The sequence below is a fragment of the Ailuropoda melanoleuca genome, chromosome 14 (assembly GCF_002007445.2).
Source record: "Ailuropoda melanoleuca isolate Jingjing chromosome 14, ASM200744v2, whole genome shotgun sequence".
In the NCBI taxonomy this organism is placed as follows: Eukaryota; Metazoa; Chordata; class Mammalia; order Carnivora; family Ursidae; genus Ailuropoda; species Ailuropoda melanoleuca.
Genome location: NC_048231.1, coordinates 68,640,749 through 68,712,837, shown reverse-complemented (window position 1 = coordinate 68,712,837; position 72,089 = coordinate 68,640,749).

The window sequence follows — 72,089 nt, the reverse complement described above, 5'->3', positions numbered from 1 at the left end:
CCTCAGTTTTGTTTTTTCCCAAAGATTAGCTTGGCCCAAGGGAAAATCCATGCTTCCTTGCCCCACATTTTGTTGAAACACAGTGCATTCCCAATACCACTTTTTTTGTTGTTGTTGTTCTCTCTCTTCCTGTTTCAGGTTAAAATTCCATGGGGTACTTACAAGACTCTGAAAGTGATCCCCTTGGAGCCTGTCTGGCAGCTAACCTCATACTCCCCTGCAGGGGATGGGTGGGGGTGGAAGATAGATGCAGCCCACCAAGAACAACTAGGGTCAAATTCACTTCCTCTTGACTTTAATTTGCAAATTCTTCTTCCTTTAGCTTCCCTGAGGGGGAAGCCTTTAACACTTTAAAGACTATCTCCAAAATTCTCTTTTCCCCTCTTATACAAGATTGGAAGGAGGATATCTCAAGTTGGTGCAGCCAGTTTCACCATGCAGAAGCATGTTTTGCATATAGTCTGTCATTTTAAGATCTGAAAAATATTTGGTGCCTATTGTGTTGTTCTCAGACTTTGAGGCTCAGCCTAAGGCAGAGTTAATTCCATGTCAGAATTTTGTTAGAAATATTGAATACTGCAACTCAAATTAAAATCCGTTGCTTCATGCCCAGACATGGCACCATTCTTTTTTTTTCTTCTTCTTTTTTTCTGCAGCAAGAACAATTAGATTAATTTTATTGAGAAAAAAAAAAGAATTAACAGTTTGGTTCCTAGTCAACTACTGTCCATTTTTTTTCCAGATTTACTGAGAAATAATTGACATACATCACTATATAAGTTTAAGGTGTATAATATAATGGTTTGATTTATATATACTGTGAAATGACTATATACTAGGTTTAGTTAACATCCATCATCTCATGTAGATACAATACAAAGAAAAAAAAATTCTAATGATGAGAACTCTTGGGATCTACTCTCTTAACAACTTCCCTGAGTACTGTGTACATCACACAGCAGTGTCAGCTATCGGCATCACATTGTACATCACATCCCTAGTCCTTGTTATAACTGGAAGCAAATTTGGACCCCTTGAACACTTACCTCCAATTCCTTCTCCCTCAGTATTCCACCCCCAATCTGATCTCATTTTCTGAGTTTGGTGTTTGAGGCTTTGGTTTTTATGTTGTTGTTGTTGTTGTTGTTGTTAAGATTCCACATATAAGTGAGATCATATGATTATTTGTCTTTCTCTGACTTATTTCATTTAGCATAATGTCTTCAAGGTCCATCCATGTTGTCTCAAATGGTAGGATTTCCTTTTCCTTTTTATTCCCCCAATGGCTGAATGAGATTCCATTGTGTGTGTGTGTGTGTGTGTGTGTGTGTGTGTATCACAACTTCTTTATCAATTCATCTGTGATGTACACTTAGATATTTCCATGTCTTGGCTATTGTGAATAATGCTGCTGTGAATATGGGGGTGCAGTTACCTTTTCACATTAGTATTTTTGGTTTCCTTTGGATATATTCCCAGAAGTGGAATTACTGGATCATATGGTAGCTCTATTTTTAATTTTTTGAGGAACCTCCCTGCTGTTTTCCACAGTGACTGCACCAGTTTGCATTCCCACCAACAGGGCACAAGGTTCCCTTTTCTCCACATCCACGTCAGTGTTTGTCATCTCTCTCTCTCTCTCTCTCTTTTTTTTTTTTTTTTTTTTTTTGGGGGAGGGGGGAAGGGGAAAAAGNTGGGAGGGGCAGAGGGAGAAGAATAGAAAATCTTATTTTTGTTGTTTAAAGATTTTATTTATTTATTTTAGAGTGTGTGTGTGTGTGAGCAGAGTGGGGAGCAGAGAGAGAGGGAGAAGGAATCTGAAGGAGACTGCCTGCCGAGTGAGGAGCCTGGAGCAGGGCTTGATCCCATGACTCTGAGATCATGACCTGAGCTGAAATCAAAAGTCTGGGGCTTAACTGACTGAGCCACCCAGGCGCCACTTGTCATCTCTTGTCTTTTTGGTGATGGCTATTATAACAGATATGAGGTGATATTTCATTGTGGTTTTAATTTGCATTTTCTGAATGACTAGTGATATTGAGCATCTTTTCATGTATCTGTTGGCCGTTTATATATCTTCTTTGAAAAATGTCTATTCAGGTCTTTTGCCCATTTTTAAATTGGATTATATGTTTTTTTGCTTTGAGTTGTATGAGTTCTTTACATATTTTGGATATTAATCTCTTCTCAGGTATATGGTTTGCAAATATTTTTTCTCATTCTGTAAGTTCTTTCACTTATTGATGGTTTCTTTTGCTGTGAGGAAGCTCCTTAAGTCAATGTAGTCCCACTTGTTTTTGACTTTTTTTTTTTGAGTATTAGATGTGAATTCCAAAATTCATTACCAAGACCCATAAGAAGGAGCTTTTTCCCTAAGTTTTGTTCAAGGACTTTCATGGTAACAGGTATTACGTGTTAAACTTTAATTTATTTCCAGTTAAATTTTATGAGTACCACTCTTTATTTAGAAGAAACACAATGCTAACACCTGGAAAAGAGAAAAAAGCATTAAACTCTAATTTAAAACTTTGAAGTTTTGGTCTCACTTAAAAATTCCAAACTTAGAATTACATTGCATTAATTGTACTCTCACATTATTACTAACTATGAGAGAGTATAATTAGTTGATCAGTGGATTTTTTTTAGCTTTTATGAGAGAATATTTGCATGGGAAATAGAATTGGATGAGATGAGTAAATGATTTTCTTAAATCAGTGCAGTTTCAATTTGTATGATCAGTTCATAGATTTTTTTTTTAACGGCACCAAGGGGTTTCTCTTTGATTTAATAAGATTATTTTAAAAACCAATTCCCTACAAAAACATTCAAAAGGCTTTTTTTGTTTACCATGATAGGCTATGCCATGAAGAGACATTGTGAACTTCTCCTTGATGTAGGCATGGCCATAGAGTCATTGTACTTGGTTGTAGAAAATTTGTTCCTCAGTGAATTAATTCCTTTGAAAAATCAAGCAATTGACCAACCAATACTTCGAGAACAAAAGGCATTGGTGTCTTTGCAAGTCTAATGGTTGAGCATATTTTACGTTCTAAGCACTACCGTGGTGAGTTTATAGCTTAGTCAAGGATGAAAAGAGCAAACCTGGCCAAATGTGTGCCAGGGGTGCTAGAGATACTGGCAAGGGTAAGAACAGGGGTTTCGGTATGACTAAGTATTAGAATTGGGGGTTGGGGAAAGAGTATCATCTTTGGGAAGGATTAAAGCTAAAGGGTGGAGGTGAAACTAGATCATGCAGTTTTGTCAATGAATTTAGATCTTCTCTGAGGAACAACAGACAATCAGTTAAGAAATCTAGGTTAGATAATAACATTATGTGTCTTGACTTCCTTTATAGATTGTAAATCCCACAATGGCAGGGTCCTTTTTTCCCATGCTTTCAAGGATATCAACATTTTTATCTAGAACTGTCCACAAAGTAGGTGTTAAAAAATATTCAAATTAATGATGAGGAGGAAGACTTGCTTCTAGAACATGTTTTATGAGAGCACATAATTAAAAGTAGTCCCCTTAAGTGACTGGATTTTAGGTTAGAAGGGAATGTAGTATACACTTTAAAAAAACATGTGTGTCATGTTCTCTTTGAGACCTTGGGAAAGAATAAGGGTGGCGTTAGTGGAAAAAAATTTAACACTAGCCAGACCGAAGTTTTTTATTTTCTACTTGCTATGTAACCTTGGGTCTCATCTGTCTTGGTCCATGAAACAAAGGTAATAATGCTTTATTCACAATACTTTATTCAATACTTAATTCATAAAGTGGTCAGGAATATCAGACAGGAAAATGCATGTAGTAAATACCTGATTCAATAAATGATAGTAAGATTCTATATATGCATAATATTTTAAATACTTTGGTTTCACAACCTTAATAAAATGTTTTATGTTCATGGTGACATTTGCTTAAATCAAGAAAAAATATTTTTTGATTGATTTCAAAGTAACACATACAACTCAAATTATAATTTTTTTTCAAAATTTAATTTTAGTTTATTTTACCCATGGTCTGTAAGTAATAAAATATTGAATAAATCTCATGTGCCAGTCATCTGTGGAAGAAAAGACAATGAAGTCACTAGTGAACTTGTGAGGAGGGAAGATTATAGGGACACGACTGTTTGTGTTTCAAAGAAGAGCTCTTAATCAGTGAGGGAACTCACTGATTTGAGATGACTAAACTAAGTTTTCTTTGGAAATGTTCACAGCAATATGTCTAAATTTTGTTCTGAGAACATTTAGTTGAGAAAATTTTAAAGCAATTTCTGCAATTAACAAAATTTATGTGCTAGTGATTTAACATGAGGAGTGAAAATTAATGGTAGAAAACAGATTACACACTTATTTCTTCCAGGATACAAACAACTATTAAATACAGTCTTATGTTCGAGGGGGAAAGGAAGATAGAGAAATTCCTAATTGCTCCACCACCTACTCTAAACAAAAAATATTTGTTTGGAAAAAATATTTTTCAAGGAATAAATGCACAAGCAGGATTCATGTATCATGTGGCTCAGTGACTGCCCTAGAGATTCTGTTAACAGCATTAGGAGTTGCCCTTCCACAATTAATCTCTCTTAAAACATCAGGATTGAGATGAGAGAGTGGCAGGGAATACAGATGCAATGATGGGTTGTAGCAGAAATAATGGAACAACACCAAATGCGGCCTATAGCAGAATACATATCCCTGTTGTTCATTTCTTTCTTTCTTTTTTTTTTTTTTTTTGAAGATTTATTTATTTATTTATTCAACAGAGATAGAGACAGCCAGCGAGAGAGGGAACACAAGCAGGAGGAGTGGGAGAGGAAGAAGCAGGCTCATAGCGGAGGAGCTGATGTAGGGCTCGATCCCATAATGCCAGGATCACGCCCTGAGCTGAAGGCAGACGCTTAACCGCTGTGCCACCCAGGCGCCCCACCTGTTGTTCATTTCTTATTCTTGGATGTCTGCTCGGGATGATCACCTCAGAGAAGGAAGTCTTACCTAACCCCCTGTGGTGGATAATTGTGTCTGCCAAAAAGATATGTTGTGAGTCCTGACTCCCCAAGGAGAGAAAGAACTGGGAACACAGAGACACAGGGAAGAAGCTCATCTGACACTGGAGGCAGAGATTGGAGTGACAGAGATGCCAGTCAAGGAACACCAGGGATTTCTGGCAGCCGCCAGTAGCTGGGAAGAGGCAGTGACTGAGTCCTCCGTAGAGTCTTCAAAGGTCCCCGCCAACAACTTGGTTTCAGACTTCTGGCCTCCAGAATGGTGCAAGAATAGATTTCTATTGTTTCAAGCCACCCAGCTTGTGGTTATCAGGACAGCTTTAGGGAACTAATATACCCCAGAGCAGGTCTATTCCCCTGTGAGTCTATTCCTCCTTGAGTTTCTATTCCTCTTCCTCAAAGCCCTTTCAAAATTAAAGGGAATGAATTTTTTTTTTTTTTTTAAGCAGGCCATTCTGAGGGAAGGGACCATGAATATTTTATTTACCCGTGTAACCTCAGTGCTACTATATTGCCTGGAATAAATATGTATTCAATAAATATTTTTTTAAAGATCTTATTTATTTGAGAGAGAGAGAGAGCACAAGGGGGCAGAGAGGCAGAGACAGAGGGAGAAGCAGGCTCCTTCCTGAGCAGAAGCCTGATGTGGGGCTCCATCCCAGGACCCTGAGATCATGACCTGAGCCGAACACAGCTACTTAACCGACTGAGCCGTCAATAAATATTTTTTAAATGTAGAAATAAATCGATCTGCTGTGCTATCTCTTAGATGCATACATGTCATAACTCCATATAATTCTGAAGTCAGGTCTGTTGGTTTCTATGTCAGTTAAAACTCTTTTAGTGACATGCAATGGAAAACAAAATTCAAACAGCTAAAACAAACAAATGAACAAAAGAGTCATACACTGGCTTTATCTTCAAAGGCCAGTGGTACAACTAGTTCTGGATGAGGACTGATCCAGCCACCTGTTTAAACAATATCACCAAGATCTGGCTTCTCTCTGTCTCTCTGCTCTGCTTCCACTTGGTTTAGGGTTATTCTCAGGCTTTATATGGTAAGCCCCCGTTCTGGTTACAAAGTGCCTAAGACAAGCCTCATACCATTAAGTCATACCATCTAAAAAGAGACCAATTATTGTAGCTTGGGTACATGTCAGGAGACTTGTTCTCTGTATTTCCATTCTTGAGCCAATTGCTGACAGAGCTTAATTCAAAGTCTGGACATAGGGGTCATTCCTGTCCCAGCCACATGGCTAAGGATTTGGGAGGAATAGACTTTCCAAGGAAAATCAGAGTATTGTTGATGGAGAATAGAAGGTATGGATGCCAGGTGGCAACCAATTTATTTCTAATGGTTTATTACGACATTGACCACAAAAAAATCTCCTAAGGTTGAACATATTTAGCTTTAATGATGAGAAATTTTGTATCACAGAATTAACTAGGCGATTATTAGAGTTGGCTTTAAAATGAATGGAAGTATTTCAACAAATGAATGTGGAGTCAGTGTCCTAGACTTGGTTTTAGAATATTGACTCAATTAACTGTCTTCTTGCTATTATATTTCTTATATGATATGAAGAGTACAATAACATGATTTTTTTTTAAAGATTTTATTTTATTTATTTGACAGAGATAGAGACAGCCAGCGAGAGAGGGAACACAAGCAGGGGGAGTGGGAGAGGAAGAAGCAGGCTCACAGCAGAGGAGCCTGATGTGGGGGCCCGATCCCATAACGCCGGGATCACGCCCTGAGCCGAAGGCAGACGCTTAACTGCTGTGCCACCCAGGCGCCCCGATTTTTATTCCTAATATTTATATGCTTCTCCTAACCTAGCATAAAATCATGAACCTAGCAAGAGATAAATTATTAATGATTATAGTCACTGTCATCATAGAATTCAGTCTCAAATTTTAATAGACATTCTTCAAATGATTCATAAACATAATTTTGTCACTAAAATTGAACTTGAAAAAATAACTGACATTAAGGTGATGTAAAAATATTGATAAAACTGAGAAGTAAAACATTGTTTACATTTTCTATATATACATGACTACACACTACATAATAATAATAATATTTTAGTAAGAAAGTTATTTGACCCAGATTTGAACCTTGGAAATTTTTGGTTTATATCAAGATTAAAGTAGACTGTTTTCTTGATCCATCACAGCCATCAATATTTGAAAAGTATAATGATAGCATCTTTCATTGACTACATACACATATATACAAAATACGGATACAAAAAAGCATAGCTTTAATATCAGTGATGCAGGATGTTGTAATATATAAGAATGTGCACTGATTTATGCTTTATTATAATAGTTGCTTTTTTCATGTCTGTTAAAAAGAAGTAAACAGGTTGGATATATATGTATATACAGCACCTTCTAGAAGGAGAAAGGGGTTTATGTGGCTGTCTTGAGCATTCGGTCTCTAGAGAGGGTTTCTCTATTGTGATGCATTGATAGACATCCCTTTAATTTGAGTGAAATATTTTTCAAGAACATCCAATGATCTACTATTTTATGTTCACTGGATAGATTTTTCTACTTAACTTCCTAAATGTCTGATTTATCAGAAAAGATTTGCCTTGGCTAGTGGGCAAAAGTATTGATGTGTGTTCTAATTTAAATTAATAAACTGGCATTCTGGTTTTCTAAACCGTGACCTGTGAGTTTGACAAATTTGAATCTTATCCGTTTGGGAAGACCTGATGAAACCGCATTCTTGGTGCCGTCCAAGTGGCGCCAGACATGGTACCATCGTGGCTGCTCCATGGTACAACCATCGAGAGGGGTTGCCTGAATATCTTGCTGTCTCCTTCTTCAGTTGCAGGTACTAGGATAATTAATGTAAGGAAGGGTAATGGTGGGGGAGGGAGGCAATTGTCACTTTATAAAGAAAACCAAAGAAGGAAATAACATGTTATAAACAATGTTAGACAGTGTTCAGGATCCCCGGTCAAGACATTTCATTGGAACTAGAAAAATAAAACAGTGTTAACTATCACACATCAACCAGGTTCTTTAGCTGCAACGGCTCTTTACCTGCAGGGTGTATATGTAATTAATTTTGAGTCTAAACTCAAGGTTTTGTGTGAATTTGACAGAAATAAAATTTATTTATGTGACAAGAGGAAAATAATTCACTGTGTGTAGCAAGGTGTTTCAGGAGATTTTCTTTTTTAAACTTTCTCATCCATATGTATTTCAAATTAGGTGGAAAGAAACAAATAGAATAAAAAAGGGTTTATTAAAAATTAATGAATGAATAAATTAATAATAGTATTTTTAAGAGTTTGGATTATTGTTTCTGAACATTTGATTCGTTTAATTATTCATGGTAAAGCTTCATGACCAAAGTCACTTACAGGCAAAAAGAAATGTGAATTTCTACTGCTCTTATGTTAACTGTTAAGGCAGCACATAGTGAATATACCATGTGATTGTTTTATTGATACTATTCATTCATCCATGCATTCAACAATTATGTACCAGATACAAGGATGAGGAAGACAGCCAAATCTGTTCTCATAGAGCTTACAATCTAGTAGAGAAGCCAGGCAATTATATAACGATTACCATAAAGTATGATGAGGGCTCACCATGTATCATGTGGGTTTTCTACTAGTCCTGTTAGTTAAGGCCGCAGTTCTCAACTGTTTCTCTGCCATAAGCCCCCGACAGATGATTTCTCCAGTGAGGCACCACTTATTTGGACAATAGTCAAGGTTGTGTTCAATTATCTAGGCTACTAGCTTCATTCTTTTTCTTCACATCAGAAAAGTGTGTTGGAATCTAAGTGAATGAGAAAAATATAGTATAGATAAAATTCAGTTAACTTGGATGTAAGTAAAAATAGCTTGAAAATATATCATTCTTAAATCAACCTTGCCCTGAACTTCAAAATGGATCGTGCACACTGTTATCTTAGAACCACTTAAATACTGAATATCCAACTACCTTACATGTTAGTTGCTTGAGACTTTAAAGAATAGCTTTTGAAATACACTGATTTGAGGGAAAATATTTATAAGGATGACAGAAAAGGGAATTAGATGTTATTTTATTTAGCTAACACACAATATTGCATTAGTTGCAGGTATATATTGTGACTTGGTAAGTTCATACATAGTGCTGTGCTCACCACAGTGTAGCTACCACCTGTCACCATATAATGCTGTTACAATACCATTGACTACATTCCCTATGCTGTACCTTTCATCCCGTGACATATTCATTCCATAACTGGAAACCTGTATTTCCCACTCCCCTTCACCCATTTTGTCCATCCTCCAACCCCCACCCCTCTGGCAACCATCAGTGTGTTCTTTGTATTTATGGGTCTGTTTCTGCTTTCTTTGTTCATTTGTTTCTTTTTTTAGATTCCACATGTAAGTGAAATCATATGGTTTTTGTCTTTCTCTGTCTGACTTATTTCACTTAGCATAATACCTTCTAGATCCATCTATGTTGTCCCAAATGTCAAGATCTCATTCTTTTTTTATGGCTGAGTCATATACCACATCTTCTTTAACCATTCATCTATCAATGGACACTACTTAGGGTGCTAATCATGAGTATTATAAATAATGTTGCAATAAACATAGTGGTTTTTGTTTTAGGGTTTTTTTTTATTTGTATTTTTCATTTAGTATTTTCATTTTCTTTGGGCAAATACCCAGTAGTGAATAATATCTTTTATATACAAATAATTCATACAAGTTGGCAAGAAACTTCTCAAAGAAAATGGACAAATGGCATAATTAGATTATGTATAGGTTAATAACTCCAATGACTAATAAATGCATAAATAAATATTAAGCCCCAATTCCAACTAAAATATGCAAATAAATACAACTGCATACCAGATACTATTTTTCACACATCAAATCAGGAAAGATAAAGAAAATTAATACCAGTCACTGGTGGTATTGGAGTTGAATAGGGACTCTAATAGACTTTTGGTGATCATATAAATTGGTACAACCTTTTTTGGTTCATTGCTTTTATGAATATTTAATTGTAAGAAAAATTATTAGGGAAATAACTTTATCTTCATGGACTAACTGAAAGGGCAAGTTTTTTTTTTTTTAAAGAATATTGCAGCTACATTTGAAAGTTTCTCTTCTGATCTAAAACTTGCCACCCTTCCATTTTAGAGATGACTGCCGTTCTCACATGAGCGTAACATTCTTACCATCGTGCTTATTTATTTTTACTATATATACACATATTGGTCTGCAAATATATACCATTTAAAGTGGTTTCAAACATTACCTAAATTGTATTTATGATATGATATATATTATTATGTAACCTACTTTTTTCTCTTCAATAATATGTCTTGAGGTTTAGCCATGTTGGTACATGTAGATATACTTCATTTATGTTAAAGTTTGTGCAACATTGCATTATATAAATATTCTAATTTATAACTGTGTATAAATAAATATGTATGTAATATTTATCTAGTTCCATTCACCTATCAGTAGACCCTTATGTGGTTTCCAAGTTTTTTGTATTACAAATAATGCTGGATTTAATAGTCCCATAAATATTTCCTCTTGTACAGATTTGCAAAAAGAAGTGTTGGGCTGTGCTGGCAGATTACGAAGAAAATATAATGTAAGATGGTGAACTTAACCTATAGTTTTGATATTATAAATTTATACTTTTACTGGTTGGCTACCTTATGGAGCAATCTGTTGTGGTTTTAGTCCTTTGCTTTTGAGAAAGAACATACTTTATTGGGAAGAGAGCATTGTACATGACTAACAGATGAAGGCAGCCCAGCGGGCATCCTACACTTCACGTGCAGAAAGATAGACAAGATGTTCTGCTAATAAAGATCAACTGAAACATGGATTCTTCTGGGCAACTTAATCCCAACCATTTCCTTGGAGGCAACTGTGGCTTGCAAGAGATAAGCCTCTTGGGGGTGACTTCTTGTTTTTTATAAAGAACATGTTCTTCAGAATTTTTGAAGTCTTCATTTGTTCCTCTCATTCTATGTTCTCCCAGGGCTATCACACCAGCTTCTGCACAGATTGCCTTGATATTGGCACCAGAGAGGTAGGTCATTTTTAGCCACGATCAAGTCGCCCCCTGTTACGTCATCGACCAGTGTCATCCTGTTTGTGTGAGTCCAACAGTGGGAACTTGATCTTCCCAGGAACCAGGTGGCTCTTTGTAACATTACTTCTATGGGAAAGAATATTTGAAATTTTAAACCAAACTAAATTAATGGACAAGGATAATGTGCTTTTAAGTTGAGAACTGCTTATCTTTTTAATTTCTTACTCTAGAACTTAGTAATAATATAATAACAGGAACTAACCTTTGGACAAAATGTTAACATGTGGTACATTCATCTCTAAAACCCTGAACTCAGCAAAGGTAAGTGCAAAGAGAATCCCATTTCCTAGTATGTAAGAGAATCAAAGGAAGAATATGGGAGCTATTTTTCACTGCAGCCTATAATCATTGTTCCAATTTCTGAGGACCAAGGATAAACTAAAAATGGGGATAATGGAGATTCATTATCATGACTTACAGGAAAGAAATTACTCTCCCATAAATTCTGGGTAATTTGTCTCTTTCAAGCTATCTAGTAATGAATTTCTATTTGTTTACGGATTGGGTAGGAACAGTTTTTTCACAAGTGACCAGGGCAACTTGGCATCTTTTATCTGACTTTATTTATTGGAAGCTTTTATGGATCTGGAATTTTTATTTCTGTTTAGCCCCCAGGCAGACAGGTAAATATTGTATTTTATATTTAGTGCCTGAGAAAGTATAACCATTTTCAATGGCTAATTTCATTTAGTCACAAATCTACTATTGCTGCCTATGTCAAGTAAGACCTAAGTGGAATTGTCAGTTAATGGTAAAAACCTGAACTATGGAATTTAATGTGATCTAATAATTTAAAAAAATTAACCATCCTATTAACAGAATATTCTTGTTAAAAATTCTCATACTCTAGAGGGAAAGACTTTTCATGTTCATATTTTCCTAAACAGAGAGATAGTAAATTATTAGTTCTCTGTGATTTATTGATTCTTCATAAAAGATATATACTGCCTGTGGGAGCTTTTAGGAGGCAATTAAGTTCATCAATTCTTGTAATATACAATTCAGAAACTCCTAAAACTCAAATTAGAGTTAGTAGCTATAGTAACTTAAAAAAAATCCAATAACTAGGTTTATTATTAGTTTCTAATGGTCTAAAACTAAACCAACTTCTCAGAGCTGTTTATTCTGCACGACTCATTTAAGAGGAATAGATAGAAGCCTGCCTAATTTCCTTAAAAATACGGAAGTTGGGCAAGTAAATATAACTTTTTGAAGATTACTGATGATTGGAATTAAAAAAAACTTACAAGATAAAGTTAAAGGATTTAAGTAAAACTGTGACTTTTTTTTGCATTTTTTTGCATTACTCTGAGTAATCAAGAAATTTATTCCTGACTGCACACATTTTTCTGCTGAATTGTATTATACTTTTAGATAGCAAAGAAGCAGTGAAATAAAGAGCAGTGTGTAAATAAGATTAAGCTGCTCTCTAACTATGCTATTAAAATTTATACAGAAGTACCAAGATATTATGGGTTCATGAGCAAAAGCATAGAATGGGAGGGCGTACATGAACAGAAGTGTTGCTTAGCACCACAAACTTCCTTGAGGCCCTTCAAAACTCTTCCTTCCCTTGGCTATAAATAAACAAAATTTTGAGAACTGTAAAAACTACATGAAAACAGCTATGTAAGTTATAAAATACAAATCATGGTTTTGTTCTATAGTACTGTAGAAGACCAGAAATATTCTATTAAGTCAGAAAATAAAATCATGGGAAAGATGAGTGCCTTTTTTCTGGAAAAATCCCTTTCTTTTACACAGTCAAGTAATAGTGCCCAATTCCCTACCATTTTAATCACCTATGGCTCTGTATTTCACAATTTATTTCAGAATTTTTATCAATGTAATAATTTATCTATAATAATTGAAATGTTGAAAATGCATGTACTGTAATTTGAGGCTCTGAAGAAATTGATGTCTTTATATGCATTTATTGGCTATTTATTCCTATTGGTCTCTCTCTTGAGATGTGGTGGAGTGGTAATGGTTAAGAAGATGAATTCTGAGCTTATGGTTTGAATCTGAGCTCAACATTTACTAACTGTGTAACCTAGTGTTAGTTCCTTATCCGTTCTGTACCTCAGTTTCCTCCTGCATAAATAGGGATAATATTGTACTTTTTGCTTAGTTTTTTTACTGGGCGTTAACTCTATTAATACAGTTGACCCTTGAACAACAAGGATTTGAATTGCAAGGCTCCACTTATATGCAGATTTTTTTATATCATGGTACTGTGAATGTATTTTTTTCTTATGATTTTTTTCTTTTTTAGGAGATATTATTTATTTATTTGACAGCGAAAGAGAGAGAGAGAGAGCGCAAGCATGAGTGGGGGTAGGGGCGGAGGGAGAGGGAGAAGCAGGCTCTCTGCTGAGCAGGGAGCCCTACAGGACTTGGGGCTGATCCCAGAACCCTGAGATTGTGACCTGAGCTGAAGGCAGATGCTTAGCCAACTGAGCCAGGTGCTCCTACTTAGGATTTTCTTAATGACATTTTCTTTTCTCTAGCTTAATTTACTGTAAGAATACAGTACATAATACATTTAACATGCAAAATATGTTAATTGACTTTATGTTATCAATAGGACTTCTGGTCAACAGTAGGCTATTAATAGTCGAATTTGGGGGGAGTCAAAAATTATACATGAATTTTCAACTATGTGTGGGGGTGTTGGTTCCCCTAACACCCACATTGTTCAAGGGTCAGCTGTGTATAGAAAATGCCTAGACAAGTGTCTAACACATGGTAACACTATTAAAGTATTTGCTATTGTCATCTCTGTGTTTAAATATGGTATACAACCTTATTTTTAAAATGGCTAGCCTCTTTAAGAGAGAAACAGAGAGTGCTAGCAAAAGGTAGAGAGATGAGCAAGGTCAGGAAAAGATCTTCGATTGTGAGGAACACAGGGGCCCATGACAAAGTGGGCTGGCTCAGGAATCAGTCACTGTGTGGATCACGAGGGTGAACTCAACTGATCTAGACATTAATGTCTTACTCACAGGAATCTGGGTTTGTTTGGGTAACTGGGAGAGAATCGGACATAATTCTGTTTTTTAGGCTGGACCTTACTTCTGCTCTGCCCCTCCATGGGTTGCACTGGGTAGGTCCCTCTGTGAGGAAGCTTCCAGTTTTCCATGGCTACACCGACTTTGGTCCAATACTCAGATTTCGTATTTGGAGGCTCAAATGTGTCCTGCATTTCTTATCCACGGATCCAAGTCATATGCTCCCTATTAGTCCTTTCAAAACTAAAGGAAATATCTTCATTTTGCCACCTGCCTTCTTCTTTTTCTTCTTACATAGTTGGTTCAGAATTGGGGAGGTAAGTTAAGGGATGAAATTTCTTGAGTCCTCTCAGTCCCTGAGTCCATTCTCCTATTTTTGTCCATAAAAACATTAAAAGAACAAGAAAGCATCATTTCTAGACCGAGGTTTTTCACAGGAAATTTGCGAACATTGCATGTTATTCATTTTATTGTTAGAGAGGGGCACCAAGATTTTACTATTCCTAAGGATAACAGACAAAAGTCATACTTTATCAATCCTAATGTTTCCCTAAGGGACAGATGTATGCCATTATTTATGTTATAAGAGTTAGAACTTCAAGTATATAAAGGGAAATATGAACCTATCTATTTGAAGTAATTATCTACCTAGATTGAGTAAATGCGTTCTTTAGACACATGGACAAGTATTTCATGCCTGGTGAAGCCAACAAAGAAATTGTGCACTTATATCAAGGAGATGATAGTAGAGAGAATATGCTAGGGGCTCAGACCTGGAAAGGGTGGATGTAACTTTTCTTGAAGAAATCAGTATTTTCTTCTTCTGATACAGGCTGAGAGAAATAGATAAGGTTGTTTAATACTGGTTGAGAATAGGCTGCTAACAAATGAAGGACAAACTTGTATGTAAACTTGAGACATTTCAAGGTGAGAGAAGACTTAAAAATAGCAACATTTTATATACATAAGTCTAAAAACAATTCAATTTACTATCTTGATGATTTAAGTAATTATTTTTTGGTTTTATCTTTTTCTCATCATACATAATTGTGAACAAGAATTGGTATATTTTATGCCTATGTGCTTCTGTGATTAAATTATTTATTTTTATGGGAAATTTAACCCTAAAGAGTGTATGATGTATCATATTCTTGCCTATCTCAGTAATCAAGCCTGGTCTACCAAAGGCTTACACTCATTGACACTTTCTATGGCCAAGACATTGGTTTAAACACTTTCTTTACCTCTTTTAATCCTTGCAATAATGCTTGTAAATAGTTACCAACATCAACCCCATTTTACAGGTGAAGAAATTTATTTTTAGAGAGGCTAACAGACTTGTAAAGGCCATAATGTTTTTCTGCAGTGAAGACCTGAAGTGCGATAAAGCACCACTGTATATACTCTCTGAGACAGGCCCAACTACTATAACAGAAATAGGTTAGCCGTCGCCTAGGGAGGCATATTGGTTATAATGCTGATAAAAGGAAAAGAGAAGTTATGCCAGGAATAGATTCTGGATATACCTCATTGAAAAAAAATTCTAAGAATGAATACTGTTAACATTAACTAAAATAAAGCAGGGCCTAATGAGATAACACATCATGGCATGAAAAAACACCTCAATGCAAAATCAGTGACATGATATGTTAGAGCTTATGGTTTGTTTTCTTTCTTCACGAGTGGGAGACCATATCATAGAAGGCAGGACTTCCAGAATGGCAGAGTGATGAGTTTGGCAGACTCCCTCTCACCCCCACCAAGGCACCACTTAACTAGATACCATGATTAAAGACCACAACCATTTAAAGTCTCTGGAAATTATCCTAAGGACATCCAGCAAACGGAAAAATAGTCATTCAAGAAGATCTATTAAATCACTGTTAAGAACAGTGAGAGTCGATGACATTTAAGCTACAACCTGTTCCTCTGCCTCTGTCCTCATCTTAATGGAAACTCTCTTCTCTGGGTGCTCTACTATGGGAAAATGAAGTCAAAGTGTTAAAAGCTAACAATACATAGAAAATCTTAAAAGTAGTAGGAGAAAAACAACTCATCATGTATAAGGAAACTCAAGATCAACAGCTGTTTCCTCATCAGAAACAATAAAGGTCAGAAGGAAGTCAGGTGTCATTCAAAGCACTAAAAGTAAAAACTACATCTATCAACCAAAAACCTTATATCCATAGCTATTTTTCGAAACTGAAGGGTATTGAATTTTTTTCTCAAACCAGAAAACAACATGTTAGGACACTATTAATGAAAAAAGAACATAATTAAACTGAATTTTATTGGTAATCATTCAGACAAAATAGGAAAAAAGTAAAATCTATCAAGCATTCAGGTGGTTTAATGAACACAATACTACTATGGATATTTGCAATATATAAATATTTGAATTTTGTAATTTTCAGTTCAGTATTTGGCATCATATCTTTAAGCATTAGGGTGTCTGGGCATAAATAAAATCTTTTCCCCTTAATTAAAGATAGAGAGACTAATTGGTACATCTAATAGGACACAATACTTTTTGTAAGACTATATATGACTAATATTTGCTTAAAATATGCATATGGGAATTCCAAAGGTTATAACCATTTAGGCTCTTTCAATAAAAGAAAAAATAGTAGCTATATCACTGCATTCGTGTTTTAATGATTGAGTTTACAGATTTTGAATGTTTCTTTTAACCACTGAATAAAGGACATTTATGTTTGGGCTGGCATTTATAGGTTTTCTAAATCAGCCTCCAATCTCAGCTCACCAAATTGCTAAAATTGTTCAAAACATACTTAAAGTATTCATTATAGGCCAAATTCAGGCGGATTGTTAAAAGTTCTTCATTTTCCTCACACTTACTCTCTGGATCTCAAATGAAAATAAAGACTGTCATTGGGAATCCCAAATACTGTTCACAGACCCGTAGAAGTTGAAAATGTTTTTGTTGATCCATAATGATATGGAAGAAGAAAGGACACTTAGGAAACTTCTCTAATAATTAATTAATTCAATTACTATTTCCAGGTCATACTTTAAAATAAATTTTTAATAAAATTACAGTAATAATCTATGGTCCTCCTATTTACCCTTTATATATTTTCTGGCATAAGAAAATGCAAATATTTGAGAACCATTGGTTTATGTGATTACAAACTACAAAGAAACACACAGGATATCAAGGGCTTTTGCATTTAATTAATCAGAAAGGAGACATATAACATACCAGAAGATCAATCTCACCTACCTTATTGTCATTTACCTTTTGCTCCTACAACTGATACCACAGGAAAAGCATGTATAATAACCATCTTTAACAACATCCAAGGAAATAGATCAGCAAAAAGTTTATTTAAATGTTCACTGTGATGAGAAAAGGACACCTACCACACAGCACTAAACAATCTGTCCCAGTTTTGTGAGAAAGTAAAAGCAAACACCAGTCACGTGAAACATGTAACAATGTTTCCATTGTGTGGACATCCACTATATCTGAAAAATTCTTGAAGTTGACAATGTGCATGTGACATCTAATCATGGGATTAATTTTTCTCTTTTTAGGAATTTTAGTATTGGAGAGTTCAGTTTCTTATTGTAATGCTTCCTGGCAAAATGAAAATGGCGTCATTTGGTAAAGTGTTAAAATCTCTGCTCTCTGTCCTTCCCCTGTCACCACCCGCCCGCCATCCCAGTCTGGTCTGTATGTTTGTTGATATCACCAAAAAACTATGCAATTAGAGAAAACTATCTATCTGATCTATAATTAGGGGAGTATGACATTCTGCTTGACAAAAAATTTGTGGAGAGCACTGATCTTTTCCCTTTTCCTTCTATTGCTTCTGGCACTGTCAAATCCTTTCTTTCCATTACTCTCCCCTTGGTTGTGTGGCTTCTGCCTACTGTGGCTTTCTACTGATTTGTATTATTAGGGCACTGCTTCCCCTGGGTGCATTTTAATATCTATTTCATCATCAAACTTTTAAGACAGAATTCTGTGTATTGTTGATTTTTAATCACCCTAACCCTTGGTGGACAGATTTCCTACACTGGCCACTGTATAAACCATTATAGTAATCTATAGATAAGTCTTTCTTGAGTAAGATAAACATTCTGTTTCATCTGCAGTGGCCAGGGAAGGATAGTCTTGGAGAACAGATTGTGGCAATTCATAAGACTCACTGAAACAGATACACTCTGATTGCATGTCCTATAAGAGGGTAATAGTGGGGTTGTGAGAACTATTAATGGTGGCTATGACAGACATTAGGCCATTAACCTGTCTAGCAGAGCAAGGGACCTAGTGAATTGTGCAAAATGCTTGGCTTACATTTCTTAAATCAATCTTTATACAAATGATATAAATGAAGAAACTAAAGATCAGAGAACTTTCCCAAGGTAATACAGTTATCAAAAGTTAGAAATAATCTAGATTCATATTTAATCCCTGTGTTTCTTTCTCCAAGGAATTCCTTCTTCTTCTTTCCCACGTTCCTCAATGATACATCCTAGGACTTGTAAGTAATTTGATTTTAACAGGATTCTTAACTTATACAGATACAACCAATTAAGGACTTGGTCCTGGTATCTCGGAAAGTCTAAATTCATAGTTATATAAGATGAGGTCTCTATATGAAACATGGATTTTTTTTTCCTGGAATACAAGTTTTTTAAGTGTTGGTTGTTAACATGACATCAGCTATTCATGGTGACTCAGTAGTGACAGTATGCCTTCTGCAAATGTATATAAATTATAAATTACTATAGAAGTACATGTAAGCCATTATTTTGCTACTACTATCACTAATATATGCCGACAGGAATTGCTAGAAATGCACAGTAGTAAGGATGGTATCAATTTTGGCACTCAAAGTCAGATATATGAATTGTTCCTAAACTAGTAGTGCTCTGTGCCTTCAAGGTTGTTACAAAGGCTGTTACAGAGTTACAAATCTGGGAGAAAATTGTAAAAACTAAAATTAATCTATCATAATTTTAACACTTAGAAATAATGCATTTTATATTTTGGCATATTCAGTTTTTGTATTTATGTACACGTGCACACGTATTTTCTCTCTCACAAAATTGACACTCTAATGAATATTTTGAATCCATTTATTTATTTATTTAATATTTTATTTATTTATTTGAGAGAGAGAGAGAGACAGAGAGACAGAATCTGAAGCAGATTTCACACTAAGCACAGAGTCCAACGTGGGATCACGACCTGAGCCGAAACCAAGAGCCATCCGCCCAACTGACTGAGCCACCCAGGTGCCCTGAATATTTGAATCCCTTTAATATTTTACATATCTTCATCATTTTCTTGTGTCATTAAGTACTTTTCAAAAGCATCATCTCAATGACTGCATATTACTCAAGTGTATGAACTTGATCGTACTACATTAAGAAAACACAGAGTTTCATGAATTTCAGTATCTTTATGCAGGAGCCAGATTCCTTTTCTTCATATTACCTCAAGTTTACTATGTATGTCAAATAGATACACTCTTATAAGTATTTCCTTTAACATTTCACAGATACCCAAAGTTAAATTCTGACTACAACATTTGGGACCTTTGATGTGTCCTCAGCTGTTCTTTATTTTTCACTGAGCAAGATTCAGTGTCCTTAGGCTAAGCAGTTTCTCCAGCGGCTACTGTGTATTGTCAGACTTAACTGTTTTCTGCTCCATATTTACAGTATGCCCCATATTCTCATGCCTTCAGGCTTTTGTTCAAGCGCTTGGATCTGACTGCTTATGTTTTTTTCCAATTCCTCATGTGTAAATTCTTCTCTTCAAGGACCACCTCATGTTTTATCCCTTCAATGAAATTTTCTTTTTTTTTTTTTTTAAGATTTTTTATTTATTTAACAGAGAGAGACACAGCAAGAGAGGGAAGACGAGCAGGGGGAGAGAGGGAGAAGCAGGCTTTCTGCCTAGCAGGGAGCTGGATGCGGTGCTCAATCCCAGGATGCTTGGATCAGGACCCCAGCAGAAGGCAGACGCTTAACGACTGAGCCACCCAGGCACGCCCCTGCCCCCCGCCCGCCTCAATGAAATTTTCTGTCTACCACACAACCAAAGGACCTATTTCTCTCTCAGCCATCACAGCTCTTTATCTATATGTCAGTTTTTCTTAGGACACACATTACTTTCTTTCTTGGATTATGTGAAGGAACTGCTTATCAAGTGGCTAATGCATGGGGCTTGGAGGGGCTTAGTACCTAGCAGCCACTTCTTTTCTACCTGAGGTTTGAACCAAATAAGAAATAAGAATCCAGCAGATGGGAATCAAATAGCCCCTTACTTACTTATAACCCCAAAAAGTGCTTCCTACTACTGCATGCCTACCTCGTCACCAGTAACGCTGGCCCTGGTCTAGGGAAAGACTTGGTTCTGTCTTCTTGGAGGCAGCTGACTTGCCAGTGAAGGGGAGGAAGGAAGTGGGCTTTGAATACTCAGTTTCTCTCTCACACTCACTGTCAGGTAACTTATTTCAGTTTTGTGGGACAGGCTAGGGAATGAGTCAAGAGATGAAGAGTATTTAGGGACAGTCCTTCCTCACAAAAACCATATGAAGTGTATTTAAATATATACCTTATGCTGCTTAGGGTTTTGGTTCTTTAACTCTTTGGGTTTTGTCATTAAGCCTCTGGTCACCCAGAAGTGTCTGGAAAGGTATTAGCAGCCTACTGAGAAGTCCTGCTCCTACCTTTCCGTACATCGGGAAGACTGCTTCCCATACATTACACCTTTATGGACTCGCCGCACATGCTGTTTGAGTGAACATTTTTTGTCAGAAGACTCAGAAATATACCAAAACAGTTTGTTACTTTATTTTTTTTTAAGATTTTATTTTTACTTATTTGAGAGAGAGACAGAGAGAGAGAGAGAGCACAAGTGGGGTGAGGGGCAAAGGGAGAAGAGACTCCTCACTGAGCAGGGAGCCCAATGTGGGGCTCGATCCCAGGACTCCGGGATCATGACCTGAGCCAAAGGCAGACGCTTAACTGATGGAGCCCCCCAGGTGTCCCTGTATGTTACTTTAAAAGATTCCAAGGCCACTCTGTAATCAAAACTGAAACCTCACTCCCTGTTCTGACCCCATCCCAAAATTATGTCCCGTCTTGTCCCCCTGAAAGGTCAGAACTTGTCAGCTCTGCATCTGGGGCTGCAATTCACTGGAACAGGTACAGTTCCTTCCGGGCTCTGAGGTGCCTCACTGTTGAGGCGTTTCCAGGTCGCGCACACAATAATCACAACACTGACTCTCACTCATGACACTGACGATGAAGCACTCATTGCCAATGCCTGGTGAAGTAGTCTCAGGCAAATATATGTTGCCAGAACCCGTTACTTCATATTGGCAAAGTAGACACACAGTGACACCTGAGGGAGGGAGGGTGGCTGGGCAGGGAAAAACCCCAATTTCCGCTTCCCCGGAATCCCAGGCAAAGCCAGCTGTCTGGAGTTCATGAACTGCAAACAACTGGAAGAACTCTCCCTCCCGGGGTGAGCGATTCCTTGCACCTGGGGAGTGGAAATTGACTTCTTCTCTCATCATGTAAGTGGCATTTAAGACACGGTGACATTTTTTTCAGTTAAAAAAAAAATGCAATTCTGGCTGCCCCGGAGAAGGGGTTTTTTTTTGGAGGAGTATTTTTTTATGCCTCACCTTCAGGATCCTTTCATTTCCATCTCTCCTTTGAGCTGCAGGGATGTGTTAGAAGAGGACGTCTCTAGACTTTTACAAGATGTATTTTTAGTCCTGCGCCTCTGTCATGTGCTTCTAAACTTTTATGAATGTTTCAGGCCATGCCCGAAATAGCAAGAGCTGCTAGGCATCTATTTATTATCAAGTGAGAGATGATAGTGGCCTGGATCCAGGTGGCAACAGTGGACATGAGTGCGATGACCGAATCAAGATATATTGTGCAGACAGAGCAGTGGGAGTTGATGATAGGTTGCCTGCGTGGTGTGGAAGGAAAGGGAGCAGTTACAGAGAATCTGGTGTCTTTGGCCTCAGCTCTGGAAGAAAGGAGTGGCTACCCAGGAGGAGCACTTAAACCCACCCATAAGTGCTGTCAGTGTCTTCTGCTTTGTCCTGTGGATCCTCTCCTTCAGATCCATCCAGAGATTTTTATGATCACTTGGTGTCTCTGTTCCTATCTTTAAGGGTTTTTTCCCAATTACTTGCATTGTGGATTCTCTATTTTGGTCTCTGTGAGCACACTTCTTGCAGATACTGGCTCCCCTGCGGCAGGCAAGGTCTATACTGCTTTTCCACCATGGAAGCTCTTGTGAAGTCTCGTGTAGCCTAAGGGGTGTCTTCTCAGAATAATGCTTTTAAATGCATAAAATAAAGTACATAAGCTTTAAAGGAACCTAATAATATTAAAAAACACTTATCAAGAAAAGTTTAAAATTTGTGTCCATAGTTATATATGTGCTTTTTGATTAATGCATTAAAGGAAAAGTTAAACATTGAGTCCAATAACTAATTTCAATGTAATGATAAACATAAATGATATTTCGAGAGCTTAGCAACAGGAAAAGATGATAAGAAAACACATATCTATTATATTGGTGACATAGTCGTAAGCACTGCAAATACTACTATTGCTTGTTGCCTACAGTTGTCATTGAAGGACGTGCTAAATTTTGGTTCTCCAACTGAAATCAGTGAAAATGCAATGTAATTTGTCGTCATGCAAGTTCCTGGAACTCCTCTGAGGATAAAGGACCTGACTTGAACACATGCTCTACAGTGGGACGTGTTTTAACTTTGCAGTGAGGTGAACCTAGTATGAAGGGGAGAGCACAGGTTTCCCCTCTAACACCTATTGTACGTAAAGTGCCACACTCAATCTTGTAATGTACATTATCCCATTTAATTGTCAAAACAGCGTTGCACATCGGTTACTCTCTCCATTTTATAGATAGGGAATTTGAGACTTTGAGACACAGAGTGATTTGCTTAAGTTCTTGTGACTATGAGCTTCTGACTTGGAATATATAGAGATCCAGGCCTGCCCCCACTCCAAAGGATATACGGTTTCATTTAGGAATCACTCTGGGCATTTGGGTAGAAATCTTCTCACCTCCTTGTGCCTGTAAACACCTTCATTTCCAGGTTCAAGCTGAAGTAGTCTCAGCATCCCCCACGGCTGTGCAATGTTATACATGTTGCTTTAAGCCTATTATCTTTTGATTTGTAATCATTACTAAAACTGACTGTCTTTAAGACACAAAAGAAATGGTAAAATATTTTTCAACTACTTCTATACTTGCATTTTTATGGAAAAGCAATATAGGAGTTAATGGAGGTGATACTGGAGAATCTGATCTGTGGCAAGATCCTGGATAAACTTATCCCATATTAGCTACAGAGTAATATTGTGAATGAAAAGCCTTCCTGGAGAGCTTCGCCATTTCAGTGGATATATTCTTGGTTATGAATTATATACAGACGCTGTACAGGGAACAACATCCAAATCTCTAAATTAATGATAATCGCACCAAAAATAAACAGACTAATTAACATTAACTATAATGAAAACACAGCTACTGTTCAGTGGTCTTGATTATATAGTTTACTTAGTAAAACACAGGCTTAGAAATTTCTTTAACTGAGAGAAGTAATGGTTGCTAACACTAAATCTTCCTTTTTTCTATTCAAGGCCTCTAGCATATTAATTGCACCATCAGCCCATTTATTGATTTTAATGCCTTGCAGTTTGCTGAAAATGAAATTCTCTCCAGTTGCTTTAGGATTCCTTGAAATTTAATACATACCATGATTTGGGGATAGAGAGGTTCCACTGGCCAGTTTTAATTAAAAAATACAATACAATGAAAAATAAAACTCTAGTGTCACCAAATTACTTTTTGTTCGGTGGGGGAAAAAACCCAGATAAATCAGACTTTCTTGCATTTACTTTACTAATGAGGAAATAGAAGCCAAGCAGAATAAATCTCTTTTTGCTGAAATGGCAATTTGTTAGCTCTAGAAGTTTTATTTCTTATTGATTAGGTAGTATATATAAAGAGACTCATTATTCTTGAGTGCTGTGACTGGGAGAAAGTTAACAGGAGACAATTGCAGAGAGATTTTGAGACCCTCTAGGAGCCCCCCTCTGAGGAACGTGTGTATTGTTTGTTTGTTTTTGCTACATTCTTCAAAAAAAAAGAAGCAAGTAAACAAATACCAAAATTTTCTGTTTGTTTTTAAAATCCAGTTGGGCACTAGAAAATACATTTTGTTCTAATGATTTAAATTCCTCAAGCTTCGTGCTTGAGTTTGTTCCCAAAAAGCATACAGCGTTAGATTATTGTAAAGGGTTCAGAATCTTAAAGACTTGAAAACAGTAAGATTTTCAGGTACAACCTGGTGTGAGCAGCAGTCTCCAGACTCTGAGGTAATATTTACATGTACAGTGTGGGAATTATTCCCCAACTATTCCTAATGTGACATTTGAGGAACATCTTTCTATTTTTTGCTATTTGGCAGAGTACGTGACAGAGACGAAAAAGTATGAGTCATTCTTATTTTTATTGTGCTGCTGTGTGACTCAGTGGCTTGACACAAAGCTATCTTTGGCACCGTTTGAAGAGTTCTGTCTCTACTCAGTGGTTTGATGGAACGTTCCTGAAGCCAAATTAACTCGTCCTGCTATATAGTTTGCTTTCCAGTGGAATCCCTTTGTATCACTGTAGGAAATAGGCACAGCCAGCTGTGGGCTTCAGAGGTTATCAGCTAAGGGAACTGACCTCAGCCTTTTTGACTTAGAAACCTGGTACTGTCGATTATCCAAGCATCCTCGGGCTAAGGGAGGACTGGAATACGGGCTTAGGGGCCAGAGCCTTCTAACCGGGCAAGAGTTCTAGCTTAGGCAGATAAGAGCATCTTGTATGAATGTGTTTAAGCTCTTGGAGTTTTGTTTTCTAAGTGTGGCATGAAGAGAGATTAAGGCATGCACTACGGGTGAGAAAAAGTGATAATAGGTGAAAACCATCTGACTGAATGCCTGCCACATAGAAGGTGCTGGAAAAGGGAGGGCAGGGTGGTAGCATGACACAATGTGAAGAGATCCGAAGTAGACTTTTATTTTAGAAAAGGTAAGTCTGATAAACAGAGTAGAGGGTAAATCCTAGAAGCAGAATGGATTTTCTGCTAGACTCTGAACGTCTAGGACAGTAAACCTGACACAAAAGGCTGATTTATAAAGGAAAATGCAAATTTGCTTATTTGTGAAAAGCTAAGTACAATATTCAGGTTCACTACATGTGATATTGATAGTCTCAACCTTTCCTGAAAATCATTCACACAAATTATATGGGGATACAATATAGTGTTAGCGATTTTTCCGGCCTAGGTTCTAACCACAATTGCACTGTCATGCGGTCTCTTTGTGAAGAGAAACAAAGATTGTGTTTTACTCCACAGTTAAATAAATTGCGCATTTCTCAGGAGTCTAAAGGGCACTCGGGTATTACTGCCACGGGCACTTTATGTACGTGGGACTTAACAAATGATACGTCAAATAGAAGCGAAGATGGACAGGCCCGGGAACTGGGTAATTGACATCCATTTTATACGAGTTCTGTTTTCCAAGGTGAATCTGTTTCAAGGGTCCACTCTTCCAGCTAGGGTCCCGGAGTGACAAATCGATCTTTTCCTTCTCTCAGAGTTAACCAGATCAAATATCGTGTTCTGCTGGCCATAGCACACATCTCCCTTGACCTATGTGAAATCATGAAGCAAGTGTTCTTTCTGAATGTAATGGGCCAGATAGTCTTGAGAATCACCAGCCTTTAGCCTAGAGCTCACCAGCACCTTTCTCATATTGATCCGGGTGAGAAGCACAGCCCACTCATTGGGACTGTTTTTCATACGTGGTCCAGGGACCACTTGCTCCAGAATCATTTGATCTGCTCGCTGGAAAGACTGATTTTGCCATGCAATTCAGACCTTTAGAATCTCTTAGGATGGGTCCTAGGAATCTGCACGGCATCCACTGCAGGCGGTGGTGGTGATAGGAAGTCTCCCAGGAACCTTCACTCCTTCTACTGCCAAGAGGATCTCCAAAACTCCCTGGGAGCCCATTGTGTGCTGGGCACAGGGTTTTTGTGGGACAAGCATGGTGCTCTTTCCACCTAGGCTTGGCTCCCTCTCTAAAGAGCCATCTCCCAAGTGGCACATACAGTAAATGGGTGCACATGTCCATCCCCACTTATCAGGCAGAAGAACCAGAAAACACAACTGCATCTAAGAAAGAAGAACGGGAATCCCTAAATTCACCACCAACCTAATCCATTCACAGGGGTGGGAATTAGACAGGCATTAGGGCTCCAAACTTCAGTGAGTCCTAAAAATGAACATTTGTGCAATGACTGATGGCTCGGTTCGTTAAGCATCTGTCTTCAGCTCAGGTCATCATCCCAGGGTCCTGGGATTGGGTCCCACATCAGGCTCCTTGCTCGACGGGGAGCCTGCTTCTCCCTCTGCCTCTGCCCCCTGCACGCTTTCTCTCTCCCAAATACATAAATCATTTTTTTTAAAAAGAGCATTTGTTAGAAAAGCAATTTGCAAACTTTTCATCTCAGTACCCCTTACACTCTTAAAAATTATTGAGGATCCCAAAATTCTTTTGTTTCTGTTCAATCTATCAATGTTTGCTGTGTAAGCAATTAAAACTGAGTATGCTTAAAAATATTAACTAATTCATCAAAAATAACAAACTCACTAGACGTTAACATAATTAGCATATTTGTATTTGAAGAAACTGTATTTTTCCAAAATAAGATAGTGAGAAGAGAGATGTGATTTTATACTTTTATAAGTATTGTTAATGTCTGCCTTAATGTAAGACTGTTCTTACATCTGCTTTTGTAATTGATTTGTTGCGGTATGTTGTTTTGTTTGAAGGATATGAAGAAAATGTGACCTCATTTAGTCATGTAGTTCAAAAAGAGAGAAATATTTGAATAGCCTTTTCAGATAATTGTGGATATTTTTCTTTGATATGATACCACAAGTTAAGAAGTGATAGTCTTTTATTTTTTTATTTTTATTTTTTAAAGATTTTATTTACTTGACACAGAGAGAGACAGCCAGCGAGAGAAGGAACACAAGCAGGGGGAGTGGGAGAGGAAGAAGCAGGCTCCCAGCAGAGGAGGGAGCCCGATGCAAGAGGGCTTGATCCCAGGACCCTGGGATCATGACCTGAGCTGAAGGCAGACGCTTAGGGACCGACACACCCAGGCACCCCAGAAGGGTAGTCTTTCAAAGCTTGGTTGTAATACGTTATGTGAAACCATATCAGTGAACTTTGTACTCTGCTGCATTAAGACCCATGAAAACTTTGGATATTTTACCCATGTAGGATTTTATAACTTCACCCAATGCCATTTGGAAAATACTAGTTCACCTTAGTCCGCAGCTCTTCTAAATACTGACACATTTCATTTCACAATATGGAAAAATTACTGTATTCGTGTCTTAGGGCTCCTGCCACAAAATATCACAAACTGGGGGATTGAAAACAACAGAAATGTGTTGTCTTCATGTCTGGAGGCTAAAAGTCGAAAATGAAGGGGTAGGTAGGGCCATAGTCCCTCTGAAACCTGTATGGAAATCCCTTCTTGCCTCTTTCTACCTTTGGTGGTTTGTGGGCGATCTTCCGTGTTCCTTGCCTGGTGGGAGCCTCACTGCAGTCCTGCATCTTCAAGGAGTCTGTCTTCACATTGTCTTCCTCTGTGCAGGTCTGTCTCTGTGTACAAATTTCCCCCCTTAAGGACACCTGTCATATTGTATTTGAGCTTACCCTAATGACCTCATTTTAACTTGATTATATTTATAAATCCCCTATTTCAATAAGGCCACATTCCGAGGTACTGGATATTAGGACTGTCACTTTTTTTTTTTTTTTTGAGGGGCACGATTCAAGCTGCAACACTTGCAATCATTAATATCACCACTGAGCTCATTCCAAAACTTCTGCAATTATTATGAAGTTCATAGTGGTGGATACAAGTTTTCCAAAATTCCAATTTCTGCTTGGCAGCTTGCATTCCATCCTTGGCAACAAACTTTCAGTTGTTTTCCTTGAAGTGACAGGCTCACTTTGTTCATTTTCAAGAAAATGTCTGCCAAATGCCTAAGTTTCAATAACCACAGTTTGTCAGTTGTTCCTTCGAGTAAAAATGGTGCGCTGTAAAAATGTTGCAAGTTCAGCTTGCAACTCAATCGCTCTTCTGTGTGACTTTCTTAATGAGGAGTCAGGCTCCTGGTTAAAAAAAAAAAAACCTATGTGTGATTTTTCAGGTCTGACCCACCGCCGCCCTTACAAAGCTTTACCTGAGAGACTATGGACTCTGGGAAACTAACTGAGGGCTTCAGAGGGGAGGGGGGTGGGGGAATGGGATAGGCAGGTGATGGGTAGTAAGGAGGGCACGTATTGCATGGTGCACTGGGTGTTATACGCAACTAATGAATCATCGAACTTTACATCGGAAACCAGGGATGTACTGTATGGTGACTAACATAATTTAAAAAAATTAAAAAAAAAAAAAAAAAGCTTTACCTGGCAGGCCTCCCAGGGGACAGCTGCCCTCCCCACGCTGTACTCCGTGCGCGCGACCAGGGCGTCCCTGCCTCTGAATGGAGTTTCGGGGAAGGACCCAGAGCCCCAGATCTGGCGTGCTCTCTGCATGATATTTACCTTCCTCACCGGCGCTCCTTCATTCTCCAGCTCTTTATTGGAGGCCTTGGGCAGAGATCTGTCTCAGGTGCCTCTGCTTAAGGGGGAGGAGGGGAAACGCTGAAAGACCCTGCTCCCCCCTCTGACTCAGTACCAGTACTTCTGCATTCCAAGCCTGATCCTGAGCTCTTCCTCCGGACCTCAGAGTCCATAAAACTGCTGGAAACTTTCAGTGGAATCTGTTCGGGGCTCCATCAACAGCGAGGTGACCCACCTTACCCTGGACTGGCATGCACTCCCATGGGGGGAAATGGAACGGGGAGTGGGTGTTTTCTCTGGTTTTAGCCTCTTGCTCTACCATCACAGAAAGTAAAAGCTCAACTCTTTTGTTTAGGGCTTGTTTCTTCAATGGGCCACTCTGACCCGTAGCAGCTCAGTTTGCTCTCCCAGCTCAGCTGAGCTCGGGACACTTGGAGGGCATTTCCTTGCCACATCTGTTAATACTTTGGGATGTAGCAAAAGTACTTTGTGTGCGCTTCTTAATTAGTCATATAGATATTAAAAAGCCATGTACTTACTGGTCGTACAGGTTGAGTTTAGTATCTTAATATTTCTTACCAGGCAACCAAGGACATTCTAGAGTGAACCTGGTCTTTTTTTTTTTTCCTTTACTTCCTTTTTTTTCTTCTTCTTTTTTTCTTTTCTTTTTCTTTTTTTCCCCCCATTGCAAGTGCATGGCAGCCAAGATGACAGTGACTGCTGGAACAGCGTGCTGTCGCTGTCTTCATTGGTTCTAAGGCTCCAGTACGTTGACCAACCATTGCTTCTGTGACATCCGTGCAAATACCAACACTGTGAAAGGCAAACGTTTAGCATTATTGTGGAAATAGTTTTGACCTCTAGAACCCCCTGAAAAGGTTTCAGGCTCTCCCAAGAATCCACAGCGCACCTGGAGAACTATGTGAGTATCTTCTCTGCGCTGCACGACCTCCCCCTCGGTAACCAGGCACGATGGTGTTACAGAAACCGATGGGAGTTTTGAAGACTTGGGAATTCGGGATCTGAGCTGTTCTCCCGTCTCAAATATCTGACAGTTTGTCAGGCTAAATGAGTTATGTCTGCACTCTTCAACGTCTGCAAAAGTTAGGCCTCCTCAAGAGCTCCCAGCAAAATCCCGGAATCAAGAGAGGGCCCAATATGGATTTGTTTCCCTTGGGCCAAGCCCAAACAAGAGAAAGTATATACTTCTTTTTTCTTGTGGACCAAGTTCCATGCAGCGGGAGCACAGCATCCACCACAGAAAAGAGACTTGAGCAAGTATCTCGTACTGGCAAGGTTAGGGATGCGGGTTTTCCCAGAGACCGCTGCCAAATCTTTCAGGGATCTCAAATCCTAGCTGAGTGTTTCCATTTGAAGTGTTTCTGCTACAAAATCCTTGGGAACCTGTGATGACAGCAGTAGCTAGTGATCTACAATAAATGTGTACGATTAATGTAGACCTGACAAAAAATGGGAGGGATGTTTGGTCTTCTATTAGTATTTGTAAAACAAAAATTAAGTCATTCCACTCCCTCCTTCACAATCCTCCAGGAATGTTTGAGATAATAAAACTTAACTGAGAACACAACACAAAGCCCTTCGCCGACCACTCCAGCCCTGATTATCTTCCCAGTCTCATCTTTTGTGGGTTTCTGCCCTGACTTGCCAGGGCCTAGCCATTCACATCCAGAGCAGGACAGGCCACATTCTCTCCCATTCCTCCGTCGTGACCCATCCAGTCCTTCTGCCTCAGACAGCTTTCTTCCACCTCTCTGGACCCCCTCAAACTGGCCAAATTGTAAGTCACCCTTCAGGACATGAGCCACGCCCACTGAAAGTCTTTCCTGGTGTCTGACATTTTGATTTTGTAGCCATTTTGATGTTCCAAGTACTTGTGACCTTGGGGTGTTTTCCAGCACCAACAACAAATTCTCTGATTCCCTGGCCACCAACTGGGTGTCCTACAATTCTCCTGGGCTCTGACACTACCTGGAGTTCGCATCAGGTTCCACAAGTTAAAGGACTCAGTTCCACTGAACCCACGTCAGCAGCCAATCACAAGTCCTGGGCCACCTGTCCTTCTGACTGACCAGCTGTAAACTGGGGCTTCCCACAAGTCGCTCACCAGTTTTGATAATTTGCTGAAACAGGTCACAGAACTCACAAAGTCCCCTAACTTAGGTTTCCTTGCTTATTATAAAAGATACAAATGAATTGCTAGATGAAGAGGTGTATAGGGCAAACTGTGAAAAGAACACAGGAGCTTCTCTCTCTGTGGAGTGGGGGAGCACCATCCTTCCTCCACATAGATGTGTTCACTGAATCTGAGGCTCTCTGAACCCCATTGTTAGGACTTTTTATAAAGGTTTCATTGTATAGGCATTATTGATTAAATTATTAGCCACTGATTGATGATTAACTCAATCCCCAGGTCCTCTTTCCTCCACAGAGATCGGGGCTGAGTTTCAAGTTCTAATCAAAGTCTTTTTGGCCACTAGTCCCCATCCTGAAGTGATCTAGGGGCCTGCCAGGAAAAAAAAGATGCTTTTATCACCTTTATAATGCAGGAAATTCCAAGGGTTTTAGGAACCCTGTGCCAGGAACCAGGGACAAAGGCCAAACATCTTTTAAGGATACCAAAGACCCTAAAAGCCAAGGCATTGTACCTCATATGTGTCAGTCACTTATTCAATCCATTTCCATATTTCTGTATTTCAGATTAGGACTCAGGGATAGTGTGATGTTCAAGGAGATGGTGAAGGAGTCTGTGGCATATATTGTTTGATAATTTTGAAAAAGTAAAAATTAGACTATAAAACGTCCGTAGTCGTTTACAGCTGCATCTAAACTTCCTGCTTTATAAGCTAATCTCACAGGCTGATCTGGTCATCAGAGTAATCAGAGTAGGCATCCTGGGCATACTTCTATCGTAGCACTTACCCATTGTATCTTCATTTTTTACATGTTTATTTATTCCACTGGGTTTTAAGCAGGAAATCTTTATTTTCAGTCTCCCCCCAACCTACAAATAATTCATATTCCCTCCTTTCTACCATATTCTCTGTTTCGTATGTTAATCTATCATAGCACCTGTAACATATTATGGTGATTATTTATTTACACNTTTGATAATTTTGAAAAAGTAAAAATTAGACTATAAAACGTCCGTAGTCGTTTACAGCTGCATCTAAACTTCCTGCTTTATAAGCTAATCTCACAGGCTGATCTGGTCATCAGAGTAATCAGAGTAGGCATCCTGGGCATACTTCTATCGTAGCACTTACCCATTGTATCTTCATTTTTTACATGTTTATTTATTCCACTGGGTTTTAAGCAGGAAATCTTTTTTTTTCAGTCTCCCCCCAACCTACAAATAATTCATATTCCCTCCTTTCTACCATATTCTCTGTTTCGTACGTTAATCTATCATAGCACCTGTAACATATTATGGTGATTATCTATTTACATGTTTCAGAATTTGGCTTCTAGACCACAAGCCTTTTGACAATTTAGACCACTCTTTATTGGTCCTCTATTTCCAATGCTTGATATTTTGTCAGCATTCCTTGAGTGTTGGAATACATGAATCAGGTGTCTGGTTCTCTAATGTTATCACCAGTCACTCCCATTTTCTTTCCACATACCCAAGCAGCTCCCCACACATGACGTTTTATAGCTACACTCCTGTAACTTACCTCCTGTTTTGCTTCTTGGACACATGGACTACCACCTTCTCAAACTTCCTAATTACTGCGATTTTTTGCTTGCCTCATCACTGATAACCCTATATCATCATATTATTCATTCAGCTCTAATAAGGCTTACGCATTAATTACCCACTTCCAAACCCCTAGCAGATGCTCACCTGAATGGGCTTTTTTTGTATTGATTTCTGCAGGGCGTGGGCTCTGATAGACCCAGGGTAGCTCCCGGACCTACGGCCTTAGGGAAGCTGGCCAGCTGAATGGCACTACTGAGCTCCAAGATAAAAAGAGCCTCCCCTTAGAGCATCCAGGGACTATTCTTTGTAAGCTTATATAATTTTCCTTTTCTTTCTAATGGTAGTGAAGATTAGCACCAGGTTTTAAAACATTCAAAGGTAGCCTAACAGGCATTTTTGATAAGGAATTGGGTGGTTTTTACAAAATAATCATTGTACTTCATCATACACAAGTTAATTATAAAATCAGAGATAGCATTGACTATAAGATTGTGTCTAAATCACATTAACGGATGATTTTTCCTTCAGTGAGGCTCGCTTACTACTTTTCTTCATTCAATATTTATTTATTGTCTGCTACATTCCAGATGTTTTTATAGCAATCGAGTACTTTTCTTACCCTCTGGGAGTTCACAATGTGGTTGTCTAAGTGTGGTGCATGTGTAACATACTTCATGATAATTGCCACAATATTTATTCACATGTTCATTTGGAATATATTGCTGGAGCTTCTGCTATGTGCCAACACTGTTGTGATGTTAATGAATCATGACTCTTAGAAGTCAGGTAGTTTTTAAATATTCGATTAGCCATCCTGTTAAATATCTTCCTTTTTTTTTATTAATAGCTTCAAAATTAATTAAAAAATTCACTGAAATGGTGAAGTTTTAGTAAATAAGTAATAATGAGTTTGAAAGATGGGTGATGTTTCATTAAGAGAAATTTTAGCTCTTTATGCATTCTGTAAGGGGAAAAGTTCTCCTGGAAGAATTACTCAATTCTACTCTTTAAAAGGGGGCCAGAAAAGCATTGCATATGAGTCCTGGAAAAAGAAATATGTTTTGGTTTTATGTGGATCCTTGAAATGTGAAAAAAAAATGGTTTACTTGTTTAAATGAGGTATTATTGCAAAGGACTTTAGAAGCGTTAGCTAGTTTGGCATTAAGAGAAGTGTTTACATTACTCAGTATACCAATAAAGATTATAATCTGCCTTGCTCTCAGCATGAAAAATACATGGTACAAACAGAGTTAAGGATGACTTCAAATCAGATGGAGAAGGGAGTGCACGGGTATGGCTGTGAACTGTTATTTCCTTATAGAACAAAATAAAAAGGAACCTTGTATCTTTGTCATGTATATAGTTATTTATTGCATCAAAGGAGAGTTCTGGTAGGAAAATAATGGTTATTTTTTTTTCCCAGTGAGAAAGGACAGCTTTCAAGTAAAGAGGTGAAAATTGGCTTGATAACTAAGAATAAAAAAGAATTACCTTTGCCTGAAATATCCAAAGGCTCAGAATTGGAAACCTGGGAGCTCCAGTGCCAGCACCGTCCGGTGACCCTGGAGACATCTGAGCCTGAAGGGAGGGGAGACATCTGATGGTGTTCCTCGTTACAGACAAGCCTAACATAGTAAGTCACACATTATGTGTATAATTTCTTTTTAATTAAATAAGTTATTAGAAAAATTAAAACTACGTTCAAGTTCCAAGCCATAAGATTTGTGAGTACCATACCCAGGAAAATAGGTTCCTGGAAATGTAAGAAAACAGAACATTATTTCTAAGAATGTAATTGACACTCTGGAATAAATTGGCTTTAAGTGAGAGTTGTTAATCTGATGTTCAATATTCCCATTTTTATAAAAAATAGATTTACCCACTAAAAACATCGCAATTTTTCATAATCAAAAACTGATTTTTCATAATTTTCATAATTGTCACAACAAAAATCAGTAATCAAAAAGGAAAATAAAGGGCTTATAGTTTTCTTTAAATGTTTTGACCTACTTGATTTCAGAGACCAAAGAATAGAGTTGTTTTTTAATGCTTTTGGATTTATGCATAAAACTGTATTCATTTCTGCCTTCTTAGTGCTCCAATTCCATTGCCTCTGGGTATATTAATTGAAAAGATTAAAAACATAAATTATCATAACTAATAAAATGCTTCTATAGGCAATGTAAGAGAAAAAATTTTATTTCTATGGGAATGTGGTTTATACTGGCAATGTTAATTACTACTCTGACCAACATTGTGTTTTCCTTGGATGGGCATATATATATTTTTTTTAACAGAGGAGAATAGAAATTTTCAAAGTCTTTGACCTAACCCATTACTTAATTATTTATAGCCTCATAATAGCTTATGTATTTTTTCTTTCCTTTCATTTGAATCAGGATTCAAGTAAGTCCTATTTTGTGACTGGCTGACATGCCTCTCTAGACTTTCCCATAGTCTGGATTGTGCAGATTGTATCTTTGTGAAATTGTTTAACATATTATTTTGCGTCCTCAATTTCCTATAAATTGGAGTTAGTTCTAGAAGCTTAATCGGATTCAGGTTTGATTGCGTTGGTAAGATGATGAATTCTTCTATCAGGAGACACTCAGTGTTGGGCTATTTCTCTTTTGGTGATGTCAGTAAGCATTGATACTTAGTGGTTAAGTCCAATTGGATGTTTAGAAAATGGTGACATTCCTATTCCTTGATAACTATCAAGTTATCTTTTGTTTTCTGGTCATTTTTTTTTACTTGGGATACTATAAAAAGATTTGTTTTATCTCTTATTATGGTTTTACCCAATGGTATAACTCCTATAGGAAACACAGGAAAATGCTTGATATGTTCCCTTTGTCTTCTGGTCTTCAAGATAATGAATTGAGTCTTTATCATTCTCCAGAGGTGACCAATTGGACTTTTTTTTTTTTTTTACTACCTTTATGAACTCATGAATGCAACCACACATTTTTTTCTCAATCCACAGTTATTATTATCATTTTTGAAGCTACACATAGCTCATTTGGGGCTGGTTTGTACCTCTTTAAGCTGACGCTTAAGTCCTATTGACGTGACATCAGTAGTCACTGCTAGCTTCCTTGCTATCTGATATGGCAAGATGTTTTAGATTTATTTTATACATTGCCTACTGTAGATCTGGAATTTCTCTGAGGATCTGTGTTTCTTTTTAGAGGGAAATGTATTTAGAGACCACAATCTGGGTGCTAAGGATGTTCATTGCTACTGGGTTCATCATTGTTTTCAAATTTTTTTCAGAGGATAAAATGAGGAAAAACATACACTCCGAAATATATAAGTATAAACAGATATTAATAGCAACATCTATGTATATCATCATGAATTCTATTGTTACATCTAATTCAAATTCAGGACAATAGTGTTTTGTTGTTGTGTTTTTGCCTAACATCTTCTGTCTGCATCTCTTTTGCCCATCAAATGAAGGAGTCCTGATTTACAACCACACCGGGAATATAACTAGAATATTGCATAATTACTCAACTAGTTTACTCTACAATCCACATATACCTGTTTCAGAATAACAATACCAACTTGCCCACTATAACACTACTGCCAACAACTTGATTAATGAAGAGGTGTTTTTTTTGTTGTTTTAACTTTTTTTCATCCTTAAATTATATTCCAATAGGCAGAGAAATTACTGTGTTTAATGTCACTCAGAACAGTTCCTTTCAATATGAGTATGTTACCAATTAGATACACATTTATTTTTATTTTCTGTTTTTAAGGATTTTTTAATTTTAAATTTTGTAAGGGCCAATTTAATCCTTACAATTTCTCAAGGGAGGGGTGAGTTAAAGAAAGAAATCAGGAGTGAAGAGCAAAGTCTAATAAATTATCCAAGTCAAAAAGTTAAACCTACCTTTCTGTGCAGCCCAAAGTTTGAACACCATATTACCATAATGAGTTTGAATCAATTTCCTGTCAGTCTAAATGACTTAGTTCTTTTTTTTTTTTTTAAAGATTTTATTTATTTATTTGACAGAGATAGAGACAGCCAGCGAGAGAGGGAACACAAGCAGGGGGAGTGGGAGAGGAAGAAGCAGGCTCATAGCGGAGGAGCCTGATGTGGGGCTTGATCCCATAACACCGGGACCACGCCCTGAACTGAAGGCAGACGCTTAACTGCTGTGCCACCCAGGTGCCCCTAAATGACCTAGTTCTAATCACTAAGTTAGTTTCTGAATTTGACTATAGGTTTTGCTGAATGTTTAAATAAAGGAAAAATGAATTTTTGCTTCAACTCTGGTGACACAATATTTTTGTAAAATGCTCAGATTGTTATATATTTATTGTGCTGAGTTTGGATTTATAGTGGACATACTTTATAAGAATATGTCTTGATCATCAGTTACTTTATCTGTTCATTTACTTACTTAGCAACTATGTATTGAGTTTCTACTCTGCTAGATAACATGCTAATTATTATCGGTAGAGAGCCAGAAATGGGGCACCTTCTATTCTCAAGGAGGTCACGCTCTAGATGAGAAGACAGAACTATAAACAAGCAATTGTACTGTAGGATGATAAATGTCAGACTAGAGGTATATACTGGGTGCCATAGGTACCCATAGGCAGGCAGGTCACCTGGTACATCTGGGGAGCTAAAGGTGAATAGCCTCATGAATTTTTTCCTTGGTGGAGTGCAGAAGGAGCCGTTGAAATTAGGAGCACGTGGGAGGATGAGAGGAATGAGATATCTTCCATGTGGAAGAATATAGAGGGTTAATATTTTGAAATATTATCTAATGCATGTTTCTGTGTCTAGGACTCCTTTCCCCTGAAGCCTTTCCAACATTAAAATCAGATTTCAAAATGATAAAAATCCTCATGTATTAATGTTCTTAAAATTAATGTTACACATGGGCTTTGCTAACTTATTAGGATCAAAGTTGAATTATTTTAAGGAAAAGCATTAGTGTCCTATTTTATTTAATTTTTTTAAATTTGTTTTTTTTAAAGATTTTATTTATTTGACAGAGACAGCCAGCGAGAGAGGGAACACAAGCAGGGGGAGTGGGAGAGGAAGAAGCAGGCTCTTAGCAGAGGAGCCTGATGTGGGGCTTGATCCCAGAACCCTGGGATCACGCCCTGAGCTGAAGGCAGACGCTTAACAACTGTGCCACCCAGGCGCCCCTGCCTATTTTATTTTTAAGATACATACAAGGAAGAAAAAAATCAGCATTTATTTATAAAGCACAAAAAAAGGTAAGATTTGGGAATTATTCAGCTAATTTCATCACTTTGGACTAGGCTGGATAGACTAGAGTGATACAATTTGTTATGCAATATCATCATGGTGTCATTGTGTAGGAAAGATAAATTTATTTTACTATGTTCTCTACATTCTGTACATTTTCTGTCATTGCACAAAAGTTCTTATTGAAAGTCTACAGCCATAATTTTTTATTGCCATAAGTATGTGGGTGTCAAAACCAATACATCTCAGTAATTCATTAAATCTTTATCTAGGAAAGTAACATTTGTTTGTATACTTGTATGTATGTTAATTTTAAAATTATATGGACTACAAAACAAATTCTAATGTATTGTGCTTTAGACAGAATCAATATAAATATGTATTCTTTAAAAAAAGTGTTTAAGCTTTATTACCTAGGAAAGGGAGGAAAAGAACTCAAAAAGAATGAAGAATCAATTTTTTCTTAGCTTTGAGTTTCATTATGTATTTTTTGATAAATTCATAGCAGGCAGTATCTAAAAGCAATTCTGAATTACAAGAGGCAAGCACTTGAAAGAGAAAAATGCTTTGGAATATTAAGGCCTTTTCTTTGCATGTCAAGTATAAAGCCTGGCTGAATCAGGGCATTGAGTTCCATATCTTAAGTCACACAGAAGAGAAAAATGTAGAATGACAAAAAATTGTTTTCCACTATTCAGAGAGCAGATTAAGATCCTTCTGAATTGTGGAGGAGTCTGAAGAACATTGGTCAGAGTAGAAAGAACATTTAGATCAGTGTAGAAATTCTGCTACTGTTCTCTGGCCTCTTCCAACGGGAACCTTGGAGAAGGAGGGGCAGTGAAAGTCCTAGATGGGTTTGGAGATCTGATTCAATATTGCAGCCTACCCTAATGCCAGCAGAGTAGAGGTGGTGAGGATGAGAGTTGGAGTGCCCTCTCAAGTCTCTCAGCTCCTGTGCGACATAAGGGAGGTGAAAATTTCCAATGTGCCCAAGCAGAGTGCAGAAGATAGCTAAGGTGTGTGTGTGTGGGGGGTCCCCCTAACTGGGCTTGGAGGATTAGTAAAAAGAGATGGGATAGGGGTTGAACCAGCAGGAAAGATCATTAAGTGCTAGTGTCTAACCCAATGACCACCATACTTCATCCGTACAGAGAACAGAGGTACATAGGCTCATCAGCCAAGCAGGCTGGGGACAACCACCAAGACAAGGAGAGACAATCCTCCCATCAGCAGAGGCTAGCAATAGAGGATGACATTGGGACCAGACGCTTCTTTCCAAGTATGAGGTGGGGATGTATCACTCTGGCAACAAGAGAAAGAAAGGTGATGGCTGAAAATTCTAGAAGCGTTCTTAAACCTAAAGATCCCATAAGATGCTTTCCTTAAAAGAAGATTCTTAGCAGGGTTTGGACGCCCTTAGCAGGGTTTGGATCCCATAAGATGCTTTCCTTAAAAGAAGATTCTTAGCAGGGTTTGGACGCCCTTACTTGTAAACTCCTGGGTGGTCACAGCCAGGCCTCTCCTACACTGGCACCATTCCTGCTATAAGGACACCCAGCTCTCTCTCTTCTAGACCAGACAGCTCCTTTACATTTAAATCCCATATTAGCCTCGGCCTGTCCAAAAAGAAATTCTTTGCCTCTTAATCTCCTCATTTCATTGAACGACATACCCTTCTAGCTAGGTGTCCAGACCCCTTACACTATAGCCTCTCACTCCATCATCAGCCAGTCAATAACTACCCTTAACACATGCTTAACAAATGCTCACCCTTTTGTCCACCCCCTTGCCTCTACCTCACTTCAAGCCGGATGCAAGATCATGTCTCATCTATATTATTAAAGAGTCTAATTGGTTTTCTTGATTTAAGCCTTTCTCCCCCTCCCTGGAAAATATTCCCTAAAATATAGTCAGAATGATAGTTTGCAAATTCATTTTCAGCATTTCATTCCATTTTCAGAAACTCTGCTCTCAGGACGGACTTTATTTATTTTTTTTTTAAAGATTTTATTTATTTATTTGACAGAGATAGAGACAGCCAGCGAGAGAGGGNGTTTTCTTGATTTAAGCCTTTCTCCCCCTCCCTGGAAAATATTCCCTAAAATATAGTCAGAATGATATTTTGCAAATTCATTTTCAGCATTTCATTCCATTTTCAGAAACTCTGCTCTCAGGACAGACTTTATTTTTATTTTTATTTTTTTTAAGATTTTATTTATTTATGTGACAGAGAGACAGCCAGCCAGAGAGGGAACACAGCAGGGGAGTGGGAGAGGAAGAAGCAGGCTCATAGCGGAGGAGCCTGACGTGGGGCTCGATCCCATAACGCCGGGATCACGCCCTGAGCCGAAGGCAGACGCTTAACCGCTGTGCCACCCAGGCGCCCCTCAGGACAGACTTTAAACTCGTTAGCTTGATAAACAAGTCTTTGTGTGATATGGTCCTAACAACTTTCCATTCTTATTTTACTTTTCACCATCNAGACTTTAAACTCCTTAGCTTGATAAACAAGTCTTTGTGTGATATGGTCCTAACAACTTTCCATTCTTATTTTACTTTTCACCATCTTAAACTGTTAGCACTAAGAGTACTGAATATCTTGCTTTTCCAGAATCTTTTGGTTTTTTGCATATGTTATTTAAATTACTGGAAGCATTCCCCTGACCACCTTGCCCCACTCTCACAAATAAATGTTGTAGGTTTTCATCTTTGAGTCTTGTCTAATCTTTCTTTCTTTCTTCTCTTTCTCTACTTTCTTTCTTTTTCTTTCTTTCTTTCTTTCTTTCTTTCTTTCTTTCTTTCTTTCTTTCACATTCTGTCCTTCCTCATTTTAACACATCAATTTAAATGAGTGTTCTTAGGATGGAGTCTGGGACATATTTTTATATATATTTTCCTAAATGATAGAAAAAAAGGAAAAAAGAATTAGCCCTTATCTTGGTTAATGACACCACCAGTCATCCTGTGACCAAATCAGAAACTAAGGTCTTGTTTTTCTTCTCCTCTTTATGTTGAGTTCATCATGAAGTTTTACAAATTCTGTTTCCCAAACATTCCCTTTTGATCCCACTATCATTGTTTAGTACAGACGTTCGCCATCATAGCACTGACCATTTAACTCTTCCCTTTGTTTCTGGCTTTGCTCTTCAAACTACCCCAAATGGAAACCTAGTATTATTGCTCTACTGTTGAAAACTTCCCTGCTTCACTAGTTGCCCATCACCCATAGTCATATATGCATGACATCAAGGATGGAAGACCCCCATTTTTCTTCTTTCTTCTTTTCCCTACAGAGAGACTTTTATGCCTGTGACTTATTCATTCCATGGCTGGAGGTCTGTATTTCCTGCTCCTCTTCACCCATTTTTCCCATCTTCTCCCCTGGCAACCACCATTTTTTTCTCTGTATTTATGGGTCTGTTTTTGCTTTGTTTGTTTTATTTTCTGGATTTTGCATATAAGTGAAATCCTATAGTATTTGTCTTTGTCTGACTTATTTTATTTAGCATAATATCTTCTAGGTCAATCCATGTTGCTGACAATGGCAAAATCACATCCTTTTTTATGACTAAGTAATACTCTAGTGTGTCTGTGTGTGTGTGTGTGCGCGCGCACGCGTGTGCATACATACATACCACATATTTTTTATCCATCTATTGATGGACACTTGCATTGCTTCCATATCTTTCCTGTTGTAGATAATGCTTCAATAAACAAAAAATTGCATATATCTTTCTGAATTAGTGTTTTCATTTTTGGAGGGTAAATACCCAGTAATGGAATAACTAGATCATATGGTGTTTCTATTTTAGTTTTTTGAAGAACCTCCATGCTATTTTGCACAGTGGCTGCACCAATTGGCATGCCCACTAACAGTACATAAGCGTTCCTTTTTCTCCACAACCCTGCCAACACTTGTCATCTCTTGTCTTTTTGATACTGGCCTTCCTGACTGACCAGGTATAGGGATTATTTGGGGTTTTTTTTTTATTGAATTGTATAAATTCTTTATGTATTTTAGATATTAATCCCTTATTGGATATATCATTTGCAAATATCTTCTTCTATCCAGTCAGTTGCCTTTTTGTTTTATGTATGGTTTCCTTCTTGTGCAAAAGCTTTCTATCTTGCTGTAGTCCCAATAGCTCATTTTTGCTTTTGTTTCCCGTGCCTGAGGAGACATCTCTAGAAAAATGTTGCTAAGGCCGATGTCAAAGAGATTACCCCTGTGTTTTCTTCTAGGATTTTTATGGTTTCAGGTCTCACATTTAGGTCTTTGGTTCATTTTGAGTTTATTTTTGTGTATAGGATAAGAAAGTGGTCCAGTTTCATTCTTTTGTATGTAGCTGTCCAGTTTTCCCAGCACCATTTATTGAAGAGACTGTTTTTTCCCCCTTTGTATATTCTTGCCTCCTTTGATGTAGATTAATTGACCATGTAAGTGTGGGTTTACTTCTGGGTTCTCTATTATGTTCCATTGGTCTGTGTGTCTGTTTTTGCTCCGGTACCATACTGTTTTGATTTTTTAGTTTCATAGTATATCTTGAAATCTGGGATTGATACCTCCAGCTTTGGTCTTCTTTCTTAAGACTGCTTTTGCTATTCAAGGTCTTTTGTGGTTTCATACTAATTTTAGGATTATTTGTTGTACTTCTATGAAAAATGCTGTTGATATTTTAGTAAGGATTGCATTGAATTTGTAGATTGCTTTGGGTTGTATGGACATTTGAAAATGTTTTAACAATATTAATTCTTCCAGTCCATGAAATGGAATATATTTCCATGTGTTTGTGTCACCTTCAATTTTTTTAATCACTGTTTTATAGTTTTCAGAGTACAGCTTTTTGACATCCTCAGTTAATTTTATTTCTAAGTATTTCTTTCTTTTGGTGCTATTGTAAATGGGATTGTTTTCTTAATTTCTCTTTCTGCTACTTTGTTACCCCTTATTTCTTTGTGCTTACCTTATGTCTTACTACTTCTTCAAGACTCTCTGCTCCAGTCACACTAAACCAGAACACAACACCCTTTCTGTAAAGAGCAAGATAGTAAATATTTAGGCTTTGCGGACAAAGAGTTTTGTCATGATATTTCGGCTCTGCCATTCTAACACAAAGCAGCTGTAGACAATAATATAGAGATGTATTCCCATAAACTTTATGAGCAATGAAATTTTAATTCCATATAATTGTCGTGTGCTATGAAATACTATTCTTTTGATTTTTTTCCCCCATGCATTTAACAATCTAAAAAGCATGCTTAGCTCAGACTGCATGAAAACAGGTAGTGAGCCAGATTTGGGCCATGGGCTATAGTCTGCTGACCATTACAATAAGCCTCTCTTAGAGCACCGAATGTGCTGGGAGGTGTCAGGCACATGCTCTTCTTTGGGTTGTTTTGTTTTGTTTTGTCTTGTCCGACATGGTCCTGTTGTGTAGGCGAGAGAGCTGTAACCTAAGTGGAGCTTAAATAGAAGTAAAACTTCGTCATCATCTCCTGTGAGGAGTTCCCTAATTTTTAGGCTCCAAACTGGGGAGAGGTTGATCACATCTTCTTTTATGATCTCAAGTGTCTTATGGATACTTCCATGAGAGTATTTTGCATGCTTTTATTGCAACTATTTGTTTAATTGTGTGTCTCCGCCTTTCATTGAGGGTAATGGTTTATGTTTTACTATTTTTTGATTTCTAGCTCCTTGGCACTTTTGTTTTATGGGGTCAACAAGAAAAAGAACAGCGGGGAGACAAAGTCCTATTTTGCAGCTAACCATGCCATGAGCAGAAAAAATTCAGTATGTGCAGTGGAAGAAGCATCGTGGTTGGGAACAGAAAATAATCCAAATGAGAAATAAAATTTGTGACTGAATGAGTGCTATCTAAAATATAATTGACTAGGATGTGCATTAAAATATACATTCCTTTTAAAATTATAGCAGAAAAATTCTTTGGAAGTTAAAAACAAAAGTTCAATTGTGCAAAATTAATCAAGTTAAAAACAAAAGGTCAATTGTGCAAAATTAATCAAGTTTTTATGTTTTGCTCTTTCTTGCATTTTATATTTCATGAAAAACTCATGTTTGGTTTTTGAAATTTACATAAGTAAGCGGAAGTAAGAAAGTAAATACAGCCCCTTTGCTGTAGAGCTAAATTTTCATGTTATCAATTTAGAAAAGTCATTTCTCATTTTATAAATTGAGTTTATTTTTAAGAAGTCGACAAGGGAGACAAAAGTCCAGAGAGTTTCTGTGTTACTCTTTAGTGGAGATGTTTCTCAATATATAATTCAGAGTATAATATATGTAATTATGTATAGAATTGCAGCCTGTCAGGCAGACTGCTACACAATGTTTTGTTTGTAAAAATATGGATGCTCAAGGTGGACACCTGTTATACTAGCAAGCAGAGGGCCATGATTAAATGAATGTCAGCTCCATTAAGTTATTTGTAGGTAAAACATTGATTGATTGATTGATTGATTGATACTGCCTCACATCAAGAACTAACTTATCAAATATATTCCTCCTTCTAATTTACAAATAAATTAGGACAAAGTCCTTGAGGGCAAAGTCCTTGTCCTCCTAATTAAATATCTAACATAGTAGAGCGGACTCTCCTTGTGAAAGTTGGGTCGGCAGCATGTTGGGGGTGAGAGTTTATGTTCTGAAGTTTGCATATAAAACAAAAATTGAACCTATGAAAATGCTCTTAAAAATCTATGACTAACAAAAAACAGAAGGCAGATAGAGCACCTTTCAATAATTCTGGCACACTTAGTTTTTCCTGCAGCTCTAGAACAAATGAAGTACTTTGCATTTTCGGGGCCAGGTTGAACCCCCTAAAACGCACTCTATGTTTCTATGCTATCAGGATAGTTAATGTTTAATGTATAGAATTGAGTTTCTCTAACTGAAAATATGTACACAATGTGACCTTATACATGATAGGGGTTCAATGAATATGTGTTGAATAATTGATTGAACAAATGAAAATATTACTTTTTCTAGAAGGTAACATAAAAACAAAAAATCTCTATAATTTTGTCAGCTTTCTCTCTAATATAGGGTATTTATTTACAAGGTCAGTTCATACTCTTTATAAAAAAGGTTGAAGTATGTGTTTGGAAGCCAGGTATTACTCTGCAACTCATGAAAGCTGGGAGCTACAGTGCTCTGGAGGTATGACTGTTAATAATAGCTACAGATATGACCTCAGTTCTGCTGGCAGCTCTACAGGTGGGGGGCCTCTAAATGCGCATAATTATTCTGGTAAAACCCTGTAGATTATCCCTGCCTTATGGGAAACAGTGATAGCTTTGCTAGTTTTGCTAAAATGTCTATGTCCCTCAAAGGGTACCTGATTGACACTTGTTAATAGTGCTTAAAAAATCTAACTTTTTCAGAATCCAGTGCAATCCAGTTGGCATGATGCCTTTGCCCAAAATAGGCTTGTTAAAGAAGTCCAGAAACATACTATGAAATCTTAGTAGCTACCAATGCTGTTAATTTTCTTGTTATTATTCTATAAAAGAGTTTCCAAACTCATTGAGTTTATTAAGGAAGTGATCATCCCTGTCTGGGCATTAAAGAAACATGACCTGTTATTTTATGGGCAAAAGATGAGCAAGACCGGCATTGGAGCCAAATAGCTATGGAAAAGTTATCATTAGGGAAACCAATGGGGTTTTTTTCCTCCCTGATTTAAAATCAGAACCAAAATCTGAACAAAAGTTGTAATAAAGGCAGTAGCAGATAATGGTAATTTTAAAAAGAGTGTTTTGCCATGAAAACTTGACTTCTCAATTGTAATGATGGATTTACAAACATGAAGGTTATGGATGCCTACTCCACTCTTTAGAGGAAAAATGAGTCACCATTATAAATAAAAAGCTATCATTTTCCTTTGGGTGATTCACATCTTAGCCATGAAGTGTGTTTTTATTGTCTTAAATGAAGTCTTTCAAAATCCTAAGTGGACTTTTTTTGTGGTAGAGATAGTTTTTGAAACTGTGGTTAACCTTGAAGCAAAGAAATAATAATTCATAAGTTATCTTTCCCTTCAAATAGGTTGATTCTGATTAAGACAGAGGCAACACTACTCAAAAAATTCAGCAGAAAAATAATTTATAGCAAAATGAAGTTATTATTTTGACTGGCATAAGTGGGCAAACTCTGATAAGGAAAAAGAAATCTGTGTTTTGCTTGGTTTTTCTTTTGGACAGATTAATTTATGCTTAGGGAAATATATAGGCCCCATTTAGATATATTTGCTTCAGTTTCATGCAACTAATTTCCATAAAAGTAAAAATTTCACTCATATAATGGCAGAAACAGAGATATACACACAATAAATGTCATTTCCTTAATTTTTCAGTGTAATTTATTTTGTAATGGGGAATACAAAATATGTAAAACACATAAAAATAATGTATAAATCATAAAGTCATTTCTGTAACTTGCATGAATCCCTTACATATATATCTCTTTTAGGATATAAAAGGATCATTTGGAAAGTTAAAATAAAGTCTTTGCTGAACAAATTATAGAATCAATCACCTAGTAATAATAGTATGTTATATTTATGTAGTGCTTTAAATTTACAAAGCACTTCCATATATGATAGATATCGTGGTTTTAAGCAATATCTTTCCTTCAAAAACAAATATATATATTAAAAGTTACCAAGGTAGCACAGGTGGAAGAATTGAAAAGAGAAAGCCAGTGAAAGATGATGGAGTTAGCCCAGAAGATAGATGATGTATTAGAAGCCATCTTAGAGAATTTCAAGGAGCAAGTAATCAATGATCTTCGTATCAATTACAGGGAAGGAGTCAAGTGAGACTCAGACCGAAATTTGTCCATTAGATTTGGCAATTGAAGGGAAAATGGGGAGAACAGTAGAGAGCAATTGTGGGCAGAGGAGGATTGACTGCAAAGCTATTGGAGTTTAAGCATCAGCCCACTCAAATGCATGCTCTCCTTTATATACTTAATCACAGGTTCATATTTTAGAATCTGTCTTCTTGAAACTGGTCTCAAACTGTGTAAGCTTTAGGTCCTACAAAGCCTGATCTGTTCCGGATTTTAGAGATGGAAGCCTGATATTACGCGTTGAGGTGTGACTGAGACAGGAGAGGACAGGCTGGTGTGCGTGAACCATTCTTTCAAGAAGCTTGCCTGGGGTCAGTGGAGTTGTGTGCGTATACACAGCGCTGGCTTTGGGGGGGTGTGACCAGTACTTGAACACGGGGACCCACACTCTGAAGTGTCCCACATTTGGGATTTAATGCCCTTCCATGGCTGTCTTGAGATTCTTGACAACTGTATCTTTTAATTTCTATTTTATAAGTGAGGGCTGATCCTGTAGCCTCCCCTCCCCCACCACCCTCCTCCCGAGGAAAGATTCTCTGCGACTTGCTCCCCAACGGTCCAGTATTCCAGGTCCACTTGGCCTCAGCATCCCTGCTGCCACTCTGCCTTGCAACTGCTGCTGCCCTCTGCCTCTGAAAGGAGTTGGGGCATGAGCACAGGAAGGGTCAGGGTTGGGTGTTTACGTCGTCCTGCCATGACTTGGGGCTGGGCATGGTGACAGCTGCCCCCCCTTGGGTTGTTAGCATCATGGAGTGGTTGGCGGGTGGCCAACCAGAGGCTGTGTCAGTGAGGACTAGCCTGTAGTTCATCTTGGATCCAACTACTTAGTACTTCTCAGTGTGGATGTTTTGGGACCACAGGGTTTCACTCATTTGTGTGGCTTGGGGCGACAGACCTGTGGGAAAGGAAGATGGCTGGTGAGACTTTCTCAGATCCCACCACGCCCTCAAGGATAGCGATGGGTTGGGAGCTGGTGCCAGGGGATCTTGACAGTCATGAGACTGGAGGGAGCACAGATGCCCCACGTGGGGAGGTGGGCACCTGAATGCCGTGTTGATCTCCACTTCAAGGCTCTGTGGCTGGAGTGGTCCTCCCTTCTTCCAACTTTCCTGGTTCTGGCTGCTTTTTGTCTCTTCCTGCCAGCTGAAGGCTCCTTCTGAGGATGAGCTGCAAAATATGAATCTTGTAATTCTGGTGATATCACATACAACTTAAATACTCTGATATTTGCATTTAAAGCTGGCATTCACAACCTAAAGATGAATGGTAAAATGTATGCTAAAATTTTAACATTTTAATTTCACTATATTTAGAATGCTATTAAATAGCAAATAAGAAGCAGCATCAGTTGACAGAGCACAGAAGGCATGAAAAAATGCTTTGCATGTACCTTTAAGTGTACTTTTCCTCTCTGACAAAAGGCCATATTTTGATTTGCACTGGTCCTGCAAATTTTGTAGCTGGCCTTGTGTCTCTATGTTTAGCACAAAGAGAAAAGTTGGAGACAGAGGAGAGTTGGGGAAAGCCACATGCTTGATGTGCTACATTCCATTGTGATTAAGTTGGCTGCCATCACCTTTGATGGAAGCAGAGAGTTTTGCTGAACTTCCTGGTTAAGTCAGTCTGGGGTGTGTGACTGGTAGAGCCTAGTTCCTATGCCTGAGCCCTCACCGCCAGGGAGGCTGGGGGAGCATGCGTGTCACGATTTCTGTTGCCGTAATGCTGAGCAGTCTCCANGCAACTGCTGCTGCCCTCTGCCTCTGAAAGGAGTTGGGGCATGAGCACAGGAAGGGTCAGGGTTGGGTGTTTACGTCGTCCTGCCATGACTTGGGGCTGGGCATGGTGACAGCTGCCCCCCCTTGGGTTGTTAGCATCATGGAGTGGTTGGCGGGTGGCCAACCAGAGGCTGTGTCAGTGAGGACTAGCCTGTAGTTCATCTTGGATCCAACTACTTAGTACTTCTCAGTGTGGATGTTTTGGGACCACAGGGTTTCACTCATTTGTGTGGCTTGGGGCGACAGACCTGTGGGAAAGGAAGATGGCTGGTGAGACTTTCTCAGATCCCACCACGCCCTCAAGGATAGCGATGGGTTGGGAGCTGGTGCCAGGGGATCTTGACAGTCATGAGACTGGAGGGAGCACAGATGCCCCACGTGGGGAGGTGGGCACCTGAATGCCGTGTTGATCTCCACTTCAAGGCTCTGTGGCTGGAGTGGTCCTCCCTTCTTCCAACTTTCCTGGTTCTGGCTGCTTTTTGTCTCTTCCTGCCAGCTGAAGGCTCCTTCTGAGGATGAGCTGCAAAATATGAATCTTGTAATTCTGGTGATATCACATACAACTTAAATACTCTGATATTTGCATTTAAAGCTGGCATTCACAACCTAAAGATGAATGGTAAAATGTATGCTAAAATTTTAACATTTTAATTTCACTATATTTAGAATGCTATTAAATAGCAAATAAGAAGCAGCATCAGTTGACAGAGCACAGAAGGCATGAAAAAATGCTTTGCATGTACCTTTAAGTGTACTTTTCCTCTCTGACAAAAGGCCATATTTTGATTTGCACTGGTCCTGCAAATTTTGTAGCTGGCCTTGTGTCTCTATGTTTAGCACAAAGAGAAAAGTTGGAGACAGAGGAGAGTTGGGGAAAGCCACATGCTTGATGTGCTACATTCCATTGTGATTAAGTTGGCTGCCATCACCTTTGATGGAAGCAGAGAGTTTTGCTGAACTTCCTGGTTAAGTCAGTCTGGGGTGTGTGACTGGTAGAGCCTAGTTCCTATGCCTGAGCCCTCGCCGCCAGGGAGGCTGGGGGAGCATGCGTGTCACGATTTCTGTTGCCGTAATGCTGAGCAGTCTCCGTTTCATACCATGGGTCATAAAACTGGGACTTGTCCAAACCTGGGAGGAAGCTCAGATCCTACAGCAGAAACAGTAGACGCCTTACTCATATCCTTTGAACCTTACCCCTTGGGTATGCCCTAGATGGTTTTGACATCCAATTGCCAGTGCCTTTGTTTTAAAGTCCATTTCCAAAGCAAGTAAAAGGAGGCTCTGCTCATTCATGGGGCTGACCAGAAGTATTGGAAGGAACTAAATGCCCAAGGAGGCCTCAGCCAATGACTGATGGAAGCTACCTCCCTCATCTCTCCCTCCTTGGGTGGGCTAACTGATGTGTGTTTTCTACCATTTCCTGGAACTGCCAAGTGAGAGCAGTTCCTAATCTCTCACTGTGGCAGTTGGCTTGATAACATACCCTCTACTGACGGCCTTCTCTTTTCGGATACTCCTCTCTCCTAGTAATGATTCCTGTATTTCCCAAATAATCACCTTGTACTTGAATCTTTTTTCAGGGTCAACTTCTGAAGGGATTCAAACTAAGATAGATGGTCAAAAGCCAAAAAGCCAAAAACAAAACAAAACAAAGCAAAACAAACACCTCTCCTCATGATAGAGGTGTGCATTTCTCTGCTTCAATAACAGCTCTGTGTGCACATTTCTTTAATCACACTAATCTCTCAGTAAGGTAATATTTGTCTAGCCTCGGTTAGACACAAGATCCAAGACCATGTACTTTGAGCTGTGTATCCCCAGGGTTGGTTGCAGAGGCCGGATGTGATGGGTGTCCAATAAACACCTGCCAATGCTCCAGTGAATGAGCTTATGAATGGCTCCGTGTTTATCCAAACATGATGGCTCATGAAACATTTATATGAAAGATGTTCACCTTATTACTGTTATCTGAAATTCTGATTGAAGGGATTGTGATTACCTCTGGATTTTCCAATCTGCCCAATTTTTTTTTTTGGCCTGGTTGCTGTGTAGACGGAGGCATGTGATCAGCACTAATTTGTGTATGTGAGGGTGTGCAGAGAACAATGCCCTACTGTGTTTTGTCTTGTTTTGCTTTTTATTTGCTTGAAATGATGGAAAAATGTCTCCAAAATCTGTCTTCCACATGCCAAACTATATTAAGCAGCCCAGAACTGGGTAGCAAACCTTGTTTCTCTTACCTGATGCCTCCAAGTTTTTGAAAGATCCAGGAGCACGTGTCTTACCAGAGTCAGACAAACATACTGTTCTGTCCCATGAGTTGGATCCTAGCATTTTCCATAGAGGTGTCTTTTAACATTTTTCTCACTGAGTTTTTATGCTGAATTTAAAGCCAGTGAAATATGCCAGCTCAGGGTTTCTCAAATCAGAGGATCTCTGTTTCCTAGAGAATAAGTTTGGCTCACAAGAGCTAATGCCACCCACCTTCCAGAACCGTACCAGAATGTAGGCACCAAGCGAATGCCTATGCACACCCCTTACCTTCCCTGAATAAAAACATCTTTGAAAGTGCATCAGCTTGAAGGTCAAATCTGATTTCTTTTTACTTTCGCTAGTTTTTTTGCATAATCTTTTTTCTCTTTCTTAAGACAATGAACAGGAAATCATGCAGATGGTAGAGTGTGTTAAAGGCATTAAGCTCTTAATACTGAAGGAAGCAGTGAGTTCTTCAGGCACTTAAATACAGGAGAATATGCTAAAACAATGAAAGCAAAATATGCTTTCCATTGTTCCAAGTTAGAGATCATTTCTAGTTTGAATAATGGAACAGGAAAATGTGAATGCCTGGATGGGCAGTAGGAATATCTCCAGGATACTTATCCAGGGACTAAGCTGCTTAATTCTATCTACAATCGTAATCCCCTCTTGCGTGTAGCATAACATATTCACAGATCCCAGGGATTAGGACGTGGGCATCTTTGGGGACCCTTATTATGCCTACCACAGGATGATTTATAAAACTACATAACAATAGCAAAATAACATAAACTTAAACTGAGACTAATACAAGAAAGAAAGAAATTGAGAGGAGCATAAAATGGATCTAGAAATTAAGCCAACAGAAACATGCACACTAGTGAGGTCCTATATATTATACTTTGAGTTCTAAGTCAGTGATTCTTAAACTCTGGGTTTAAATCATACTTTTGAATGCTGTAATTTTGGTGGCATTCTTGAGGGGATTAAAAGAATCAAAACAAGACTAATTCTGTCAGCCATAATTATATCACAGTCAGTGCCCGGTATAACTGTATCTCCCATTTTTATTCAAACAATCATAGTTAGAGAATTTGACTGCCCTGAAGCACGGTCATTGCTTACAGAGAGCTGCAAACTGTGTCTGCCTTATTCTCCCATGAAATCATGAGGCACAGGTCTTGCCTGTTCTGTAAACATCTTCCTTTTGGTTCCAGCTTAATTTTTCTTTACGCCTCTCTCATCTTACTGCAGCAGATGAATCTCACTTTACACATTATTCAAAAATTTGCTCAGTCTAACATTCCATTTGGTAAAAATTTCCATGACAGTGATACTCAACTGTAGCAAAAAAAAAAAAAAAAAAAAAAAATCTAAATGCTGGTCAAAATATGGGTATATACTATGCTATGCCAGGAGGTCAAAGCACACCAGTCCTAAGCTCTCTGTCTTTAAATGCAAGAGAGATACATCTGACCTGTAACAGCCTATAGCATGGATAGCATAAAGACATGAGATTCTTCGCAGAAGGCCAACAATTTCTGATAATAACTCACATTCCTACTGTACTTATTGCGTCTCTGATATACCCAACACCCTTCTAAGTGCCACTTTAACTGATTTCATGTATGAGGGGCTTCTGTTTCTATTCCCATTTCACCAATAAAGAAATTAAAGCACAGAGGCTAACTGACCTCCCCAAGTTCCCACAGTGAATAAGTAGCGATCCAGCTAGCCTGGCTTCAACTCTATGCCTTTACCATCAATAACACGGCTTCAAAGAACAAAACCAAAAATGCATCCCCAGAATCCTCCTAAAGATGACATTGTGCTAGGCTTTATATGAAGCTTATGGTTTTGCATAACTCCATCTAATTGGATATTTTTACCAATGGAAGGGAATTGAAAAACGATACCTCCGTCATTGAAAATCTTATATTCTAGAAAGCTCCTTTGCCTAGCATGCTCTCCTCTTTTCTCCCCTCCCCATTTCATTGGTTAACTCCTTCTAAAGCAGATCTTAGAACAGGTATCATTTCTTTAGGAAGCTTCCAGTACTCTCCTGTTTCCATTATTTAATTCCATTTTTGTGTTACGTGCTCAAAAAAAATACTGCTCTTTTTCCTTCATAGCATTCATTTTAGTCTGTAATTAATCTGTATGAACTTAACTGTAATTTGTTTTAATGTGTGTGTCTTCTACCAGACTGTAACATCCGTGAAAGAAGGAATAATGTCTACTGTTTGCTCCCCATTTCACCCCCTAGGGGTAGGTAGCACAGTCTCTGTCACATGATAAATGATCAATAGGCATTTGTGGGTTGAATTTATGAAATCCCAGTTTCTGTGTACTTATCCTTCATTTCACTTTTTATTAGAAGCAATTTTAGATCTCAAATTATAGGACTAATTAATTTGGTTACAAAAATGATTTTATTTCTGAAATTCTATATTTATTACATTTAGCAAAACATTATTTACAGAGATACAAGATGAACAATGATATTGATCTTAGTACTATTCACTGTTCCTTGTACATACCCTCCTTGCCTCTCACTGTATCCTACTTCCTTAGCTAAATCACAATCCAATTAAATCCAATCTTTTGCCTCCACCATCCTTCACCTGCAGAGCTGACCAATGCCAAGGAAAAACACAACCCGTGATGACTGGTAATATCTTAAATCTATGATCTCAGCTAACTGTGCAACAAATGTTTTAATAACTATATTGGGAAAAGAAAACCCATATGGGAGTGTGAATACTACTGATTTTTTAAAAATAAAAAACATTTACTTCAATTAACAGGTACAAAGGCTCTGAGAAAGGAGTTAAATAGCCCAAGCATCTAGAAGGTGTAAGCATGTTGATTTCCAAGGGTGTATTGATTTGAGTACCAATCCGGATCCCCTTTTCTATTAATTTGTCAAAATCTGGCTTAGCTGGGAAAGTGTAGCTGTGATTATGTTAAGGCTTCAGGACACAAACGGCTGAACAGTGAGTCCTGGAGCCCTGTCAGGGGAGAGGCGCACCTCCAGATACATCAAATGTTTATTGACTCTTCGCTAGGGAAGTCCTTCCCTGTATTTGGCCCATTGATAGAGGCCTGCGTGAGCTTTGGGAGTCCGGTTAGAGTTACACAGAAGGAGAAGGGCAGAAAAATCCTGGGTGAGGAAGTAGGAAAGAGAATGAAGGCGTCAAGAAAACTGGATTTGGGGTTTTAGAGGATGACCAAAATAGATGAAAATTGCAATGTACTTAGAATTCAAAACGAAGTGACTTTCTCAGTGTGTCTTTGTCAAATGTAGCTCGTATTTTTATCAAAGTAATACATATTCATAGTTGTTCTTTTTTAAAAAAACAAGTTTATGAAAAACAGTGATTTGCCTGCCTTGCTTCTGCCACCCGGAAGTCAGCCTTTCTAGAGGCCACTCCTTTTGACTCTTTGGACTGTTTCTTTCTGCTCTATTTCTAATTAATACGCTCATGTTGTTATTTATTTTTCAACCTCAGGCATTTTATTGAATCCAACTCTGAAAGAGACACAAATAGTCCTCTTACCACCACACTCCCACCTACACACAACTTACTTTTTTTCCCATTTTTCCAAATATAGTCATTCTGCAATGTGGGGGTTAAGTCAGTGTTGCAGTGTTTACATTATTGGAACTGTGAGTGGGCATTTTGTGTACACTTAATATTTTTATTTATTTGATCCAATTCCCTAATGTTATAATTTTTTAAATGTTTTACTTTAAGCTTCTAAGTTTAACTCTACATTTTATTATTCTATCCATAATCTATTGGTATTAGTAGTCATTTATAAGGGGACATTTATTGATGTTTGGTCCCTTTTATAAATTTAGTTCAACAAAATCCTGTAAAGAGCTTTAAATTTTATTTTCTATTTACTATTTTTAATTATCTAATTTTGCCAACTAATAAACCAAACTGAGAACTTAGTCCTGATAAATCTAGCAAAGTAAATTGGTAAATATGGTGATTCCTCAGTTATCCTAAACATTCCAACATGGCTGATATATTTCTAAAATTTTCATATACTTTCCATCTAAAACCCTTAAGACACAATCAAATATTCCAGAATATTAGGATTCATCTGTTGGATCTACTGATCTTGGAATGTCAAATTCTTAAACAACAAATTAAACCAAAGGTACTGGCATATGTATTATGGGCTAAATTAAATATTTTATACTTTACCCTAAGCTTCCCTGAGTTAAAGACTGTAACACAAACAAAACATTCACTTTTTTCCCATCTTGGTGGACAATGCTGACCAAGGTCAAAGCCTAAAGATATTATTTTTTTGAGGTAAGCCCTTTTAAAAGAAGAGTTGCTCTTCTGGTCCATGTGTCTGGGATTCCAGCAACTATTTACTTAATTTTTAAGTTTAATTTGAGTCTGAATCCTTGTTTCTCCATGCCCCCACAATCAGGTGGTTTTATCACTTCATTGCCTCATTCTGCTGGATAACACTATGAATTCTTTAAATATTCTATGACTTTGCTAAAGTCACAATCTACAGATGTTTAAATGACATCTAATTTTATTTAGTTATTTTTTTTCTTTTAACTTTTATTAGTAAAGGATAGTCAACATATAATGTTATATTATTTTCAAGTGTGAAACATAATGATTCCATAATCCTATATATTACGGAATGCTCGCCATAGTGTAGTTACCATCTGTCACCATACAACATTTTTATAATATTATTGACTATATTTCCTACACTATACTTTCTGTCTGCATGACTTATTTATTTTATAAATGGAAGTTTGCACCTCTTAATCCCCTTCACCTACTTCACCGATGACATTCTAAATGACAATAACCATATAAATTCTCCTCTAGAACCACCTGATTTTCTATTATTTCATTTTCTATCTTGAAAATATTATTTTTCATTGTTTTTGCTTTTGCTTTGTTATATTGTTCCCACTATAGTCTATAGACTCAAAGACAGGCTCTTTTTTGCTTTATATGTTCACATATCTAAAATCAGAACTCCAAAAATGAAAGTTTAGAAGTACCTTGATCAATTTACTTTGTTTGTATTTCTTCTTTATATATAATCAATGTGATATAAATCCATGTCTACCTAAGTCTAAATTTCAATACATATAAAACACTAGTCAGTGTTTTCTTTCTTTCTTAGTAGTATATAAGATGTTGGTACATTTTAGAATCTAGGATATCTTAGATTTCATGAAATATATACTGTCCTTTACTTATTCTAGAACTCTCTGAAAGAAGTGTAAAATTCCTTTTGGTATTGCCAAGCACATCAGGTCATATTTGAATCCCCTTAGTCCTGGGATCTCCTATCTCCTTTTTTGGGGGGTTATTCCTTCAAATGGCAGAGCTCACTCTTGAGATCTTGAATTTCTGAAATATTTGATAATAGTTCTTCATTTAATAATAGTTCTTATTAGCAGTAGCAGTACTTTTTTCTATGTGGGTTACCTTTTAAAAAATTATTCTTTCTTTTCTTAAGGAATATTTGTCATTTAGATGCTGCTCATTCTAGAGTGATCCCCAATTTTTCTTGTTTCCTATTTTCTACTTTTTTGTTTGTTTTTCTGTTTTCAAATAGATTTTCTCAAACTTATCTTTTAAACCTTCAATCACATTTTTAATTTCTGCCACTCTGTTTAATTTCCAAGAGTTCTCTCTTGCTTTTCAAATGTTCCTTCAAAAAACTGTAGTACTTCCTTGTCCTCTTGTTTATTTTATAATGTTAATTTTATTATAGAGGTTTTTTCTGCTATGCATATCATTCCTGTCTCATCCGAGGTGTTCCTGTTTGTTTGTTTGTTTGTTTTGCTCTCTTTCACATTAAATGCTTTCTTCAAGTCAGAATCCAGGGCTGGCCAACTTTCCCAGAGAGGAATCCTCTAATCATTGTTAGGGGGCTACAAGCCCATTGCCAGTGATCAGTGAGTTAAGTAGGGGCAAGAAACAGGGGAATGGGCTCAGTTAATCCAATATTTTATCATGTGTTGTACCTCACCCCAACCCTACCTCTGGGTCTCAGGCTAGAGCCTCTCAGAGAAAAAGCATTTGCCTTTAGCCTGGATTGTGGAGAGGATATGGCCTGAGTTAATGGGTGAAGACCCGGTGACTGGAAATTTTAAAGACAACTATTACAAGAAGGAAAACATGTGAACCTTCTTTCCTATCCTTTTTCATTCACTCAACAACTATTAAGTATTTACTTTGCTCTTGTAAAAGACAACCCAAATACAGCAATCATCCTGAAGCCAGTCACAATTCCTATTTTAAGAGCTTAAAGACAAGTCAGGAGAACTTTCTAGAAATCCTTATGTAATTAATCAATTAACTAAGTACATTTGCATGAAGTGCTGTGGAGCAAAAGACAATGCCGTGAGAGTACATAAGTGGAGGAATAGCATGTTCTGATGCTCGAGTGTGGGTGTAGGACCAAGAGTTAACTAGACAAGGTTGGGAGAATAGAGAGAGCATGGCGGCAGGAAGACATTCCAGGCAGAGGGAATTCCGGATATTTAAAGGACCTGTGGTCTAGAAATTGGAGGAGAGTGTTCAGGAATGGAAAGGAAGCCTGTGTAGCTGGAATACAGTGAACCTGCCAGAAAGTAGCTGCAGGGGAAGGAGAGAGGTGGGTGGGGCACTGTATGTGAATCCCCCAAAGCCAGGCTAAACATTCAGGGAGCAACTTGATCCAGTCTGTTTTTAAAAAGATAACTGTCCTTGCTGATGGAGAATTTATTGAAAGGAGAACATTTAACTGCTGTGTGGATGTAAATGATTTGGCAAAATAAATACAGAGCCTTTAAAAATTCAGTCTGTTAATACAACTTCTACAATTATATCTAAAAAGGTTTAAAAAAAAGACATAGAGATATATACACATACATATTCATAGTTGTTTAAAAAATGAAACAGTAACAATTCAACAATCATAACTATAGCAACAATAACTACATGTATTGACTGCTGTTTGTAGCTATTTTTGTATATTAACTTTTAAACTTCCTTATAAGTTTTCGTATAGGTAATATTAATATTCCAATTTACAGAGAAAGCACTGAGGGGTTGAGTATCTTTTCCAAGGGTCACAGAGGCAGTGGGTAGGAGACCCGGGATTCCAGCTGAGGCTGGGCTTTTTACTACCGCATGAAATTACCGAATGGCAACCAGCTACGCAGCAAGCAGACCAGGAGATGGAATATTCTACAGTGAAATTGTAGAATGCAGTCCTCAAAGAATATTTCGTGACTTGGATAAAATGTTTATAACATAGTATTTAGTGAAAGAAATCAAGACACAAAATTGACTATGCATGCTTTATGATTATGTACAATAAAAGGTACATAGGAGGGTGGCCGGATTATTAATGTGTATCAGGCTGTAATTCTTTCGAATCTTCCTCTCCTTCCTGGATCATAGAATTCTCTCATTCTCACTCGAGGGGGCCTTTCTTCAAGCCTGTTTCACATGGTAGGCATAGATCACCCACATCAGAAACAGCTCTAAAGACTGTAAATCTCAAAGACGGAAGTTGCAAGCTAATGATGCACCGCATAAAATTATTCACAGGCTTGCCTGAGGAGCAGGTTTTTCTACTGCCTGAAAGACTTTGAGCTGCGAAGAAGCAGCAGCCAGAGAGAACAAGCAGATGGGAGGAAGGAACTGAAAGACCTCCGTCCCTGGGGAGGAAAACAGAGCTTTCCCTTGCAAGTCCCAGGCAAGTGTAGACACTGACTTCAAGCCAAATAGTCCCCTTGTTGCTAATTCAGGAATTTCACGATTACTGGCTTGGTGCCTCTGGGCATCTTCCCTCATCCAACTGCTACCTGCAGACCTCCCCTAACTGATGGGAAATCGGAAACCTGTGGGGAATTTAGATGTCCAGCAAGAAGGTGATGGCTGGAATAGACTTTGAGCCAGGACAACAGCGGACGCACATCTCCTAATACAGAGGCATAGAAACAAAGCAGAGGAAATACAGCAGAATGTCAGCCAGGCTCCTATATCAATGGTAATGTGATTTTCTTTAAATTTAATTGTGTTCTCATGATATCCTGTAATGTGTAATATTTACAACCAGAGAAAATTTTGAAATGAAGGAAAGAAAACTTGGAATCTTCATCAGGATATGCATCTGATATGTGGCACCTTCATCTCCAAACTGGGTTTGACCAAGATGGCCCCTGCGGTGTTGCTAAGAGTTCTCTTGCAAAGTCCGTCTGTGTCTGGTACAACTTATAAAGCAATTCAAAGGCCGGGAGCACTTCCCTGTGAGGCACAGGCATTAATGGATTTCGCTTGGACACCCAAAGACATAGTCTAGAATGAGAGGAGCAATCTCAGGGGATCCTAACTCCAAGAGGGGATGAAATTAGAATTTGGGGGGCTCTGTTGTACTTTGTAGTGCTGGCCTGAACCTGGTCTATAATCTCTTCTGAGTACCTCCCTCCAGAGTACTTACACCAATTGCACATATTCACGTGACTAGGTAATGCCTTCCTCCTTCAGTAGACTTGAAACTCCTAGCAGAAATTCCACTGTTTTCTTACTACTGAATATCCAATCCCAAGACTATATTTGGTGCATAATTGTCACTCCATCAATACTGGTTGACTGAGTAAAAACCCAGACCCCATTTATCTGTAGGGAAACCGAGGTTTTCCCCCCAACGGTATTTTAGAGGTCAGCGAAGGTAAATATAACTCTTAGAACTTCTAACCTTGATCGGGTTCCATACAGAAGGTCGCGAGGCAGGGCACTAATCCCTTCCCAGTGTGGGCCAAAGACTGCTTCCTGGAGGGATGTGACCCCTCAAGTAAGTTTTCAAGGGTAAAGAAGAGTTAGCCGATTAAAACCCAGTGGATTAGAGGGTGTCTAAAGTGTCATGGTTGCAGAGCGTGAGATTTGGGGGGCGAATTAAGGAAAAAGATGTGACCATGAGGTGGCAGTAGTGCATACAACTTCACGGGGCCACACTGCCAGGTTCAAGTTCAGCGCGGAATCCTTCACCGCGGAAGTCTGTCCGAAGGCTTTGGCCCTGAGGTTGCTAGTCTGAAGGGCAGGGGAAGGGGAAGGAAGCTGGGTGTGGGGGAGGGGCAGGAGAGGGCGGAGCGCTGGACAGGGGATGTCTCTGGGCTCAGCAGCACCGGGGATCCCAGCTTCCCAGAGCTCCAAAGGGCAGCAACCGCTTAGGATCTTTATTTATTTATTGTCAGCGGACCTGAGGTGAGGTTTGGGGGTATGCAAAGCAGGCAGGCTGTAAATGGCTAAAAATCTGCTTGTTTGGGCTATTTTTAAATTAAATGGATGTATAAAAATTGGAGTTTGGCACTAGTCGGCTTACAGGCTAACAGATCTCAGTCTGTGGGGAAGAAGTAAACAGCCGAGGAGTGGGTACCCGGAGGCCGGCCCTGGCTCAGGGAGCAGGCTCGGGGCGGCCTGGCCTGTGTGAGCAGTTGGAGTTCTTGGTAGAGAGGGGAGGCGGGGGGGCTTGGAGCCAGGGGAGCAGGGCGAGAAGGAGGCACGGAGGAGCCTTGCGTGTCATTCTAAGAAGGTTGAACTCTAGGCTAAACGCAATTCGGGGGTCATTGAAAGAATCTAATAGTCTCTAACCGTCTGCCCTGTGAAGGATCTCTTCATGTGAATAAAATGTGTTGAAAATACTGCCCCAGAGCCTTGCTACTTCAAATGTGGTGTTTGGACCAGCATGATGGGTAATGCCTGAAAGCTTCTGGTAAATGCACAATATGGCGTCCTACTCCAGCCCTGCGTTGTTTGTTTTGTTTTTTATTTCAATATAATTAACATACGGTGTTGTAGTAGTTGCAGGTGTACAATATAGTGATTCAGCAGCTCTATGCATTACTCAGTGCTCATCAGGGTTAAGTGTAGTCTTAACCCTTCACCTATCTCACCCACCCCCCACCCACCTCGCCTGTAGGAACCATCTCTTGTTCTCTACAGTCAAGAATCTGTTTTCTCGTTTGCCTTTTTTTCTGTTTTGTTTCCTAAATTCCGCATATGAGTGCAATCATGTGGTATCTGTCTTTCTCTTACTGACTTATTTCATGTAGCATGATACCCTCTAGTCCATCCATGTCGTTGGAAATGACACGATCTCATTCTTTTTTATGTCCAGCCCTGTGTTTTAAGTGAGATACTGGATGGATTCCTGGGCACATTAGACTTTGAGAATCACTGGTCTAGAGTAAATGACTGTAGATTTACCTTTACACTTCAAATCTAGAATTATTCAGAAGCGGTTCTCTCTCACTGATTTTTTGTTCCTTCAAAGTTGCATATGTAAAATATTTAAATGGCACATCTTGCGATAAAAAACAGCAGTATCCCACCCACTGCTCCGTTCTGGCTGCCCAAAGGCAATCACTTTCCACTTTTGGTGGGTACTTAATTCATACCTATGAACATTATATTTCTATTTTTTAGTATTAGGCTTTATCTACCAATTCTTCACTATAAAAGATGAGTATTTAGTATTCTTTCACCTCTGCCTTTCACCCTCCATAATAAAAATTTTCCCTTATCTTCTCTAATTAGTTATAATTTTTATTTAAATAAATATTCAGTGTTTATATCAATATGGCTATGAAAATCCTACTTACAACTGAGTTTAACATAATATCATTTTCTTTCTTACACAACTTTTTGTTATTTTCTTGGAGTTTTTTTTTTCCTACAAATGATTATTCATGCATCCACTACCCTTTGTCCTAAGTATAAACTTTCTCAAACAAACAAGATATTCTCTGTCTGTCTCTTTTCTGGTTTAGAGTCACCTGACATGCTCTAAACCAACCTGGTTGCTCTCAGAGCCCACTACACAGCCCTTCGCCTTAAAATCCTCTCAAAACCATCTTGGGAACACCCTCTATTTGTCTCTTATGCTGGGTTTTTTTTTTCCCCACTGAGTCCCACATCTCCCTTTTATTTGTTCACTCTATCATTTTGGTGGCCCTTGTCATCCTATAGATGCTTGAGAAATGACAGGTTTGAAATGTCACGTCTTTATTCTACCTTAACCCTTAATTAGTAGTTTAGGCTCCTACACCCCTCTGCCCAGAAGCTTTTAGAATCTCTTTCTATCCTCACTCAAGTTCCCACAATTACAGTCCTATGCTTTGCTGTGGATCTAACTCTGTCTACAGAATTGGAGACTCAGCTGCCCCTGTATCTGTTTCCTAAGTCGGCCGTAACAAAGCACTACAGTGTGGGGCTTAAACAACAGAAATGGGTTGTTTCACAGCTTTGGGGGCTGAAAGTCTGAGATCAGGATGTCGGCAGGGTTGGTTCCTTCCGAGGGCTGTGAGGGACAATCTCTTCCATCTCCCTCTCTTAGCTCCTGGAGGTTTATTGGCAGTCTTTGTAGATGATTCACCCAAATTTCTGCCTTTGTCTTAAAATGGCCTTCTCGCTGTGTGCATCTCTATCTGTGTCCAAATTTCCCCCTTTTGTAAAGATACCAGTCATAATGGATCAAGGCCCACCCTGGTGATGTCACGTGATCACATCTTCCAAGACTCTATTTCCAAATAAGGTCACATTCTGAGGGGTAGGACTTTAACATCTATTGGAAGGACACAATTCAATCCATAACAGCTCCTTTGAACTAGAATTCAATTCTTTCAGTTCTAGGAAATTCTCTTGAAGTTTTTTCTTTGAAAATTTTCCTACCTGTCTTTCATTCTGTTCTCTCTGGAATATTTATTTTTTGGATCATGGAACTCATGAAATGATCCTACAATTATATTAACTTTCCCCCTATTTTCTGTGTTTGAATTTTAAAGTCTGTATCTTCCAACCTTTTTATTTAATTTTTTATATTTTTCTATCATATACGAACTCACAACACCCCATCTACCCACACATTGTCTACTGTGTGTATAATTTCCATGAGTTCTTTTTGTTCTCTGAATATTCCTTTTTAATATCATCCTGCTTTTGTTTCAAGATGACACTGTATTTCCTTTTCTCTCTGGTAATATTAAAGATCTGATTTGAAGTTTTCTTTACCCACTGTTGTCTGTTTCCTCACTTTCTTTTCATTTCTTTCTCTGTCTTGGTATAGTCTCTTCTCTTTACTCCTTAAACATTTTCTCAGATTTAGGAGTAGGGAATACAAAGCTAAACTGATGCACTATGTGTGTCTTCTGGGCTTGTTAATTAGTGCACTTCGGTTGTGGTTGGTTGAGACATCCTGAGGCTTCAATGAGGAAAGAGAAGAAGATTTAATATTTCTTTTAGTTTCTCTGTTTACCTATCTTCCACATCTCTGCTCTATCTGGTGTCTGTTCTCTTGTGGTAGCTAGTACCTGGGATGTCTCTGCCCCCCAACAAACCATACCTCCTGGTACTCACATTTTTAGAGAGTGCACTTGCCTTGATTCTGGATGGGCCCTATGACTCTCTTCTGACCAACATAATGTGGGAGAAGTGATGCTGCGTGACTTCCAACTCTATGTCATACACTCTGTACTTTCCTCTGGGTGTCTCAGAATGCTTGCTTTAGAAGAAGCCAACCTCCGTGGATGAATTTCAACTCACTGGAGACTGCCAAGCTGTGAGGAAGACAAACTGGCTACACAGAGAGGCTATGTGTAAAGAAGAGCATCTGGTCATTTGCTGGCTGTTCCAGTCATCCCAGCTGAAGAGCCAGGCATGTGAGTGAACACTTCATCTTGGACGGCCAACTCATTCAAGCCTTCAGAGACTCCAGCCCAGCCACCATCTGTTCATAACTGTCTTAGAGAGCTCCAGTGGGAATTGTCCAACTGGGCCCCGTCAGCCCATAGGTATAGTAATAAGTATAATAATAGATGATTATTTTATGTTACTTACATTTGGGGAAGTGATTTGTTACATGCAATAGATTACAGAAACCTCTTCCATTCAACAGGACCCCTGGTGGTATTACCCTCCAAAGACTGTGTCTCTAATTTTCTGTTGAGGTGAGACAGAGCTGGTTGCCTAGATATGCAGAGTAAGGGTGGCCACCTGAGAGTCTAGCTGCTCCCTAAAATGGTACTTGAGTTCATTCACTGAATGAATGATCCCCTGCTTTCCAACCACACCATTACCCTCACAGCCATCAATTTCGGAACCATTCGGATGACCTGTCGTTATTTCAGGTTACTTAGTGCACAGTTTCTAGCACGGAAGCTTAGAACTCATGTTTCTCAAGTTTTCTAAGCAGCTACCCCATATCCATCTGCTTTCTGGCCTCCAAACTTCTGTTTCGGTTATTCTCCTGTTCTTTTCTCTTTGTGGTTTTATGGCTTTTAATGATTACTTTGTTTTGGTGGAGGATCTCTAATCACAAGTCCCCAGAAACCACTTTACTAAAGGGCTTTATTCAAAGCAAAACATTGTAAACAAAATGAATAGGGACTTCAAACAGAGTAACACTCATTACTTACAAAGACGTAAGATTGAAGGCCCACTTTATAAAATTTGGGACATCACCTTCAACAACTGGAGTTCCCTAAAGGACTAGCCCAGGTATGTTTTTAAGTCCATATGTATAAGAGACAATATGCAGACAGGCCAAGAAGTGCCTAAAAGCACCCTGCCAGGGATCCTGAGTAAATACTACTTGAATCTCTAATAAGACTTCACAGGGATTCAATATGGCTCCTCTTTCCCTCAATGCCTTTCTCTTCCCCTGAACCGTTCTGCTGCATTGTGGTTCTGTAATTCATAGATAATAAAGTCATACTCAGAAATAATTTGCTACAGTAGTTTTGCTACAGCTCATTACGGAGTTTTTTTTTTTTTTCTGTCATAAGTAACAAAAATAACGACTCCCAACTTCTCTCAAGATGAGTCACATTTTTTGAGAACATAGCCTGGTACTCTTAAATTTAAAAAAAAATATCTTATTTTGCTTATGAAAAGCAATGTGATGTCTACAAGAGGTTCAAGAGAGCAAGGAAGCTTGGGGAGGTGTTGAAGGACAGAATTAGGTAGCAAATGATTCAAGCAACATCGATCTGTTTGGATTTCCCTTAATTTTTATGCCTGAATGTATAGTTTTTGTTTACTCAAGCCCTTAATGTGATTTAATAAGAAATCCACAGACAGACCTTTACTTTTAAATGTAGTGTAACATGGTAATCATGAGGCTTTAATTTCGAGTTAATTATCATAATACGCTTGTAGCATTCATAAAAATCCTCTGGAATCTCCAGGGAATGAAAGTATTACATTTTGCTGCCCCCTGGCAGACATTTTGTTTACTGAATAATGTGAACTGCCCTGAGGAAAATGAAAACGAGATAGAGGCTGCCCTGTCTGTATGCCTCCATGGGAGACAGAATATTCTTGTAGGTGTTTGTCGTCCTATGAGCAAATATTATCTCTAGTTGAAATTTGTTTGAATGAGGATTTTGCTGAAGCAGAACCAGCTCATCTAAATTCTTGGCTTCACTTTCTCTTAAGTGGGAACAGTTCATATTACATGAATGCCAAAAGAGGATAAGTATTATAAATAAATAATTAAAGAGAAATACTACCATCACTGTTTTTAGGCACTTTATTATGCACCGAGACTGTGCATCATGAGCTAACTATATGTAGAGTTGAGGTCCATATACAGTCTCAGAGGTTCCAAGGATCAAGAGCCCTTTAAACCATCAGTAGTGAGTGCACGAACCCACTAGAAGAGCAGAGGAATCTCGTTGAGCTGGAGGGGAGAGGTGTCAATAACACTACCTGAATCATCTTGCCCATGTTACATTGCTGTCAGAACATGTAAGACATATCACGTGATCTGCATAACCCTTGACATGAGAGTCAAATCCATGTGATTAAAGATCTGTAGATGATTTCCAAAGCAGGAGCAAAATAAAATACAAAGTATTGATATTTCTGTTCCGCTTGCTGTTTTTGCGAGTAGAAGAAGCAGTGAGCTACCTTCATGGTGACAGAGGAGTAGAAATTTTCAAAGTCAGTTGTTTCAACTGACAAATTTGTGGGGAGCGCTTACCAAGAAGTCAAGTGGGAAATAACCTAGTTTTGCCTCATCTCATTGTTGTCAAGATGGTTCTGGAAGTAGGAGGTGAGGAAAGGTCAAGGGAGACCAGAGAGGGGTCTAATTTGAGTATTAGCCAGTTACTGCTGTTGCCTACTCTGGTCCCCTAGGATTTTTACTGATTTCTAGATGGGATAAAGTAGTTTTGTTTTAGGTTTTATTTCAGATGATCAGGTTTTCTTCCAAATTTATTGAATCCGAAACTCTGGGATCAACCAGAGAATTTCCATTTTAACATTTTTAGATGATATTTAGGCAGAAATGGATCTTGGTGAAACAATTTTTGTTATACTGCCTGTTTTCAACTGTATTGTCTCTTGGAATTTGATGGCAGAGAATATCCATATGGTACCATATCGTAGGCAGTAGCAAATTTCCTAGATGCTTCTCATGGCTCCTTGGACAAATACCAGACATGACTCCCAGGTGGGTATACTCAGTGTAAGATCTGGCTGTGTTTAAAAAAAAAAAAAAAGTAATTGGAAGAGCTATGTGGTATTCTTCCTGTAATGCAAGCTTCTGAGAGATTCGGCCTGAGTTTTTATTCCAAGACTAGCCTTGCTGCCCTTAGCAATCTTTTTGTTTATGAAGTTCTATGGACTGCTCTCAGACTGACGAAAACAGGTTAGAGAGATTAGTACCAAAATTCTCACAGACTTCTTTTTGTGCAGCTAGCCCTGAGTTAAATGATGTCTGCCTACAAACAAATGTAGGCACACCTACCCAAATATGTTTCTGATTTATATGTGTTTCATTGTCTGTGTCAGTGCTGGTCTATTTACACTGAATTATAGGTTGCATTTTTGTTATTTAGGATTCTTTGTTATTTATTATTCGTTTTATTTTTCTCTGTATTTGGTAATATGTTTCTTGGAGAAGACATTTACTGAGTAAGGAGGCTAAACAAGATGATCTCTGAAAACACATTCCAATTCTCAGATACAATGATTAAATAATAACTTGCAATTCTTATGAACTAGAATAACCCTGGCAATTCTATGGATTCTAAATAAGTAATAGGAACCATCTTTAATAGATTATTTTTTATTTTGTATTAATAGATTTTATGCAGTTATAGCAGTTTTAAGTTTACTGAAAAATTGCACGGAAAGTTCCCATATGCCTCCTATATGCCTTTTCCTTCTACAGGATCCCCTATGATAAACATCTTACAGTAGTGTGGTCCCTTTGGTACAATTGATAAATTAATATTGATAGGTTATTATCAATTAAGGTCCATAGTGTACATTAAGTTTCACTCTTTGTGATGTACAGTTTGTAGCTTTTGGAAAATATATAATGCCACATATTTACCATTACAGTCTTGTGCGGAATAGTTTCACTGCCCTAAATCACCTCTTCTCCACTTAATTCATCCCTCCCTCTCTTCTTCCCTCAAAATCCCTGGTAACGGTTGATCCTTTTACTGACTGTAGAGCTTTGCCTTTTGTGGAATGTCGTGTAGTTGGAATCGTACAGTACTAGCCTTTTTGAGCTGGCACCTTTTATATGGCAATATGTATTTCAGGTTGTTTCTTCTTCTTTTATCTTCCTACGACTGAATGATATCACATCGTATGGAGTGCCACAGTTAATGCATTCACCTTTGAATGGTATCCTGGTTACTTGCAGTATTTTGGCAATTATGAATAAAGCTGTTATAAACATTACTATGCAGGGTTTTGCGTCTCATGAGCTTTGAACTCATTTGGATAAATACCTAGGAGCATGATTGCTGATTGTATGGTAAGCCTATGTTTAGCTTCGTAGGAAACTGCCAAATGTCTGTCAAAGTGGCTGTACCATTTTGCATTCCCACCAGCAATAAATGAAAGGTCCTGTTGCTTCACATTCTCATCAGCCTTTGGTGTTAGAGTTTTGGATTACAGCCATTCTTATAAGTATGTAGAACAGTATTCAATAAGTTGTTTTAATTTGCATTTTTTGATGACATATGCTATAGAACATTTTTTCATATGCTTATTTGCCACCTGTATAAATTCTTGGGTGAGGGTTGTGTTCAGACCTTTTGCCATTTTTTAATTGGGTGGTTTGTTTTCTTATTGTTGAGTTTTAAAAGTTCTTTATATATTTTGTACATATTCTTTTATCAGATACGTGTTTTACAAATATTTTCTCCAAGCTTATGGCTTGTCTTTTCATTGTTAACAGTGTCTTTTGCAGAGCAGAAGTTTTAAATTTTAATGAAGTTCAACTTCATTAATTATTTATTTTATGGATTGAGTCTTAAAAATCATACCCATGCCCAAGGTCATCTAGATTTTCTTCTGTGTCCTGTGTTATCACCTAGAAGTTTTATAGTTTTGTATTTACATTTGTGATACATATTGAGTTAATTTTTGTGATGGGCATAAAGTCCCTGTTTAAATTTTTAAAAGATGTGTTCTGTGGATGTCCAGTTATTCCTGTATCAGTTTTTGAAAAGACTATCCTCCATCAACTTGCCATTGAAAGACTATTTCTCCATTGAATTGCCTTTGCTGTTTTGTTGAAAATCAGTCAACTATATTTGCGTGACCTATTTCTGGGCTCTCTATTTTTTTTTCCATTGTTCTATTTATTCTTTTGCTAACACTACACTCTTTTTTTAAAAAAGATTTATTTATTTATTTTAGAGAGAGAGTGCGTGGGGGGGGGTGAGGGACACAGGAGAGAGAGAATATCAAGCAGAATCCCCACTGAGTGCAGAGCCCAACACCTCTCAACCCAGGACACTGATATCATGACCTGGGCTGAAATCAAGAGTCAGATGCTTAATGGACTAAGCCACCCAGGTGCCCCAGTGCTACAATCTCTTGATTATTGTAGTAAATCTTGAAGTTGTCAGTTCTCTGTGTTTCACTTTAGAATTCTTTTGGCAATTCTGTGCCTTTTCCCTTTCCATATAAGTTTTAGAATCATTTTATTGATATCCACAAAATAATTTGCTGGGATTTTGATGGGGATTACAGAATCATGAATCTACAGATCAAGTTGGGGAAAACTGACAACAATATTGAGTATTCTTACATGTGAATATGACCTATCTCTCCACTTATTTATATCTTAAATTTCTTTTACCAGAGTTTTGGAGTTTTTGTTGTTTTTTTAAAAGAGAGAGTAGAGTGCAAGGTGCAGGAGGGGAAAACGGAGAGGGAGAGAGAGAATCTTAAGCAGGCTCTATGCTCAGCGTGGTGGAGTCTGACATGGGGTGCCCCTGCCCCTGGAGTTTTCTTATACAAATTATGTTAGATTAATACCTAAGTATTTTATTTTTGTGTGTTAATGTAAATGGCAGGGTGTTTGTAATTCAAATTCCATTTGTCCGTTGTTGATTTATAGGAAAACAATTGGCTTTTGTATATTACCTTCTATCCTGTAACCATGTTATAATCTCTTATTAGTTCCAGGATTTTTTGTTGTTTTTGTTGATTCTTGGGGGTTTTCTATAAAGACCGTCATATCACCTGTGAACCAAACTTTATTTCCTTCTGCCCAATCTGTATGTCTTTTATTTCTTTTCTTGTCGTGTATCATTATCTAGGAATCCCATACAGTGCTGAGTATGAATGTGAGAGGGAACATCCTTACCACTTCGCAATCAAGGAGAAAAGTATCCAGTTTCTCATTATTAACCTGACGTTACCTGCAGGATTTTTGTAGGCGTTCTTTATCAAGCTGAGAAAGTTCCTTTCTATTCTTACTTTGTTGAGTTTTTATTATGAATGGGTGTTGTATTTCTCCAAATGCTTAAAAAAAATCTATTGATATGATCATATGAATGTTTTTTCTTTAATTTCTTGATTACATTAATAATTGATTTTTTTCTTGGATGTTGAACAAGCCTTGGATGCTAGAATAAATACAACTTGGTTATGTTATATAATTCTTTATATACATTTTTAGATTTGATTTGCTAATTTTTGTTGAGAATGTTTGCATCTATGTTTAAGAGACATATTGGTCTGTAGTTTTCCTTTCTTGTAATGTCTTTGATTGGTTTGGTGCTAAGCTAATGATGGCTGCATAGAATGGGTTTGCAAGTATTTCCTCTCCTGTTTTCTGGAAGAAATTTTGTAGTATTGGTATCGCTTTTCCCTTAAATTCTTGATAGAATTCACCAGTGAAACCATCTGGACCGGATGTTTTCTGTTTTAGAAATTTATTACTTATTGGTTTGATTTTTTTTTTTTAATCTGTATAGGTCTGTCAAGGTTATCTATTTCTACTTGTATGAGTTTTGGTAGATTTTGTCTTTCAAGGAGTTGGTGTATTTTACCTAAGTTATCAAATTTTTGGACATAGAGTTGTTTATAATATTCTTTTATCATTCTTTTAATGTCTGTGAGATCAGTAATGATAGTTCCTCTTTCATTTCTGATATTAGTAATTTCTTTTTTCTTTCTCCTCTCCTTGGTTAACTTGGCCAGAAGTTTTTCAATTTTATTCATCTGTTCAAAGAACCAGCTTTTGGTTTCATTGATTTTTCTCTATTGATTTTCCGTTTTGGATTTTATTTCTGCTGTAATATTTATTATGCCTTTCTTGGTGCTTGCTTTAAATTATAATTTACTCTTCTTTTCCTAGTTCCCTAAAACTAAGTTAGATTATTGATTTTAGATCTTTCTTCTTTAGTAATACATACATCTAATGCTATACATTTCCCTCAAACAATGCTTTTCCTGCACCCCACAAATTTTGATAGATTGCATTTGCGTTTTTGTTTATTCAGAATATTTTAAGGATTTTCTTGAGACTTCCTTTTTGACCTACGTACTGTTTTGAAAGGTGTTGTTTAATATCCACATGTTTTTGGATTTCCTGGCTTTTTTCCCCCTGTTATCGAATTCTAGTTTAATTTCATTGTGGTCTGACAGCATACTTGGTATCATTTCTATTCTTTTAAATTTGTCCACAATGACGGCCAGCCTCACTGGCCCAGACACACAGAGCAGAGCCTTCACGTACGATACCATATGTTGGCTGTCATGGCCATCGAGAGACTGCTCCTGCCCTTTGAGCCCAGCTGTGGAGTCTATGTAAATGTCTACCACTGGGCAGTGGTTAAAGTGACAGGCAACATGGACATAATTGCCACCCAGCCTGTGCAACCTCTTCATCTGGCCCATCTGCCTGTTAAGTTGGGACCCTGAAGTACAACCCTGACATTTCCCCCTACCAAGGGCTTTTAGCACCTATGCAAATGTAACTATGTTTATGTAAATTGGAATGTCTTGCCTAGAAGCCTCCTGAAGTCACCCCCACCTGACTATTTTGCTCTGATTCCTTACCATTTTTGTTCTTGCTTGTCCCAGGGGATTGGTGATAGCAGGAGAAACTCCCAGTGGCATATTCCTGCTGGGCTAGAGACATTTAGCTAGGCCTTCTGATATTCCAAAGGCATATGGGATCCTTCAGGGTATGGAGGAAGCCCCCATACCTACTCCAATCCATTCCTAGATCTTTGGGTGGTTTGGGTGTCCTTCTCCCGGGATCATGAGGAACAGAAGGTGAAGGTCATAGGGGGCTGTCCTGGGCCTTCCCCAACATGGCCTGAACTAAGGCCTGGCACACTTGGGCCTGTCTGGAATCTCCCCACACCTGCCTAGGGCCCCTTTGAGGAAGGCATTGTTAACTGAGCCTGCCAGAAAACCAGGAGGTTGTATGGCTTGGCCAAGACCCTGGCTGTGGAGGGCAGTAAGGCTTCCAGCTGGCCAAGTGGTCCAAAGAACCCACCGGGGCTTGGTATGCATGGCTATGGGCAAGTGCCTGGATTGCCTGTGTGGGAACTCTGTTGATGAGTGAAAAACATCCACCCTTGGGTGGGGACTGTGAATGCACCAAAATGTGGTTTATTTTGGTGACTGTTCCATATGAGTTTGAGAAAATGCATATTTAGCTTTTGTTGGATGAATTATTCTATAAATGTCAATTCAAACCCTTTGATTGATGCTGTCAGCAAGTCTATGTATGCCTCTTTCTTTATTGTATGTGGACATTACACTTAGATTTTATTCAGTTTTTCACTGTCTTTTAGTAGTAGCTTTTTATGAATTATGACTCTCATATACCTTTACTCCATGTGGTTTGTTTTGGTGGGAAACATTCCCAGAAGTGGGTTGCAGTTTGTGTAATGCCAGCTCCAGGGCCATGATGCCTGCATGTCACACGGGGCCCTGTGTTCTGAGGGGCTTCACATTTGGTTTAATGCTCTATTGTTCCTGTCTTTAAATTCTTAAAAAT